At 42.0% G+C, this 61,842-nt stretch overlaps 2 protein-coding genes across 2 annotated transcripts; one reads left to right on the top strand and one right to left on the bottom strand.

Moving 5' to 3' along the window:
- Positions 1-22,584: 22,584 nt before the first annotated feature.
- Positions 22,585-32,063, top strand: LOC310935014 (reticulon-4-interacting protein 1 homolog, mitochondrial-like). The gene is made up of 9 exons (XM_083898839.1): positions 22,585-23,217; positions 23,294-23,424; positions 24,319-24,387; positions 24,518-24,642; positions 24,941-24,989; positions 25,072-25,208; positions 26,156-26,339; positions 30,031-30,126; positions 31,504-32,063. Exons 1-9 carry the CDS (start codon positions 22,917-22,919, stop codon positions 31,651-31,653), a joined length of 1,242 nt encoding a protein of 413 aa, XP_083754965.1. The 5' UTR covers positions 22,585-22,916; the 3' UTR covers positions 31,654-32,063.
- Positions 32,064-32,379: 316 nt separating this feature from the next.
- crybg1a (crystallin beta-gamma domain containing 1a) lies at positions 32,380-54,542 on the bottom strand (the record flags this gene model as incomplete). The annotated part of the gene is made up of 23 exons (XM_083898578.1): positions 32,380-32,909; positions 33,636-33,798; positions 34,607-34,765; positions 34,927-35,050; positions 36,087-36,226; positions 36,819-36,951; positions 37,935-38,047; positions 38,143-38,172; positions 38,678-38,804; positions 41,027-41,172; positions 43,161-43,284; positions 43,500-43,654; positions 44,017-44,052; positions 44,795-44,921; positions 46,094-46,233; positions 46,464-46,620; positions 46,714-46,832; positions 47,771-47,809; positions 48,303-48,467; positions 48,711-52,098; positions 52,803-53,758; positions 53,900-54,202; positions 54,495-54,542. 23 exons carry the CDS (start codon positions 54,540-54,542, stop codon positions 32,821-32,823), a joined length of 6,981 nt encoding a protein of 2,326 aa, XP_083754704.1. The 3' UTR covers positions 32,380-32,820.
- Positions 54,543-61,842: the final 7,300 nt, after the last annotated feature.

Genomic DNA, 61,842 nt, shown 5'->3' with positions numbered 1-61,842 from the left:
TACTTAACAATACCTTTTATGAGGCAAAATGAATGTATTAATATCAAAGGTCGTGGGCCATGTTTTCATTATAACATGATATTAATTGGGGGGCCACATCTAATCGATTGGGGGGGGGGGGGGGAGAATGTAAAGGACAAACACTAGGTTGTCACTAAAACTGTTTTAACTGTTAGTGATTTAAAGCCATAAGCCATAAAGCAACAGATTTAAATCTCAAATATGTGAACACAAGTGCCCATGACACTGAAGATAAATATAAAAAGAAAAGCACAAAACTGGCACAAACGCAGCCATCTCCAGACTCCAATAGACTGAGAGGAAAATCTGGTGTGTTCATAAATAAAAATACAACAACGCGATTACTTATAGCCACAAAATGGTGTCGTTTAATTGGTCAATCTGTTGGTTTTGCCCATTTTTTTGTCATAAAATGTTACTTTGCATTGAAATGACTTGACGTATTGGATTAATTGTCATTAAATGATGTGGAACTGGTCATTACCGACTACTTTAACCCTAATGAACCCAACTAAATCCAACCATAATCTTTACCATAACTTTACATTGAAATGTCTAAATAAAAATAAAGAAAATCATAGAAATAATAATAATAATCACTTTTATTTGTATATCACCTTTAAAAACAACATTTTACAAAGTGCTTTTACATTACATAAAAATACACACATATAAACGTAATCGGTACACATAATCTATAATTAAAATAAATATTAAACTGATTAATGGTGCATACAAGGAAAGAGAAATGAGATTAAAAAAAAGTAAAAAATTAAGATAAAAATATACAAATAAAAAGATAATAAAATGAAAGACACATGCACACGTGTGCTTTTATTCTGAAAGACACATCCCCTGACTGTCCAGTCTCGCTCCTAACTTAACGCTCCTCTTCAGATTCAAGGGGGGGGGGGGGTGTAGGGAGGGAGGGGCCCTCTCTGATTTGGTGTAATCCAAAACCTGGCGCCCACCCCTCCCAAATCTCAACAGATACATTTCATAAGGAATGCAAGGACTGTGTTTTATCTGCGGGGACACAGTGCAAACACTGTCTCTGCACTCTTGTCTTAAAATAAAGAGATGAAAAGAGCGCTGTGTGTCAAACGATACCGCGGGCAGAATGTTTGGGGCTTTTCTCAAATGGCATCTGTTTGATCGCCGCATGTGTGTGTGTGTGAGTGTGTGTGTGAGTGTTTGTGTGTGTGTCAGACACAGTAAAGAAACACCTAACAAAGTCCATATGAGCACACAGGTGTGTTGTTTGTGAGCTTTTAACTCGTACTTTTGTCCCAGGGCATGTCTTTGGTGCTAAAGGTCACGCGGCAGATTTGTTACAATATCATGTTTCTATGCTGGTGATGGAAAGATTAGAAAAGAGCAGAGCTGCAACTGACCATTATTTTCCTAATCGATGAATCGTTTGGTCCGTAAAATGTCAGTAAATTTAAAAAAAAAAACTGGATCAGTGTTTGTCAAACCTGGAAATGACGAAGTTCTCCAATGTTCTTGGAAAAAGATGCACATGATGTCATATTTATGTGGCGTAGCACCGTTTACCAGTTAGCTTCGTTAGCTCCTTTAGCTCCTTTAGCGCCGCTAGCGCGTCTACGGTCGAACTGGAGTCTGGTCTGTTTACTGCGTATGTGTGTCTCGGTTTTTAAAGTTTTTAGCGTTACTTTCGAGACTCATTTTAACAATCGGGACCACTAACCAAAATGAATCAGTTTTTAACGATTTCTTTGATATGTGGAGCAAAGAAACGAAGAAAATATTCACATTTAAGAAGCTGAAACAATCAGAAATCTTTGTTTTAATAATGAAAAAAACCTTCAAACCGATTAATCAATTATCAAAATAGTTAATAGACGATTAATTTAGTAATTAGTGCTGGGCACGTTAATGGCGTCAACCTTGACGCACGTTAACGCATGACGTGTTTCAATGACCACTGACCGGAAAAGACGCCCTTTTCCTGAAGAAAGGGTTTTTCAAGGGTTCTTGGTAACACTAATGGTTCCAGCAAGAACCATTTTGATCCAGAGAACCCTTTAAAACCCCTTTCCTGAATAAAGGGTTTTAAAAGGGTTCTTGGTAACACTAAGGGTTCCAGGTGTAACCTTTATAAAAGGTTCTTCCAAAAAGGGTTCCAGGTTCTCCTATGAGGACAAGCCGGTAGAACCTTACTGTATATGGTTCTACTTAGCACTTTGTGGGCCTCAGTTTTTAAAGTTTAGCATTACTTTAGAGACTCATTTTAACAATCGGGACCACAAACTAAAATGATTTCCGAAAAATATTCACATTTAAGGAGCTAAAACAATCAGAAATCTTGTTTTAATCATGAAAAAAAAAAAGCGAGAAGAGTTAAATTTTCAGAAAAGCAGATGAGAAAACTGCTTTTATTTTGTCATATTCTATTAAATTCCTCCCACTTATTGTGATTAATGACAGCCCTCTACACCCTGCTGTCTCTCTGTTGATGGACTTTCACTAGGAACCTCCTGCAGACAGACAGACAGGTACAGACAGACAGACAGACAGGTACAGACAGACCTCAGAGCCTCTCTCTCCTCTCTCTGTTTCCAGCCTTCCTCGGCCTCCTCTGGTTGGAGGAATCCAGGGACCACGCTCGTGTAAACAGAAACCCGATCCTCGGCTCTGGGCTTGGGTTTCGCCCCCTCACAGACCTGCTGATGACACTCGATCCGAGCCGGCTTTGGGAACAGGGCTTATCTGATGCCTCACAAAAGGCCCCTCTCTCTCTCTCTCTCTCTCTCTGTGTGCAGAACTCTCCATAACATCTCACATCTGGTGCCTCTGCAGGGAGCGCTGTCCCCTTTGGGTTCCTCTGGAGCGGTGGAGGTGGAGGTGGTGAAGAAGACTCCCTAGAAGTCCACTTACGCCAATGTCAGAGGCAGCATTTAATGGACCAGTGTTGCAATCCCCTCACATCTGGAGTGAATCATAAAACAAAAAATTGGCCACTTTGTGTATGATTTCTCGTGTTATTGTCCGTAGTCACATGATTACAGGGCACTTATGGTGCAGTTTAGAGAGAGGATGATTGTCTGTCTGCAGCATTAACAGGAGATCCAGTGTGATCCCCCCCCCACCCCCCGCCTGCAGTGATGTAATGTCACCATCAGGGGGCGATGACGTCCACCACCACCGTTACCTTTTTGAATAGCCTGGTTGTGTGTCAGTGAATTTAGAAGAGGGTGTTTTCCCTGCATCGGATTACATGCAAATATAGTCAGCGCTGACCACATGATCTGTGGACTGTGGGTTAAAAAGGAAATGAAAGTTTAATATGTAGTCACATGGTTTAATTTAATTCATTTTAGTTAATTTAACACATTTGGGGATAGGGGAAACTTATTAAAGGGACCCTTCACCCACTAATTACCAGAGATAATTGTGTTATTTGATCATCAGACAGTGGCTCTGAGAGACATTCCCACAATAATAATAATAATTATTATTATTATAATAAAAAGTTATCTTTATATAGAATATATATATAAAAAAAAGGTTTTCGTGCATGTTTTTATACTTTCTACAGTATTTTATTGTTTTATTGTATGTTTTTGTGTTGGTTCTTCTGTTTATTAGGTCTTATGTTTTCATATGTTATTAGTTTTGTTTATCTCCCATATACAGCACTTGTTGCTTTTAAAGTGCTTTATAAATAAAGTTGGATTGGCTTGGATAGGATCATGAGGATTTATGCGTAATCTGGCAAAAGGTAAGAAAAATACAAGTCTTCAAATAATGATATTATCCATTGGCCCAAAAACAAACTATATATATATATATATATATATATATCATAATTAAAAAAAAACATTCATTGTGAAAAAAAGATTTAATTGTGTTTTATTATATAGTGATTTAATTTTACAGTTTTTGTGTGTACATTAATAAACCTTACATTAATTTATATGTTTGGTTAAAGATTAAAACAAGTTACCATAAATAACCACAATACAAATTTACTAGTGTGTTCCCATCTTGACCACTAGATGTCACTGCTGCCACACAAATAAAACCTCCACCTGCACAAACTGCTCAACAAGTTGTATCAACTTTTCACTTTGACATTTTGTATTTCTTTTAATCCCCTAATTACTTACCGACACAAATTATACTTTTATTGTCTAATTTCAAAGGATTTATAGACACATCTACAAAGGCAAAACCTCAAAACCGAACAGCTCTATGATCGTTATCATGATCACCATGGAAACATAATAACGCCGGGTGTATATTCCGATGACTATTTCGTTCTTGTGTTGACCTAACACAGGTAAATATTCTACATAAAGAGAGTGATAATGATCATTAAACACAGGAAAAGTCAACTGGAATTAAGTCTGAGTGCTTTTGTGTGTGTGTGTTTTTATCCAAACAGCCTAAAGCGAGTCAAAAATATAGGCCATTACATTAGACTTCCGTGTTAAAAAAAAAAAAAAACACACCCACACACACGCACAGACACAGACACAGTGCCCGTGTCCTATAGCTGGTGGGGTGAGTGACGTCACCAGACCTGGCAGCTGATATAAAAGCCCCCGAGTGATGCAGCAGCGTCCACATTAGAGAGAAGCGCAGCGTCTGTGGGAAAACAAAAAGCTCACATCCTACAACTCCTCCTTCAACTCCGTCTGGCCAAATTTCCACAGATATAATTATATTTAAACATTCTTTGGAAAAAAACAAAAATGCCTAAAATGACGATCGGGCAACTTGGAGTGATTGTGTTCGCCATATGTTTATCAACACAGGTAAGACGGCATTTCTTCTCCTTATGGGTGTTGTAAATTGAGGCTTATCGTATTTATTACAGTTAGATATTAAATGTTAATGCTTTGTTTGATTTTAATTATACATATATATATTTAAGTGTGTGATCCGCTGAATAACCGTGTCAGACTCTTTTGGGAAAACATCCAAATCCTCAGCCATATTAAGTATTTCTCTTCTCGTGTACATATATATATTTTTTAGTGTGTTATAGTTAGATACACTGCAGTGAATTAATGATGTAGGATCCAGCGTATTGTCTACCTGAGAATCTAAAGTTTCTTTTTGGTGCAGTGAGCCAAACGAAACCCGACACGGGCGCGCAGCAGAGAGACATAGGTCTCTTGTTTTCTGTTTTACTGACCAAATTTAGTCATTCCATACAATACTGACACGAAAAAAAAACATCAATGGGTATGAATTAAAACCTTGAATTTCAATTATTACCCTAAAAGGTGTTGTCGGGGGATAGTTTGTCTTTACGCGCAGTCTAACTGTGCGCAAAAGTGTTTTGGGGGGGATATTTTTGTCTTTTACGCGCAGTCTGTGCGTAAAAGTATTTTTGGGGGGATATGTTTGTCTTTTACGCGCAGTCTAACTGTGCGTAAAAGTGTTTTTGGGGGGATATGTTTGTCTTTTACGCGCAGTCTAACTGTGCGTAAAAGTGTTGTCGGGGGATAGTTTTGTCTTTTACGCGCAGTCTAACTGTGCGTAAAAGTTTTTTGTTCTTTTTCGGGAACCATTCTCATCCATCTCTCCTGCCACCAACAGGTGCTCAGCCAGAACAGCACAACCCCCATGAGCACCATGAACGCCACCATGCCCACAGACGCCAACAGCACCTCTTCCAACACCACCTCGTCCAACACCACCGACCCAATCGGAGCGGGCGTCTCGCTGCACGCGGGCGCCTTCTCCTTCCTCATCCCCTTCATCACGTCAGCCACGCTCCTGCAGCGCAACTGCTGAAGCTCAGACAACCCTGCAGCCTCCTTCTTCTTCCTCCTCCTCATCATCATCATCATCTCCCACTCACTCCATCTTCATCATCATCACCACAGTCAGAGACCACAGGACGAACATGGATGGATGTCCACAACCTTCTTCTGTCCTCCTTTAAATAAATGTTATAATCGAGTATAATCCAAGACATTTTCTTTTAATAATCTTTTCATCTGGAGATCATCATTAACACCCCCCCCCCCCTACACACACACACACACTTTGAGCCCCCTTGCAACCAATCAGAGGGAACGTCGGTGCACTATCAGCTTCTTCTCACACTCTGGAGATGCTCTCACAGATGCCTTTATCGTGTCGCACATGTCTTGATTGAAATGTGGACTATACTTGAGTGTACTTTTTTTTTTTTTTGAGGGTGGGGGTGGGCGTAGATGGTGGCTTCGATCCACTGCTCGGTCGACATCAGAGCGGTTTTTGTGTCTGTAAAAGTAAAGACTGAGAACATCTTTTGTTGGGAGTTTTTATCCATAACGGTCAGTCTTTATTTTTGTTGTCACACACACATAGAGAAATGTGTGTGTTCGTGTGTGTGTGTGTAGCAGTTAAGTTGCCACTTGTGTCAGTTTTTTTGCCTGTGTGATTTTTATTGAAAGAGTTTTAAAATGAGGGGTTTTTTGAGTGACACACCCGCTGCTGCCCTCTTCACCCAGAGGTTCCACCCAGGAAATGACTGTATGACTGTACGCTGATGCAAAATGGAGGGAGGAGGCTGTTAGATTTATATTTCTCCCCCCCAATCCCCCCCCCCTCCCCCACCCCACACTTATAGTTTATATTTTGTATAAATCAAAATGTTTTACTGTTTATTAGTTTGGGTATATGGCAATGAAAGAAATGACGTTGTACAATAAATTATGAGGAAAAAAAACATGCTTTGAGAAACTGACTTGTTTTTCCCCATCTCTTTGCAAATTGATATGGATTTCTATTCATAAAAACAAGGGTGTTCTCATTGAAAAGGGTGTGGCCGTGTTGTATTCATCAGTGCCGAAAGCTGCCAGGCAGTCTAGACAGGCATCTGAAAGCCAGATATGGACTCAGCATTCTCTCTCTGATGCCCCAGCTGATCTCCTCTGGATCAGAGCCAGGACTGCACTGACCGACCCATGAGATGATAAACAATACGAGGCTCTTTGGTGCACAAGAGTATATGACAAGAAGGTCATTTGGGGTTTTCATGTTGATTCTAAAAGGAGTGTAACAGTCAAACAATAACGCGTGTTCTTATCTCTTCCAGGAACTGAACTCTAAAATGAATACATTTAAGTCATATTTGATTTGGAACAAGCTTGGTTTGCTATGTGACACAGTTTGCTTATGCCTCAACTCTTTAACAATGAACTCTTAAGACTTATTTTAACCTTAAAAGCTGAGGAAAACCTGAGGAAAATATCCTGCGACTGGTGCCATTTTTCCCAGAATAACCTTCAATATCTGGCACTTATTTACAATTGACTGCATGTTAAAATGTGTAAAAAGGGTGTTTTTACAATTTAAATTGACGAAAAACACTGTAGTTGTACACAAACAACAGTATAAAAACATTTAAAATAACATACGGTTGAGTCTTTGTTTCTCAATGTGTAAAAACAGGCCAAAAAACACTTTTTCCGACTTTTCTCTCGTCTCTGGTGACAAAGACGCTGATTCTCCGGCTTCCTGTAACAGCGCGAGTGAAATTGCCGTAATGACCACACGTCATTACTTCACGTCAAACTTCTCAGCTTTAAGAAACCGCTGGAGTTTTATTTTCCGACAGCACAAACCGCCGCCTAACAGCGGTAATGCAAAGTGCGCTTGTGCAAATGGATTTATTATATTAAATCAACAACAGGTCGATTTGACCACTTTCCAGTTAATAATCTTTCTTAAACCCTGAGTGCTCACACGCTACGCATCCATGGTACATTTCCATGGGAATAATACACGACTCCTTATATGGACATCCTGTGGGTGTGTGTGTGTTTAAAGGTCAAGTATTCAGGCTTTTACAAAAAAGTCAAAGTTATGATTCATTTTCAGTCGCGATATGAAGCAGTCCTCTTTTCTTTTTGTTCATTTGAACTGTGACGTCTTCAAATTTCACAAATTCAACCCCCTTTTCAAACATTGTGAGTGCTTTGTGCTCAGGTGTGTTTATATAGTCGGTGAAGTTGGTCATATCGTCTGATAACGATCTGTTCATTTGAATCAGGTGTTCCCTGAGGACCAGGGTTGGGAAACACTGAGGAAAAAAAAGGATATAAGACACTCTTCTGTTTATACCATTTAAACATAGAAATGAGAAAAAAATATAACACGACCAACACTCCTTTTATCCCTCTTTCAGTTCATTTTTTAAAAGAACGTAAGACGATATTGCGTTTGTCTGCTGTTGTTCCGGTTTTCTCTATTGTCCCACATTGACCAAGCCAAATTCTTCCCAAGGGAGACGTGATAATAATAGAAATGACCTTTGACCCTGACCTCGATCTTGTCCCCGCCCACTCCTGTTATGTCAGTGTATACACAAACGGTCTGATAGTATTGCTTGACAGCATACGAATAACGTTAAATCATTTCATGTTAATGAAAATCAAACATCAACAAAATATAAAAAAAATATTTAAATCATGTTTTTGGCATGTGGCGCCACCTACCGCCGTCTACCAATCATTGCAGTCAGTAGAGTCTCAGCTGCCGAGCAACCACGGGGTTGTCAGTTGCGTAAGAAAACGAAACCTAAAAGACATCGGTATTTTTGAATTTGAATGTAGTAACCGTTTTTGGCCACATTCTTACATATGGCGCCTTTAAGTACAAAATTCACGTATCTGGACTCCACTACATTTCCCCTAACTGTCTTTGTGACTACCAAATAAAAACAGAAGAAGAAGAGTGTTTTCTAGTCTTGATGAGCTGCTTTACACTATTACACTTACACACTATTTTCACTCATTCAAATTCTGCAACATGGGGTTAAGTGTCTTGCTAAAGGTTACATATAGAGTAACAGAGCCAGGAATTGAACCCACAACCTTCCAGTTGAAAGACAACTAGCCCTACCACTACTTAAGTACAGTGAAGGTCATATACTTTAAGACTTTTACTTAATTAATATTATAAAAAGATGACATCAACTTCTACCAACTTCTGCTAAGATACTTGTACTTCTGCTGAAGTATCCCTTATAGGTACTTTGTATACAAGGCTGCATTATACAGCATTAAAGCACTACTGTATATTCCTTCAATGTGCATGCTTTCAAAGCATTGTTGTCTCAGAGTATATACAGCTGTGTCATCAGCGTATATAGAGACTTTTCAAGTCAACGTCCCAAAGCCAAATAACTACTCAAGCAGAAGAAATTGTAGTAAGATTGAGTTGTTTACTTTAAATAAATATTATTTCAATGTCAGACTAGAATGACCGGTCGGTTCAGTTGAAGACACACACGACACCTATCTGTGTTATTATTATTATTATGATAATAATCTACTACCAGTGAGTAATGCTGTCTGCAACAAAGAGAAAGTTACTTATACTTTCTTCCACGGACGTGACAATGACCGCATGTAAGAATAACATTGAAAAACAGGAGTGACTTAATGATTTAATGCACAGAGGCAATGTATCGATTGACGGAAAAAGTGGCTCAATAACCACTTTTCATTCATCCATCATCCGGTTTTTTTCCCCCCTTATCTCAGCACAGTATTTGGCTGAGTCATTTTATTTTACGTAGACCGGTCTCGTGTTTGCTTTCGCTGTTCTTACGTCAATACTTATCTGCTCCCTCACCTCGCCCCCCCTCCCCCTTTTTCCACTAATGGCTGAAAACTTTCACATGAATCCCCAGTCAGAGGAGGAGATGAAGTTCCACTGGAGTCCCATCTGACTGTTTGGTATAAAAAGAGTTCCTGCTTCCAGGCACATTGGCACGCATGCACCACTTCCTGTGAACCAGATTTTTTTCCTGGAAAATCCCATTAGACAAAGACTATTAGCAGAGGAGACGACTGACTCTACAAGTGACAGCTAATCTTACAGCAACAGCACTCTTAGGGTGCTTTCACACCAAACGATCCATTCGAACCAAAAACTCTAGTTCGTTTCGTTTTCCTTGGTGTGAAAGCATCAATCGCACTCGGGTCCGCACCAAATCAAGCGGACCGAGACCGCCAAAAAGAGGTGGTCTCGGTCCGCTTAACTCCGCACCAAATGTCAGACTCTGGTGCGGTCCCTCTGGTGAGAACGCGAACTCGGGTGCAAACCATATTCTGCAGTAAAGGCCATGGACATAGCCTACCTTGTAGGTCTTTGGAGCAATCTTCGTCTCATAGTTAGCACGACCACATTCATGAAAATAGCGCCTCTCCTCTGCCTGATAGGACGCGCTATACGTCTTCGCCGACTCCAGCGCATCAGCAGATTGTTCTCCAGACGCAGCCGCGACACATTTGCCAAAAATGGCCAATACAGAGAATGTAATAAACAAAGATCAGAGCAAGTAGCAATGTGCGAACGTGTTGCTCCATAGTGAGTCAAAATTGGCACTTTTCTACCGGAAGATATAAACACATTGATGAAACGTCAATAGGGCCAATTTTGGTTCGTTTGCTGGTGTGAAAGCGGACCACACTGGAGTCATATGTTACATAATAACAATTGTATTGCCTGGTGCAGATCAAATAATCAAACTAGTGGTGTGAAAGAGCCCTTAGAAATTCCAAAAGGGTTTTTCTAAAAGGGCTGAGGTTCTACCTGGAACCATTTGCTTCTGGAAAACCCTTTCCTGAAGAAAGGGTTTTTTCAAGGGTTCTTGGTAACACTAATGGTTCCAGAACCATTTTGATCCAGAGAACCCTTTAAAACCCCTTTCCTGAATAAAGGGCTAACTAAGGGCTCTCCAATGAGAACAAGCCGAAGAATCTTATATGGTTCTACTTAGAAAAGTCAAATAAACTCTCCCTTCTTTCTCCACCATATACCGTCTCCATACACCTGAATAACATACAGTCACCTCTCGTCTGATGTGAGGGGTGACACCCAGCAGACCTTTAATCATTGATTGGCTCTATGAATTATTCAGGCGGCCGCCCAGTGTTGCACAGACAATGTCTCTCTCTCTCACACAAACACACACTCAGATAATGCTCTACATAACTCTTACCGTGTGTGGTCACCCCCGTCTACCGAGGGCCTTTCATACATACGCTTCTTTGTTGCGCGGTGGAATCACAAAAGGAGCAGTGTTTGTGTGTTTAATGTCCGTCATCGCGCAGTAAAAACGCACCTTTTTGTTGACAGTAGTAATAACGGATATTAGATACTGTTGTCATGTGTCCGTCACGACGCACTGAGCCCTCTGGACTCGTCTCAAGTTGCACTAAGAGTCAACTAAGCTCGTCTTAAGAGCAATAAAGAGGCTCCCTTGGCGACAGAATTTGTAGAATTTAGACGTACGTGACTCTAAAATGAAATATCCCTCAGCTGGTTTCGGTCGATATGTTGTTAAGGAGTTTGCTGTGGGCTCATGAATAATCCAGTTAACACCTCGCTCATTTGTGGGAAGCTCAGCGTCACACCTGCACACCGTCGTTGCCTGGCGTACCAAAAACTCATAACAAGGTGATTCACGGAGGGAAAGTCCCCCCCGAATTTAAGGGTCTAAGGTGTCGCCAAGAACTGCTGACGACGACGGCAACTCGCCTTTAATTTGTACAGGAAAACAGCAGCAGTAAGCCGTCTTTCTGTGTTTTATAAACATGGTTATTCGTTGTCAATAAAGGGATATTGATCGGATTTTTTAAGTGCTCCATCAAAAAGCGTACAGGAAACAAAAGCCCTGCAACCTCATGTGCCGATGTCGATGTTGTTCCATCATTTAGAACCCTTTCATCATTTGTAAATACATATCCAGGGTTTAATATAATAAGCTTCCTACTGTGCGTCAGGCCGTCATAAACTGCTGCTGTAAAGTGTCTACCATCTGCCACAGTGTTATATGAGTTTATCTTTTATCTTGCTATATCTTTGCTTTTTCTTAAAAGTACCCTTCAGGTGAAGAACTCTGGAAGCGTACAGCAAAATTTTATCTTTTACATTTCACATCATAACGTGAGAGTTTATTCGTAGAGCCATATACCTGTATTGAAAAACCTCTATGTTAAGAACAATGAACTACTAATATACGTAATAAATATTTTGAATATCCTTTGAGTAAGTAAGAAAAACCCAAAACAAAACAACAATGCAGTTGCTTTTTAATAGTGCTTGGCACGTTAACGCGCAAACGTCGTCAACGTTAACGCACATTAGCGCATGACACGTTTCCATGACGACCGCCCGGGAAAAAGACGCGCGTCTTTTTTGAGAACCCTTCAGGTGAATAACTCCAGCAGCGTAAAGCAAAATTAAAAAAAAACAAGCTAAAACATGTTTTCCTTTTGCGTTTCCCATCATAACGTGAGAGTTTTTACGTAGAGCCATATACCTGTATTGCAAAACCTCTACGTTAAGAACAATAAACGCCAATATACGCGTGCTGTAAGAGCAATAACGTGCTTGTATTGTAAAAAACTGTCATAAAACATATATTGTTTTAAAGGTGAAGTAAGTAGTTTATAGTGCCATCTAGAGGAGAGGCTGAAATTTACAACAAAGAACTGCTCCTCTGCTCACCCCCTCCCTTCCCTGAGCGCTACGGTATCCGCAGCCGTTCAAATGACGTCCTCGTCGTCTTTCTCCGTGTCAGCAGATGAGGTTCGTGAGGCGAGGGAGAGGGCGAGCTACCGCGGCCGTAGCAGAAGAAGCGGAGAGAGAGGAGGCGGGACTTCCGCTACAAGTAAAGAGACGCTTGATTTGTTCTCTCGCATTTGTCCTTACAGGCTCCGGTAGAAACATGGCGTCTCGCTGCTAACAGTGGCTATGCAACCGCGGCCCGCGACCATGTTATTTTACATGACTTTTTGAAACACTACGAAAATGAAACAAAAACTATTATACAGCGACTAGACAATGCAGGAGCACATAATATGTATAAAAAAGTGGATTTTGGGTCATATAAATACTAACATAAATACTACACAGTGTCCCTTTAACGATAAAATATGGTTGAATGGAATCCGATCAACGAATGACACTATTAAACCACAATAATCCAATAAAACACAACAACATACAACATACAACTATCCGTATGCTGACCACTGGTGGATTTTCGAGCTGAAGAGCGAGCAACAGAGCATGTGCTGATGCATAAATGAGTCCCTGGATGTTTTATCTGGATTTTATGATGGCGCATAGAGGCCGAGCTGCAGGGCGTGTCCCGTCGCTTCCTTCACCACCGCAACATCTCGACCGTTCCGTACGTCACCGAGCTCTTCAACTGGGAATGTTTATTGATTCAACGACAGATCACTCAAAACTGTGACGCGGACCAAATCATATAGCTTTAAAAGCTTAAAACCAACTGCAAGCTGACAAAAAAGACAGGTTGTTTTCCTTAGTAGTTGTGAAAAAGCTGAAATAGAACAAAAAGAAAAGACACAGAGAGAGCAACAGGAACATTTTCTCAACATGATGACCTTAACTAAAGGAAGGAAAAGGGGAAAAAGGTGGACAAAAAAGTCTGAAAAATCAGCTGAAAGCTCCTTCCTGCCAGATGGTCTGCTGGGCTCATGTTTCTGCATCGACTGCTAAACGCGGCGGCGCCATTAGCATAAATGGAAACAAGACATTTAATAACAAGCCTGCTCGCTTTCTCTTATATATTCACTAATCACATGTGGCTCATCAGCGAATCCCATAAGTGGGTATTCCGTTGCCGACTCCGCGCGGCTGCGGTCTCTATGGAAACCGTGGAAAAGATGTTGGACAACAGTAGAGGAAGAGTAGTGTTGTAAACCTGTGTGCACGTGTGCGTTAGCCGGCCACACAGGTGTTTTCTAACAAGCTCACGGACTGTGCAGGTGTAACTAAAAGCGTCTCATTGGGCGAGACTTCATCGATTCCCACCGTAGCCCCGCCCACTTTCAACCTGAGCAGGGCTAGTAATCGAGGTAACTGAAGACGCGCGCGTGGGTGTGAAGAGGCTTTCAGGGATCAGTCAAGTGTGTAGGATTGAGTGAGCGGCATCTAGTGGTGACATTGCAATAAGCCAACTGTTTTTTTATCAATCCCGGATGTTTGAACACACCTGATTCAAAAGTTATCAAGATCGTTACCGAGCTCTCCTAACGACCGGTTTATTTGAAACGGGGCGTGTTGGAGCTGGGGAAACCGTGGAGGACTTGAGGATTGAGAAACACTGGCGTTATGCAACCGATTAAGTGTTTGCTTCCACCTCCTCCTCTTTCAACCACACAGGTAAGTCGACAATAAGCTTCTCTTGAGCCAAATGTTGATTTTGTCCATCTTGGGCTAAAGTATGCAAATATGGCAGACTCTGAACTGGGCCTTCTACAAGTCACATTCTGTGCTATTACAATCACTGTGCACACAAAATAGAGCAGTACCATTGCAAATTGCGGGTGGAGGTAAATTGAAAAGTGTACAAGTGAAGCGATGATAGGACATGATAAAGATATTTGAAAGAAAATAAAGAAGCTAACTAACTTACTAACTAACTAATTATTTTGAATATATTCTTTTAGTAAGAAAAACCCAAAACCAAACAACAATGCAGTTGCTTTTTAATAGTGCTGGGCATGTTAACGCGCTAACGTTAGTTAGCCAGTTGAGCCAGTTAGCTCTGTTAGCCGCGTTAGCTCCTTTAGCGCCGTTAGCGCTGCTACAGTCGAACTGGAGCAGTCTGTTTATTAAACGAAAAGAGCAGCGCTACAAGTAACCAGCGTGTACTGCGTATGTGCCTCTGTACGTCACGCGTGGCTTTTTCCGGTCAGTCGTCTCGGAACTTTACCTTTGACGCCGTCAACGCGCTAACGCGCCCAGCACTACTTTTTAAAGCATACATTATCGCATGTAAATGGACAATTAATGTGTGTATGAAATCATAAAATAAATGACCATGGTGTGTCGTTGGCGATAAAGAAAGCGCGTAGAAAATAGATGATTCGTCATTTAAAATTTTAATTTGGTTTATATTGTCTATATTGTTGGAATTAGCTATAAGTTCAATTTCGGTCTGTCTTTTTAAGTGCGTGCAGGATTGGTTCCTCAAACTATTTTACTTATTTACTTTATTTCATTCAGGATTTTTTTTTTTTTTTTTAAAAAGCAACAAAAGAAATAAAAAATAGTCCAAAACTGTATGTAATGTAGTCCCAGTCAAATCTCTGGGGAGGAAGTTCTCAAATATCTGAAATCTGGATTTTAGATTTAAACTCTATTACATAAGTTACTTAGATAAGCTAAGCTAGTCCTTTATTATTCCCACAATGGTGGAACAATACAGCAGAAAAAAATATAGAGAATATAAAGAAAATGATTGTATATATGTAGCATTAGCTTAGTTCTTACAGTGTAAACACTGTACACGATTGCACTTACACTACACTTAATATGAGTAACAATGGCATTGTTGCACAATAGTGGATCAACACAGGATGAGTGACAGCAGTGTGTGTCGTACAATGAGTCAGAATCTAATTAAGAGTATTCACGGCTCCCTCTTTCAATGCTGGTGACAACAAATTTCCTATGTGTTTGGTTGCATATTTAATTAAATCCTCTTTGTTGACAAGCGCTTCTGCAGCCATTCAAAGCCTCGTCTCCTCGACCCGATTTGCCGTAGATTATTACGTTGTATTCCACTCTCAAAGCGGTGGTGTTAACCAAACTCCGACTGTCTTTTGTGAGCAGCCTTCATCGCAACCAACTGCATATGTAGGACAAAACCGTCCTCCCGTCTGCGTTTTTTGTCTCTCGTCTCGACGTTGGAGAGAGACACCTGATGCCACACGATGGCACCTGTTTGCTGGGAAAAAGCTTCCTCACTCACATGAGGCTACATGAGAAGGGCCCCACAACAGTGGCCCAGAGTAAATTCAGTATATAGTAACACACTGATGTATGGGGAGGAGGGGGTGGAAGTGAAAAGAAAGAGAGAGTCTGTGTCTCTGTGCCATCTGGTCTATGTGGCAACGGTAAAAAAGCCTTTAAACCACACTTTAAAGGTGCCATATGTAAGAATGTGGCCAAACACGGTTACTACATTCAAATTCAAAATACTGAGGTCTTTTAGGTTTCGTTTTCTGACGTAACTGGCAACCCGTGGTTGCTCGGCAGCTGAGACTCTACTGACTGCAATGATTGGTAGACGGCGGTAGGTGGCGCCACATGCCAAAAACATGATTTCAATATTTTTTTTATATTTTGTTGATGTTTGATTTTCGTGAACGTGAAATGATTTAACATTATTCGAATGCTGTCAAGCAATACTATCAGGCCGTTTGTGTATACACTGACATAATAGGAGTGGGCGGGGACAAGATCGAGGTCAGGGTAATGCACCTTTAAGTCACTCATTGAAAAATGCATCAAGGCTGAACTCACTAACACTAAATTAATGTGACTTGTTCTGAATGTTGTACTCTATGAATTTTGCAAACCAGGTTTATTATGAACAGACATCTCAACCGTTTGGTGCCTGTATCTAAAATACTATAGGGTCTAATTAAAAAAAAAAAAAATAAAAATAAATAAATATATATATATATATATATTTATTGTATAAAATAATAAAAAAATGCAAATAAATAATTTTTCCTTTGCTTTTTTCTTGGTGCGTACCTTAAAGGGTTAACTAAATAACCCAAATTTTTCCTGTTGTTACATCCAAACAAGGAGAGGAAGACATGACCGTGAACAATGAAACAACAACAGCACAAAAGTGACATGAAACTAACAAAGCACAGAATATATACACTGGGGAGCTCGCAGACTAATTACTACGAGGAGACAGGGATAATCAAAGAAAGGTGAAACTAATAAGACACAGGTGAAACACACGAGGGCCGAGGCGGACAATTAAAAGGGAAACTTGATGAGGTTCACACGCGGAAAAAAAAACAAACGACTCAATAAAAGAGCAAAACAAGGACAGAAAACCAGACACACAGAACAAGAGGTGAACTCGGAGGTCATGACACATGTAATCTAAGTCCTATTTCTTTAGAGAATGACAGACTATGCCGTTACCCTGTGGATTAAATCTCAGAAACAATGTGTGTGAAAAGTCGGCGGCAAAAACGGCCTCAACGCTCTGACAGATTATTCTGCGAACTCAAAAACTGCCTCGAAGCTCAAATCCAGTTCAGCGTAAGCTACAACAGTCCCAGCGCCGCTCGTCGTTCTGTTCTTTAGCTTTTTTAGTCACTCGCTCAACACTGCAACACTATCTGCGTGACATCCAGGGTGAACTGTGAGTCACATCCTACAGGAAGCCAAGGGAATCGGTAACACAATAACGTCCAAAGCCGAGGGAATTTACTGATAATTTACGATTCAACGTCACAGTTCACGGCCACAACTTTGCATGGAATTTTAAGAATTTAAAAGAGAGGAAAAGAAAAGCCCAGAAATTGAATTCATTTTAAATCTGAAGCTCTCCCAATCGTGAATTTAACAAGACTTCTCACTTCATTTGTTTACTACTAGAAGTTTACTACTAAATATCCATCCATCTTCTACCGCTTTATTGTCCACATGAGGGTCACAAGGGTTGCTGCCAATCCCAGCTGACGCCAGTGGGCCTTTTGTAAATGTCTAGAGCTAACTATCGATTATTTTTGTAATTGATTAATCTGTCAACTATTTTCTCGATTAATCGATTTGTCCAGAAAATCTTAAAAAAAGCGTTTATCACTGTTTGTCAAACCTGGAAATGACACTGTTCTTCAATCAAAATAGTTGACAATTAATAGTAATTAGTGCTGGGCTAATTAGTAATTAGCCTGGGCTAATTTAGTAAATAGTAATTAGCCTTAACGCATGTAACTTAAGCATGTTAACGCACGTTAACGCATGGTGCGTTTCCATGACGACTGACAGGAAAAAGATGCGAGTGACGTCATGTTTACGTGACGCACCACCGGAGACCAGGCACCGTTTTATCAGTCAACTCCTCTAGCTGCGTTAGCTCCTTTAGCGCCGTTAGTGGCTAATTACTAATTACCAAGTTAGCCCAGGCTAATTACTAATTACCAAGTTAGCCCAGGCTAATTACTAATTACCAAGTTAGCCCAGGCTAATTACTAAATTAATTGTCAACTATTTTGACAGTCGATTAATCGGTTTGAAGCTTTCTTCATTAAGATTTCCGATTGTTTTAGCTTCTTAAATTTAAATATTTTCTTTGTTTCTTTGCTCCACATAACAAAAAAATCATTAAAACTGAATCATTTTGGTTTGTGGACAAAACAAGACATTCAAGGTGTGACAAACAATGATCAACTTTTTTAAATAAAAACATTTTCGAGCATTTTATAGGCCAAACGATTCATCGAGGAAATAATCAACAGATTTGACGCTGTTAGCGACGGTTATTAGTGATCGATTAATAATCAATTAATCGCTTCAGCTTTACAAATTCTAGTCTATTCTGCTATTTTGACATTTGACATTTTTTGCTAAAGAGAACTATTCTTTCTTGCAGAATAGTTATAACCTTCTCTGATGAGAAAGGACCTCACTTTCTACCCTTTCAACTGCATGCCACGCCCCACCGCTGCCTGGTAAACAGCCCGTGTGATGATGAATGAACTTGGGTATGAAAAGGAACAGGAATCAGGCTGCTGGAGAGAGCAATATAATATATATATATATATATATATATCACTGCTGGGGGAAATAAACAGGTGAAAAGGTGTAATGATAGAGGTGGAAATGGTTTACGGCTGCAAACACTAAAATTCCACAGTGTGCCTCATTATGTCATAGTAATGTTTCCTCTTTAAAGGACAGAGGAGGATTTTTTCTCTTCTTCCTTGATGATTTCTCATTAGCAGCCCGTCAGCTCCTCTCCTCCTCCCACACTCCACCAGTAGGCGCTGACATTTGTATAATGAACGTGGCTCATTTTCAGACGGCCGCCCAATTAGGCGTCAGACAGACACTGTGGACTTGGACCGGAGTGTTTTGAGTTAATGCGATGTTCTCTGGCACAGGGAGCTGTGAGGATTGCGTTTGATCAGGTGCAATAATTGTGAACTGCATAAGATACGTTTACACATTCGGTGCAGAGAGACAAGAGCAGATGGTGCTACGGTGCATTCTGTGAAACACGTACAATCTACTAAAGAGTACATTCTGTGTGATGTAATGGTGCCGAGTCCTTTCCCCGAGCAGAGAGTCACACGATAATACTACTCCAAACAAAAAGTCTGGGAGTTGTTGCAGGTGAGCAACTATTTATCTGAGTAAATACACTTTAGTTTCTGCCTGTTTAACTTCCCTGAAAGCAAACTGAGGAGAGAGAAAACAGAGTGTGAGGAAAATTCACCACACACACCACACGAAATGGTATATGTGATGACTTTTTGAAACTATTCCTTTGCATTTTTTATTCACTTATGATAACAATAACAACAATCAATATATATATTTTTAATTAGACCCTACAGCATTGGTTCTCAAAGTGTGGCCTGCGGGCCAATGGCGGCCCACAGAAACATTTATGGCGGCCCGCAATGAATTACAGTTGATAGTTTTAATCCAGGAGCTACTAAGCTTGTTAAATGTTTATTGGACATTACTGGATACAGACCAATAATCTGTAATCTGGTCATTCAAATTATTACAAATGGGATTTCTTTCTGGGTCTTTTTTGCCTTTGGCGGCCCTCAGTCCAATGTTGGGTTCCTAAATTGGCCCTCTGAACCCCTGCCCTACAGTATTTCAGATACAGCCCTCTACCAAACGGTTGAGACGTCTGTTCATTATAACAGACCTGGTGTGCATGATTCATAAAGTACAACATTCAGAACAAGTCACATTAAGTGCAATTTCTTGACCAATATTACTCACTAACAAATACTTTTTGGTGATTGTGCAACAGCACATATATGTTTTGGTGGTTGTGCAACAGCAAATAATGGTTTTTGACCTGTTGTGCTAGTGCAGTAATGACATTGGTCAGGGGTGCAACAACACCCCTGAGTTCAGCTTAATGCATTTTTCAATGAGATATAGTGACTTAAAGTGTGGTCAACCAAATGGTTGAGTAGTACCTTAAAGGGATAAGATGCCATCTGTGACATACTGACCAATGTTGTACAACTGTATCTGGTCTTTTCCTGCTGTAGCATGTTGAGCATTCAGAGATGGTCATCTGCATATATCGGCCTTAACAAGTATTTATTTGAGATATTATGGCCTTTTTAATCATCTCATAACTCTCTGGCATTTTGGAAAATCCCAGTAGACCCGCCCATCTGGCACCAACAACCATTCTGATGCTCGGTTAAAACTTCAATGACCAAAATTATTCAGTTTTAATGATTTCTTTGTTATACACGCTTATAAATAAGGGTTCCAAAGGGGTTCTTCTACAAAGGCTGAGGTTCTACCTGGAACCATTTGCCATTCCTGAAGAAGGGGTTTTTCAAGGGTTCTTGGTAACACTAATGGTTCCAGTAAGAACCATTTTGATCCAGAGAACCCTTTAAAACCCCTTTCCTGAATAAAGGGTTTTAAAAGGGTTCTTGGTGGAACCCTCCACAAGCCGAAGAACCTTATATGGTTCTACTTAGCACTTTTATTTCTAAGAGTGTGTGGAGCAAAGAAATGAAGAAAATATTCACATTTAAGAAGCTAAAACAATCAGAAATCTTCAAACCGATGAATCGAATATCAAAATAGTTGACGATTAATTTAGTAATTGATTAATTGTTTCACCTCCAGCCTCATGCATCTAATGATTTGATTTATATGTGTTTATCTAATGTATATATCCACAGTTGATTGACATTTTGTTAATACTTCACATCAGATTACGGACGGTCGACTCCCAGAAGATTAAATGAAATCAGAGCAAAGCTGTTAATTTTTTTATTTTTTTTTAGAGCAACCGTGAGTGATTTTTGGGTCACAGGTCCCAAGATGAAACGGTTGAGGCCTAGAAAAAGCGACCGTGCTGTGTCAGAACATACATTTAAAGACAGATGCTGCTCCCACAGCGTGACCCAGTCTAAACAAAGCACCCGATTCCCTGTGCGTCCTTTTCCCCACTGGGAAACACAGTGTTCATAATGACAGCGCTGTGTGTTGCTTGGTTTCATGCTGAATCATGATCACACACATGCCCAAGTTCTTTGCTTTTTCTCACCTCTCTCCCTTTGGTCTCTGGAAAAAAAAAAAAATCTATTTGCGGATTATGTCATTTGCATGAGCCGCGTGCGATTTGATTGATTGACGTAACTCCAACGCGAGATTAATAAGCAACTGTTCCCTTGAAGACCACTCGCCTTTTGTGCACGATAAACGGCTTAAAGTAGCTGAGCAAATCCAAAGACCACAATGCTAAGTTGTGGTTTGTGCATCAAGAGGGTGGCGGCTTCTTGTTCGTAACCACACTGTCTCCCTGCAGTGGGAAGCTAATGTCACATTATAGCTGTAAATCATCAAGCAAATACTAACAGAAACCACACACTGGCTCCTCGGTTTTACTCAAGCATCAGCAGAGGATGTTTGCTAGTTATTAGCTGCTGTTACATGCATTAGTCTAATTGATATACTGGTTTTCCACCCATTTGTGCACCCAGTGGTCAGAAGAATGTTGAGTAGATTTGTATTTGTTTATTCTATTAATGCCTAATAATGGATATTTGAATTTAGACCACAGCTATCCTGTGTGTGTTTTTTTTTTTTATCATATAATGAGCTTTTTTTTGCCGCCCAGAACAAGCTCTTTTCCACTGAGCCCAAACGGTGTGCTGCCATCTCCCTGCAGTAGCAACGAACTAATGAAATCAAACATTGGCCTTTTTAATAACTGAGGAGCACTGTGGGGTTCCACACATGGAGGAGGAGGAGGAGGAGTCAAGTGGCATTTAATTGGAGCCATTAAAAAATAAAAATAATAATAATTATGTATTATTCATTCATTCTTGGACAATCAATCAAAATAACAAAAATGTATAATAATACTACTAATAATAATACTATTACTGGTGCTACTACTTATAATAATAATAATAGTATGGATGGATACATTATATTAACCAAACACTTCTTACCGCACAATTCACAATTTTTTTGTGAAAATCACAATTTTCACAAAAGTGTGGCTATGGCAACAATGAATGTGAATTATGCTGATATCTATGTCTGTACTTTGTTTTAATTTAAGCATGTGAATGATGTTGTTTTTAACAAAATATATATTTATTCAAATGCAATGTACAATGAACAGTATAGAAATGACAGATTATCCAATTATAGAGCACATTCAGTGTAAATCATGCTTGTAATCCATTTCGGGGCAGAATAACACAAAAAAAACACACTAAACAATAGAATAAGAGGGTTATTGCTTTCTTTTTCACACCTTTAATGTTTAAAGTGTTTAGTGTGTCCATGTGTGGATATGAAACTTTACTAATATGCAGATTATCATATAAATAAGGATAATTCCTTAATTATAAAACCAAACAAACCCCAATCTGGACTTTTACTTAGTTTTTACACACGTCACAGGTCGTTCACGCCCACTCTCGTTCTCTATTGGACAGAATTTCTCAAAGCTGAATGCTGATTGGCTGTCGCTGTGTACAGTCAGACAGCATGTCAGACAGACTTAGCTTGTTTTGTAGCCACTAAGCTAGAACTGTATGTTATCTGCTGACTTATATAGTTATTTAACGCTAACGTAACACTCTATACCACACTTAACGTACGCAGGGGCGTTTCCGTTTATTCATGTTACTTGTTATATTTATTTCTGCGCGTTCTTTTGACCACTTTGACCATGCTAATGTTAGCCGACTAGCTAGCCAGCTAGCTTGACAGCCACCAAACTTGGTGACAAAGTGGTCTTCCAGAGTTGTCATGTTGCATGAAAGGCTGACCTTGTAGGCGCACACTGCACCGCGGGAGGCCGGCGGTCACACGAGTTCTTGTCCGATGCTATGGCGTCGTCCAGGCTCCTGTGTTCGTTCACGGCTAAAGTTGCAGCAGGCTTGAGCCAAACATTAGCCCGGACAGGCTGTCGTGTGGGCTGCAGCAGCAGCAGCAGCAGCAGGAGACATGTCTGCAGTTCACCTTCAAGGCAGCAGAGCTGCATGTCGGCCTGGGTCATTGACGAGTATGGAAGCAATGGAGTGTTGAGGTACACAGAAGAAGCCACTGTGCCCACTGTGACTTCTCCCTGTGAGGTGATGGTTGAAGTCCACGCAGCCAGTCTGAACCCTCTGGATATCTCCATGAGGGGTAAGTGTTTGGACTTCTGACAGTAGTTAAAATAGTACTTAACAATAATATGTGGTCACTTTCTTGACTGCTGCAGGTGGTTATGGAGCAAAACTGCTCAACTTCAGAAGGAGGGACAGTGAGTTTCCTTTGATTCTGGGTCGTGATGTGTCAGGTGTGGTGATGGACTGTGGATCTGAGGTCACCCAGTTTGTTCCTGGAGATGAGGTAAGAGCTCCATCAGTGTCCATTTTTATACGACAATGTCTGTCCACCACACTAAATTGACTGTGGTTGTGAGTGTGAATGGTTGTTGGTCTTTATGTGGCCCTGGTGACCCTGTTCAGGGTCTTTCCCCCGCCTTTCGCCCTGTGTCAGCTGGGATTGGAACCAGCAACCCTCATGTGGAGGATAAAGTGGTAGAAGTGATGTCTGTCTACACATAATGGCCACTTTATTGGGTGCAGTACATTAGTAAAATACAAAGCAGTATAATAAACAACAACATTTTCATAGATACTCATGAAGAATAACCAACATAGAGCTTCAGGACATCTCTAGTCATCATGGTGATGACGAGCATTCAAATTATATGACTTTTATTCAGTGCCATAAACAAATGAAAGCTTATTCCTTCATCTAATATTAGAGTCAATGGTCAACATAATGCAAATCGAGGCACCTCCATGACGAACTATGATCTCCGACATAAACACACTATTATATCAACACATTTGCATAGGTGTCATATAGTAAGTAAATATTATAAGCTGCGTCTGTTGCATTAATTTCAACATTCTCTTAGAGAAAAGATCTTAAAGACTTGTGGTAACATAAGACATAATAACATTTTCATGTTATTGTCTTCCAGTAGACAGACTTGCAATCGTGCAAATTCATCTTCAAGTCGACGTGATCTAATGAAACGAACCTGCACACTTGGTCTTCTTTTAATCGCGTTCACCGTTGGTTTAAAAATATCCTCAGGAATGATATGATGCCAAGAACGGGAGGGAGCAGCTGACTGTTAGTCTAATAGGCAATTACCCAGATTCAGGGATCACGAGTGGGCGGTTAAGTGGAGTCGTGTTCGCCATGTTAACTGTCATATTTATGTTCCAGGTGTGGGCTGCTGTTCCGCCATGGAAACAAGGAAGTCTGGCACAGTATGTGACTCTAACAGAGTACGAGGTGAGCTGCTCGCTCAGTAGAAAATGTATTTATATAATATTATATCGTAATAAATAACTGGAAATATTTCACTCAGAGCTCTTGTGTAAATGATGAAGAACAAGGTTTGTTTTTTTGTTTTTTTTTGCAGGTTTCCCATAAGCCAGAGTCCGTGAGTCACACAGAGGCAGCGTCGATCCCCTACGTAGCCAGCACTGCTCTGTCTGCACTCGTCTGTGCGGGGGGTCTTTGCAGAGATAGCTCTTCGAATAAAAGGCAAGCATGATCGGCCCGATCCTGGATGCTATTTGTGTTGAATCCCCTGCCGTCTCAGCGCTCACGCACAGAACATGAGAGCGTTAAGTCCCTGAATGCATCACAGATGATGTCATCTGTTGTCATCGAGGCTCGAGTGAATTCTGCTCGTTTACTCACGAAATGTCAAGTGATGCATTCATTTCAGTGGTGATATTTGTCTCCTGCTTCATTTTAATTTGTAGTAAATTGGCTCATAAAAAACACATCTTTAACTCAGACTGAAAAATTAACCTGATGTGTAATCTAACTCTGTCAGAGTTTTGATCATTGGAGGATCGGGAGGCATCGGGACATTTTCTATTCAGGTAAGATTAGGTCTAGCTGTACTCGCGTGTTTGTGTGACTCCATGAATGTAATGCCACTCACTCTGGCTTTGTTATCACCAGTTATTGAAGGCCTGGGGGGCCCATGTGACCGTTACCTGCTCCCAGAATGCAGAGGGCCTTGTGAGGGGGCTGGGTGCTGATGAGGTGGTGGACTACACGGGAGGAGACGTTGCTGAACAACTAGAAATGATGGAGAAGTACGTAAAGTGATGATATTGTGTTATTTTTCAAAAGCAGAAGAGCAGAATGTTTTCTACCAACCCTAAGCTGGTGATGGTAGTCCAAAAAAAGGTCCTAAAGAAAAGCTACCATGGTAAAATAGTGTCTCCCTCAAACACCAACGATGGTAGCCATCTTCCTATCAGCACTGCCTGTTGACTCTCTTCTAGTTTCCATGGATACCAGGGCTCAAGACCTGAGTAGATGCTAGACGACCCCTTTTCCTTTCCCCACCCCCTGAAGTAAATCCCAGCTTGTGCTCGAAGACAAAACAGTGATTTTTTTATATGTTTTTTATATATATATATATATACATATATTAATCATGTGAGATAAACTACCGTTCAAAAGTTTGGGGTCACTTAGAAATCTCCTTATTTTTGAAGAAAAAGCACTTTTTTTCAATGAATATAACATTAAATAAATCAGAAATACACTCTATACATTGTTAATGTGGTAAACGACTATTCTAGCTGAAAACGTCTGGTTTTTAATGGAATATGTACATAGGTGTATAGAGGCCCATTGTGTTTGCTAATGGCATTAGAAGGCTATTGGATGATTAGAAAACCCTTGTGATGTTATGTTAGCACAGCTGAAAACAGTTTTGCTGGTTCTTTGACGAAAGCAAAATTGTTTTTTTGAATAAAAATCATTATTTCTAAGCTTGTCAATGTTAATGACTATATTGTCTATTCATTTTGCAACTCTTTTGATAAATAAAAGTGTGACTTTTAATGGAAACATTAATGAAAATGAAGCTAACTCTCTAGCACTTGTAGCTAACTCTGGCTTGTTTACATCAAGTAATGTGTCTGTTGATTAATGAGCATTGTCCCTATCAAATAAATAAACTTAAACGGTAGTGTAATTGGATGGTAATTTGTCGAGCTAATTTCAAAATGTCTGCGTTCACGTCGCTCAGGTTTGACGTGATTTTGGACAACATCGGCGGAGACACGGAGCAGTGGGCGACGGGCCTCCTGAAGCCCTGGTCGGGGGCCAAGTACACGACGCTGGTCACGCCTTTGCTCCTCAACACCGACTCCATGGGCCTGCTGGACGGAGCGATCAACGCCGGCGTTTCCCTGTGTACCAAGGCCTTACAGGTAAACACGCCGCTAAACAGAAACTGGTTTCAACACTCGCTCGCTCACCCAGTCACTGATGTAACAGCTGACAGTGTCATCGCTACCCGGGCTGTTTGGTTATGTCTTCATTGAATGTTATGACCCTGGCACTATTCATAAGCCTGGGCGTGGACCCACAGCTCCTACTTGATCCTCAGCGCAGTGGAAACAGTAAACACCAGTTTAAGCCCAGTGGAATTTCCACTCAGATTAATCACTTGAAAATTAGAGGGAATAATCTTGTAGTAAGATTAGTAGTACTTTTAAAATTCACTTTTACTCCCTGGCTTTTAACCCAGCATGAGAAGTGTGTCGTCTCTGGTGTCTTTTAGTCTTTTTTTATGTCTTAATGTTCATTTAGGCTTTTAGTGCTTTGGTTTTTTTAGTCATTGTTGGAGTTCTTTTTATGTATTTTACAGTTTTTCTCGATTGTTTACACACATTTTCTGAAAGCATGCCTCATGCTCTCACAACTCTACACACAAATCCAAAAAACACACACACACAATGGGCAAAACCCCTCAATTCTCCTGCAAAATGAAACTTTACATTCAAAACAATGTTATTTCTTCTCAAAATGGTATTTTGTTTTCAAATGTAAATGTAAATGTAAATGTAAATGTACTTTATTTATACAGCCCTTTACAACAATCCTTTCGGTGATCCAAAGTGCTTTACACGAAATAAATAAATAAAGAGGAAACACATAAAAGTAATTAAAAACAATAAAAACAATAAAATAGTGCAAAATAAAATAAGATAGAATCAGATAAAAGATAAGAAGACAAAAGATAAAAAGTGTCACCATACTACTCGGTATTAAAAGCCATCCTAAATAAACAGGTTTTTAGCCTTGATTTGAAGAGGCCCAGGTCAGAGATAAGACGCATCTCAACAGGGAGTTTGTTCCAGAGCCTGGGAGCAGCAACAGCAAAGGCTCGATCACCCCAGTGTTTATATTTTGACCTGGGCACTTCCAGCAACATTTGGTTGTTTGACCTCAGAGCTCTACCTGGATCACGAACAGTTAAAAGCTCAGATAAATAAGATGGGGCAAGATCATGAAGAGCTTTAAAGGCAGACATTAAATGACACACACAAACCATCATATCAATAGACATTTATAAGAACCAGTTAAACACTGATGTGCTCAATGTAAAACACTATGATGAATGGAAAACACTTCTTCATTGATCATAATGACTGAGCCTTTTTTCTGTTTAGTGTTACACTTACTACAGACACTACATACATAAGTGTGTAAAATATTTTAGTCCTCGGTTCGTGGCTGAGCGTCAGGGATTCCACGTTCCTGCAGGGCACAGTAACAAATGTATTTTATTCCTATGTATTTCCCACAAAAACAATGCACACAGTACATCCCAACCAACACAAAGTTGCACATATGTGGTCTTCATACAAAACAGAACCGTTTTATGCTACCGCACTGACTGCAAATTGTAAAATTGTGTGACAGGTGTTTTCCCATGTGATGAGTCAGTTTGCATAGTAGGGAAATTAACTTTAGAATTTTGAATGACAGTGCGTTCCTTGTGTAAACAACAGATTATCTTCATGAAAATTGTGCCAAATGCAGAGAATTGTGTGTAGTGTTTTGAAAAAAGTGTGTTTTACAACTGCAATTTGAGTGTAAAGCAGGAATTGTGCTTGTAGTTGTAGTAGAGTTGGTTCAGGGTGTTGGTGCATTAGTTACCTGTTGTGGTCATTGTGTCTCAAGTACCAGAATTTGTGTGTAAACAATTGAGAAAAACTGTGACTCTGTGCTCTAACTTTGTGCTCGATTATCAATCGATAACTAAATGAATCGTCAGCTATTTTGATAATCGATTAATCTGTTTGAAGCTTTTTTCATGATTAAAACACGATTTCTGATTTTTTTAGCTTCTTAAATGTGGATATTTTCTTTGTTTCTTTGCTCCACATGACAAAGAAATCATTAAAACTGAATAATTTTGGTCATTTCCAGGTTTGACAAACACTGATCAACATTTTTCTGACATTTTATGAACCAAACGATTCATCGATAGCGAAAATAAGCGTTAGTTGCAGCTCTACACTGAATCTCTGGGGGTGTATTAAATGTTTTATCTATGTACAGCACGTTGGCAATTTTAAAATGTGCTATATAAATAAAATGGATTGGATTGGATTAGTAATATAAATTGGTGGAGTTGCTTGCAGGAACTGAGTCAAGTTGTCCTGAGCAGTGGTGACAGCATGGCTGGCGTACAGTGTCGGTGTGTGTGTGTGTGTGTGTGTGTGTGTGTGTGTGTGTGCTGCTGAACACGCAGTATTCAGGTGTTTGTACAGATTGCCGGGCCTCCGACTATCTCCCGTCGCCAACGCATACCAGCGTTTGTGTGTTTTCTTGCCAAGCCTCGGGCCTCTTTGTCCACAGGCTGCAGAGGGACCAGCTGGTCAGTTTGGTAGCAACAGTCACACCCCAGTGTGTGTGTGTGTGTGTGTGTGCGTGTGAGTGTCTGTGTTTTCTGGACAGTGTGACATGTTCACCGTGGAGAGATCACACGGTGCAAATGAGCCCTCTAGTGTTAAACATCTTGGCAGCAATGAATAAGCAGCATTTGTTGGAGCAGGTGGAGGTTTACTGAAACCTAAGAAATGACAGAGTAAAACTGCATAGTAATATATGATGATTCAATTATAGGGAAGTGTTGAGTTTCTTTCCTATTCTTTGGTGTAAACAGGAAAGAGCTTTTTGCATGAAGCATTTGAATATCAAAGTGTAACTCTATTTTCACTGTGTAAATATTAATGGGAGAGATAAAGCTGTCACTGGTCTGTGTTTTTCCTGTTGGCTGCAGTGAATGTTTCCATTGTAGTGAGACACATCTATCAAACTGAATAATATATGGACTGAAAGAAAATCTCATTATATTCATCGGTGTAGCGGTCAGTGGGTTAGTTTAATAACAACCATATCATAAGTTTTATTATGCATAATCCACATGAACTGTGATCACAGATGCCTCCATTGCCGTTTCTATCTCAATATACGACAAACATTCATGTTTTTTAAGTAACTGATAACATTTACGAATATATATATATACACTACTGTTCAAAAGTTTGGGGTCACCTATACAATTTTAGTGTGTTTTCTATTAAAACAATACCGTTTAAGTTTATTTATTTGATAGGGACGATGCACATTAATCAACAGACTTTTATTACTTGCTGTAAACAAGACGGAGTTAGCTACACGTGCTAGAGAGTTAGCTACACGTGCTAGAAGTTCAAAAGTTTGGGTTCACCTATACAATTTTTGTTTTGTTTTCCATTAAAACTCACTCTTTTATTCATCAAAAGAGTTGCAAAATGAATACAAAATATAGTAATAATGGGAAATAATGATTTTTAGAACCAGCTAAACTGTTTTCAGCTGTGCGAACATCATTGCACAAGGGTTTTCAAGGGTTTTCTAATCATCAAACACAATGAACTATTAGAACACTGGAAATGGGCCTCTATACACCTATGTACATATTCCATTAAAAACCAGATGTTTGCAGCTAGAATAGTCGTTTACCACATTAACAATGTATAGAGTGTATTTCTTAGAATGCTTTTCCTTTAAAAAAATAAGGACATTTCTCTCTGTCATTTATCTCCTCCTCTGTTCTCACCTCAGGAGGTCATTTCAAACGGCGTCTTCTACCGATGGGGGTTTTACTATCCGGACGGCCCCGCCCTCGATCAGGTCGGAAAGCTGGTGGACGTGGGAAAGGTACAGTACTGCCCCATTACCTCACAGTCTATATATATATCATACACTGTAGATACTTGTCATTCAGTTCCTGCTGAACGGAGCAGTGAGGCGATGTAAATCCTCTCATTTGCACATCAGTCACAGCCCCGAGGGTTGAAATTGATGCAGGGATAGAGAGACACGCATGTGGTGCTGAATATATGAACATATACGATGGAAACCACCACACATGCCTGTATGCAAGGCTCTGCTTGTGGCTTTGTTAAGGAGTTTCCACTGTGCCAGTCGATCGTGTGCACAGCTGACTGCCGGGCAATCAAGCCCAGGCGCCAGGAGACGGTGAATGGATTTTTAAACAGTGCTGAGCTGCCATTCGAGCAAAAAAAAAAAAAAAGCAAATGCAATACCCTCTGTCCCTTTTTGTCCCTGGGGGCTTATACCAAGCGGGGACACTCAGACCAGTGGCGGGAAGCTGATGGACAAACACTAAACCCACACCCCCACCATGCACACGCTCACACCCTGTGTCCTAATCTCAGTCAGTATAAGTGTGGCGAGATTCCAGGGTGACGCCACTGCACTCCCCCCCCCCTCCATTCATTGTTAATGACGCTGACCACAATAACAAGCCTGCCCCGGCTACAGAATTGCTCAGTCTCATCACATTCTGGAACCACCTTTTGACATTTCTGCATATAAAAGTAGATACACTACCGTTTCTAAAGTTTGGGCTCACTTAGAAATGTCCTTATTTTTGAAGGAAAAGCACTTTTTTTTCAATGAATCTAACATTAAATAAATCAGAAATGCACTCAATGGTAAATTGTGTTTGCTAATTGTGTTTGCTAATCGCGTTAGAAGGCTATTGGATGATTAGAAAACCCTTGAAAACTCATGTGCAATGATGTTAGCACAGCTGAAAACAGTTTTGCTGCTTCTAAAAATCATTATTTCTCATCTGGTCAACGTCTTGACTATATTTTCTATTCATGTTGCAACTCTTTTGATGAATAAAAGTGTGAATGTTAATGGAAAACTTTGTATAGGTGACCCCAAACTTTTGAACGGTAGTGTATATGGACATTTATTTGTTCAAACTTGAATTTCAAGCTTGATACCAGTACAAGAGGAACTGCTTTGTACCAATTTCAATACCAAAGCTGTCTAACCAACACCGTTAGACACATACGTATGCCGTCCTGCTAAATAACGCTGTCTAATGAGTATATAATCTCATTTTCTGCCACTCACTCAAGCAGAATAGCATATTATGTCATTTTTGCGCGTTTGGAGAGATAAATGGATCCTCACTGACATGCTTAATGCTTGCTTTGGACCTCGTAATTGTTTCTACTACAGATTCTCGGTATTTTTACTTTTGCTGTGTCATCACAGATCCTGCCAGTTGTGGAGGCCCAGTTCCCTTTCGCTCAGGTGCCCCAGGCTTTTCAGAAGCTGGAGCACGGCCACGCCAGAGGGAAGACGGTGGTGCAGGTGGTCGAAAAGGACGACAGACTGGAAGAGGAGCTGGTGCAGGGGATGTGATCAGAGGCTGTGGAGTTTTTCAAGGGACATCTAAGCAATACTGAAAGGAAAAAAGAGGCAGCTGTGGCTCAGTTTTGGAGAATAAAGCCTCTGTGATTCTTTTCCACCTCGGGACGACAAGTATTGTGACAGCTTCTGGCAAATCAGAGGTGATGCTGTCGTGTGGCAAGTGTGAAATGAACATGGGAAGACGGCGTGTCAGAGGCTGTTGGTGTGCCTCACACCCTCCTGTATTGTTTTGTGTTGATGTTTTCATGTTTTCCTAAGGGGCTTTGAGTTATGCTGTCATAGTTATGCCATTCAGGTCAATATGTTGCTTTTAATTACAGCTACAACTCTCTCTCTGGTGTCTTTCTGGTTGCCGAATTCTAATTTCCAACAGTTACGTGTTACAACAAAGATTATATCATACAAAGATAAAAAATATATATATATGTTTGTCAATATTGTTTATGCCTGGTCCAGTACTGGGTCGAGCAATATGATAAGACAAATAAAAAATGTGCATTTGTACGTTCTCCATGTTTCCCCATCATCACCTCATTATACATTTTATTGTCCTCTAAGTGGAAAACACTGCTCCAACAGTCAGCCTTTTAAAATCCGAAACATTTAATTTAGTTCCAACAAGTGCAGCTCTCTTCTACTGTACAATGTACAGCACATTAATAGACAAAAATACTTTTATTTTGTTTACATTACAAAATACATTTCTGTGTTGTAGTGATGATTAAATGCTGGTGAAAGACATTTCAAACAGAAACACTTCTCTCTTAAATGTTTCCTCCTGTTTTGCGAGCAGCTGGATTAACATGATATAATAACATGACATTGCATTAAAAAAATACATGGGGGGGAAAAAAGTGGTAACACTGTTTTTAAGTAAATTAACATCAGGCAAAAGAGAGATTTATTCAAAGAATAATCGGAAAAAACACACAAACCTTTGGATATATTACTAGAAGTGGAAAATATGAGTTATTAATGTTGTTGCATTTTATTTCAGTTGATTGCCTTACATTCGTACTCGCGTGTATATACGTAATTCCCATGTGCGCCACCTCCTCCGCGATGGAAATTATTCAGTTCGTTTTACGGCGTACCTCAAAACACAGCAGAGCCGTACCTCCGATAACATCACGATCCTGTTCAGCAGCTCGGAGAATCTCAGAGAACCTCCACGTCCCACCTCTGTTGGGGTTTGTTTGGATCGAATGAGTTCAGAATGACTTGGGTTTTGTCAAAGTGGCGACCCCCTGAAAGAGAAAAAAACGATTCTTTCAAATTATTCTTTCATGGGTAGTTAATTTAAAGGTTTAAAGTCTGTTTCTTGTTTTCTGTATGCTTCTTTTTACAGTATTGCATTACATTTGAATGGAGAGAATAATGATTTGCACCAGAGCCTTATTTTGTCCACTAGGTGTCACTAATTGACAGTGAATAACCACAAGAGGGACTCTTCTTACAGCCAGGTCGGTGAAAAGGTTGGTCATTAATGTGTCCACCTTGCATTCTAGTTATTGTATATATTATATAACTACTTCCATAGTAAAATAGAAGCCTTCTAACATTATTAGGTGATAGTATACTGTATAAAATCCAAATTTATAAGCCTCGAGATCCACAATTTGAGTTTGAAAATGGAAAGTCAGTTGCAACCAAGCACTTACTGCATGATACCAGGTGTTCAATACCCATTTGTGAAGCTTTATCCGCTATTTTCCTTCAAATGGGAACATCATTTACTGTAGAAACACTGAACTATTGATTGAGACCATTTTCTTCTCAGGAAAATGTTGAAAATGACACTAAAGAGCTCATTTTATGACTTCTACTCAAATGGAAGTTATTGTTACAACTCCCCAGGTGTCTTAACTGGAATGCTACATCCATATATGCATCTGGCAGACTCATCCCACCTAGCAGGTAGTAGAACCTATATATGTGGCTTATGATACCGAATGCCAGACACGGATTCTCACCTTTGACTTCCAGAACCAGATCAGCAGAAGGGGTGTAGCGGATAAAGCCGTCAGGGGTGATGCTCCACAGGTGGATGTGCTGTTCTGGCAGTGGGGCGAGAGCTAAGCGGCTTCCTGCCATGGTTACGCTGCCGCTAGGACACAAACAGCACTCCTCCAGCAGCTAGAAACAAGAAGAAAAGGAGCCGATTATTTTCACCAACACCCACTTCTGTCTTCAACAATTGGTATTCATTCCTACATCAGATGACCCAGCGGGAGTCGGCAGTGATGGAAATTACCTCACACATGAGTAGAGTGTTTTTTCCCCTTCTCTGTGAGAAAGCAGGTAAATGTCTGCCTCTTATTGGGTAAGAGTTAAACCTCAAGAGCGATGAAAAGTAATCTCTATTTGAGCTTAGCTTTTAAAATATTAACAAATGTCTGTTATATTCATACCACGGTGAAATATGTCTACTAATGCTCCACACTAGTCTGTATTTTTCAGTTCGGCTCCACACGTCTCTGTATTCCTTCAATTTAGCCGCGTTTTGATCTCATTTCACTCGGCCCCGTTCCCACGCTGCACATGTCGAGAAAGATGAAGGCAACGGTGACTTTGTAACCAGTCGGAGACAAAGCTGCAAGGCAGTATGACGAAAAGTTTCTGAAGCCAATTCTAGTCCCTGCTCCCCTTTGTTCTGCTGAGTTAGTCAGGTCTGATAGTATTGCTTGACAGAGCCTGTTTTCAGACGAAAGACAAATAATGTTTGTGTTCGCGAGGACCAAACAGACGCGGAATAATAACGTGAACAACAGAAAGAAGCAGGGTTTGGAGGTGATGTCCGTGGAGAACAAAATGGCCACATGCTAACAACATAGAAAGTAGTGTGAGCTCATAAGAAACATCCACAGATCACTTTTAGAAAAACTAACCACTGCCAAACATACTGTATGTATGTTCTTTTTTACATTTACAAATGTAGTTGTACCTTGCAGTGGAGATATCCGTTGTGGTAAAACCAGATCTGCTCAAATCCGTTTGTCTCCTCCATTTCTTGTATCCGCATCAATTTTACATCAGCCAGGTCACCGGTTACTGACATCAGCAGGCCCGACTGTCTGTTCCTCACACAGAAGTGCACTTGTTTCTGGAAAAGCAACAAAGAAATGAGGTTTGTGAAACAGAAAACTCCAAAAGTTAGAATGCTGCAAAGGTCAACAATGTCCAAAATCATTTCAGAAAACAGCTAAGTAGTAAATTGAATCTGTGTTTCTGCTATGTGCCGTTTGTGGAGCGTCGGTTTTTCACCTGTGTCAGAGGGCGAAGGGACCCGATCTTATTCCAGCCGCTGAGCTTGCGCCAATCGATAATCTCGCCGGGTTTCAACAAAATCTGAGCGCCGAGGTAGTTGATTCCCTCGTACAACACCCACCTGACAGTCAAAGGAAAGACAACAACAACACAGTCAACCTCCACATTATTCAACACATGCAAAGCAGCGGAGGATAAAAACAGCAGATTATTCTTTTTTGGTTTGTTATATTTTGACAGCCAGCGAGGGCATACATTTGAAAGCAAAGCACGACGTCTGAAAGAGAAAAAAAATCTGTTCCCTTCCTTTATGTAACAGTTGATTCCTCTGTCATTATGCTGCTATTTTGGTAATTGCATTATTATAGGTTGTGGAAAGCATCCTGATTAAACAGAGGTTGATTTAAAAATACACCGAAATCACAAAAATGATTAGAAGCAACAACATCCGCTTGTTACTGATCAGGCAGCTCTGTGATTTGGAACATTCCCAAAAGCCCACATTTGACCCTGTCCAAACCTTACTTTGTGCATTTTTATGTCTGCCAAAGGGGCCTTTTAAAAATGTGCTGAGCTTCACAAAAATGACCAAATTCACTGTGACACTGAATGTTTTTTGAGCTGAGTAGCTTTGGCCCGACCGCGGTAGGAATGTGCCACTGCGGAGACGACTCTGGCTCGACTGTGAGCCCTTTATTTATTTCCTCCGGGGCCGTGACCTCGCACCCGCAGCCCGAATCTCGCACATCAGCAGCAGGTTTCCATCAGTGCTCCATCTGTCAGCTCTGTCACACGCCAGATAACAACCCGGCGGTGCCAACTTTTACCGGAGAAATATGTAACGCGGGCTTGTGTTGATTTGTCGTCTACAGGACGAGCGACTCGCTCAAACGTACATCTTGTTTTATTATCTCTGAATCTTTCATCGTTTTCTTTGTCTGTTGAGATTAACGTGCTCTGTCACCACCATCTCTTCCTTATGATTACAACAGTGGGTGCGGTTTCTGACACTCGGCATAAGGAGTTAAAAAGAGAAGAGGAACCAGCAAAGAAAGAGGTGAGTATTATGCATGAGCCTGTCAACTCACACTGACAGGGAGAGGAGACTTGGGGTCACTGATTCATGTCCCCACAGATCCAAATTGCCATGTACTCACATGCCTCCCTCCACGAGCAAGGACTGGACTCGGCTGCAGCCTCCAGCCAGCTGAAGGTTGACTGATCCGTCTGTCAGAACCACCCTCTTCCCCCGCAGACTACCGCGCTCGAAAAGCGTGATGGAAGGCAACGAGAACTCCTGTCAAGTGAGAGAATGAAAAAAAAAAAAAAAGATGACACATTAGAGGAAGTAGTGGGCGAATACAGAACCCCATGGAGAAAAAAAAGGACAACACTCGCGCACTTTCATAAATTTTGCCCTTTTCTAACCACAACAAACCGCTTGTTTTCTTGGTCCCCACTCATGTGACTCACTGGGAAGATAGTTTTTATATAACATAAGCTAACATTATCTGCAATTGTGGTTCCTTGGCTGAAGAGCAAACACAAATAACAGCACTCGTGAAGCAGCAGACGACAAAGCAGCATTAGCATTCATTGCAGCAACAAAAATAACCCGAGCCTTTTCGTTGCCAGATCAATTGAGTTTTCACCGTAAAAACAAAACAAAAGAGCTGAAAGCTGACCTTAAAAACACTCTGCAGCTTCACGCGCCGTGATTTCATGCAACCTGTTCCAGCAGCTTCGTATTAAGTGTCTCTTTTTAAGCAGTCTGTTTGGTGAAGTTAAGTGACAAATCCTTTCAAATTCATTGTCTAATTTCAAGGGGATCAAAACGCGAGTGGATTTTTAAGCAGGGGGAAAACAGAAAGAATAATAAAGAAACTTACAAAGCCAACAGGCTGTAGTGACATGATGGATGAGCTTCCATTATCGCAGCCCATTGCTCTCAGGTCTGGGTAGCTCCCCTCTTCGATCACGTACATCCTGCCAGTGAAGTCCTCGCCCTCGAATGCCAGCCAGCTGAAAGTCATTTATGTAATAACATGACAGGGAAAGCATAACATGAGATGACAGCCACTGAAAACTATCATTACGCTGCTTAAATACTGACACTGTTGATGTACACGTCCAGTTAGATTTGTTGCGAGCGCACAGTAAGTTATTATACATTATTAATGCTTAAAGACGCTGTGTGTTTTGTCTTAATGTCTTACTGAGTTTCAGCATCTGTATCTTAATTGGGACTTAAATTAATGCAACTCTCAACTCTTTTATGAACTTGACTATTACATTTTCACGTCTTAAAAAGCGTCCAGTAACAGGATTTAGACTTTGCCGGAGTTCCAGTTTAATTGTTCATCTGTCTTTTTTACCTCCCCCTGACATCTCATTATACACTACTCACAAAAAGTTAGCGATTTTTGACAAGAATATTCCTATGAAAAGTTCATGCTACAGTGCTATTCTACCATGGAAGCAGGGCATTTAAGTAGAAGGATGCAATGGTTATTTCTTTATCTCAGACAAAAGAAATCTCACTTGATCAATTTTAAAGTGTTGTCTTGGTCTCATGATGTCAAAATTTGAACACCATGATGAGGACGACCTAATCTCTAATCACCTTGTTAGAGAACAGCATGTTATTCAATAAGTACTGAAACATTGAACAATTGGACATGTGCATTCAAAGGTCTAGAGAAGGTTAACTTAAGTTCACCTGTAAAGGTTATGGTGCATTTTAAGTGCATTCTGAAATTTTAATCCAAAAGCCAAACATCGCTATCTTTTTGTGAGTAGTATATATCAGCCATCTTTGAAAAGTGTGACACAGAATGTCTTTCTTGGACATTTTATATAATAACTGTAGCAGCTAAGGGCCATGTAAACAGACCCCGAGGCCCGCGCATAATATATATTTGCAATTCAACTCGATTCGGATCACAGCTCTTTTTTTGCACAGTACAGCATGGTGAAAAAAAATGTTGTGATCATCTTCATCTCACCTGCCGGCCACAACCTTACAAGAAGCCACAGAGAATTCATATGGCAGGCAGGCCACACTGTCCTCCAGAGAGACGACGGGGCCTTGAAGGCTTGAATCGGAGAAAAGCTGCACCTGTAGTGAACACCATAATACGCAATGAGTCATCCGCTTTGAGCCACACACACACACACACACACACACTTTCATCAGATAAGATGTCATCCTACCTTAAATTTGGCGGTGCTCTCAAAATCATCCTGAAAACAAAAAACATGAGGACAATTAGGTAAAAGGACTACCTTTTTTTGGTGTGAGCAAAAACCTTGACAGTTGCTTCTGAGCGTAGCTTCAGGATGACTCACCACCATTATTATCTAACATGTTTTCTCTTCCAGTCTTGTGACAAGTATTTTCCCCCTCTTATCCCCAGTGGATTCATCTACTCATGCTTTGCCGCGCGGCCTTATGGTCTTAATGATAATCTACTGGACAAAGAGTTTCCCCCATCCGTCCAAATAGCTTTTCGTTTGGTCATATGAATATTGTGACTGGTCACATGCAAAGACAGAAAAACAAGCAAACTGTGGTTGTGTATCTAGGGAAGTGAGGATTCAGCCGGCCCTTTAATGTCACTGAATTCTTCAGGAAGTAATCATGGCGAAGCGAAACATGACAAAAATGGAAACGCTGACCACTGCGCCTTGTACAGCACGACATACAGTTACGGTTTTAATCACAAGCTTTCTGAGTCATTATTTTTACCAGCATAACAGGCATCGCCGAGGCAACTCTGGACTGCAGCGCGCCCCAGTCCTCTGGGCTTCCATACAGGCCTTTCTCCAGGATGTAAGACTCACCACAAAAGCCTGGTTCTTCAAACACAACCCAGCTGGAAAACAGAGGGAGCAGAATAATTACCATTTATTTATTCTAATTAGCAGACAAACAAAAGACCTTTGTTAAAGTATTATTAATTCTTTCATTTCCTGCATGTCAAACGTTTTTGGTCTGTTACCAAGTTGACATTTTCCTCCCATGTGATGGTATCTCAACAGTCGATCGCATTGTTTGCCCACCCGCTGCTAATGTGGCATGTCTTGGGTTGCCGTGTGTGGGTGTGGGCTGTCGGTTATTTCTGCTCCTCCTCATCCAAACAAACAAACAGGGAACACGTTTGTGAGCCTGCGTGTGTGTCGTAACCCACGAGACTACAAAACAATTGTCTCTGCGCTAAAGCAATGCAAAAACAACACAGAGGGGCCAAGTGGGCGCTCAGAGGGGTGGCAGCACAACATGGGTGAGGCTCCGTGTAATAACAGGCTCGCGGCCACCGCCAGAATAAGCCGTATATTTCGTAAGAATCCTGCCTCCCAAGGAGAGACAATACGTTCCAATCCACATTATTCACCGACTTGTTAGTCCCTCCCTTGGGTGATGGCACATCAGCTTCTCATGTTCTGCATTTCATTAATGTGATTTGCTTGCCTGGTTTTGTTTACTCCTGCATTTTTTATTTTGGCTGAAACTGAATTATAATGTGAGAGGGAAGACAGACTCTGCACTATATATAACAACACAGATGAGAAAACTTTTTCAGTGTCCCTGTAAGGTCATATGTAGGTTCACCACCTAGTGCGTGGTAAGTGGTAATTTTGTTGTTGACGTCATTATTCTGCCTCTGTTTTGTCATCAGACACACTTACTGTCATTATATGACTAATAGGGCTGTCAAACAACACAGTATGCGCAAGTTTGTTTACTTCTGGTGTGCGCTGACCTCTGACATGAAAGACGGGAATTATCCACGCGAAACAATCACTTGTATGAGAGATAGAGATACTAGCTGAAGATAGAGAGGGCGGAAAGTTTTCATTTTCGGATTGTGAGAGACGGAATCATCGATAAAACAAAAGTTTCCTGGGTGTCGCAGCACCATTTACTGACTGACTTTAATGACTGGAAGTTGCAATCCTTTGCCTTGACCGGCAAAAAACAGATGCGCGAGACCTGTGTGGAGGAATTCCTTGACATCGGGAAAAGCAAGTGGCAAGCTAACCACTAGTCACTGATAGTGTCTGTAATATACTGGCAGCTGCCTGGCGACTTCCATTTGGACACCTATACTCTGCGCAGCTGACCGTGCTTTCGTTCTCTTTTGTTGTGATGTTAGCGCATGTTCTTGTTGTCATACAGGATGGCAGTCATCCATGTTGAGCCTTTATTTAAGATTAAGATGACCTGGTTGGAACTTGATAAGCCTGCGCTTATCGGCCTGAGTCTCTTTGAAATCACACATTTCTTCATGTGTAGTTCTGTGTTTAAAAAAGAAAGATACAATTAAACAATGCCGTCTGAAATCCACACTGTCTGATGACTCATTAATTAAGTCATTACTTTTTTTTAAACTATTGACAGCCCTAATGCCTATGTATGGATTGCATGGTTGCGCATTTTTGTTTTGCAATTTTATCTTGCATTACATTTTCCCTTGTATGCTTTGAAAATCGTTTACTATCTAATTATTTTTCCATTCTTCTTCTTCTTCTTCTGTTGCTGTAACACAAAGAATGTTCTCTTGAGGGATTAACACGGTGATATTCTATTCTGTTCTTCTACTCTACTATACTGTATCATATTAGTATCAAATCGTATCATGCTAGTATCATCTTTAATCCCTCTGCAGAAGGGTGTGAGGCAGCATGAGCCAACTTTCACTGACAGAAAGTCAGGTATGACAGACTAAACATTAGTGAACTAGGTTATCTGTCTGGACGTGTCAGCATGGGCGCGGCACCATAACTGCTACGCACCTGAGACCTGTAAAAAAACGTCAGTAAACCGCAAAACCCCAGAATCTAATTATCTGGCTGAGTCATGGGACTGTGTTCTAGACAGATTATGTTTTAATGTAGTTGCTGGATGAGCAGGAAGTCAGAAGAAAAGTGTGTTGATAGTCTCTTCTAGTGGAATTAATACATACAGAAGTATTTCATTCAGTTTAGTTTATCAGGAGAGATAATGATATTGTGAACCAGTCTGACCTTTTCCTCCGCATTGCTGTCCACGCAGCAGAGGAGGCTTTTACGGATAAGTACGATAATTGTCACTTACACGCCACTGATGACATCAATCGACTGTGTCTTGGTGCCATAGCCGGTGTCATCCATGTTAATGACAGGCACCGAGAGGTCAACGTTCACGCCCAGCTTGCCAAAGTCTTTGTCGCTGAACATTTTCAGGTGCGGTGACATGAAATCCTGGAACAAGAATGAAAAACACCTGATTAAAATATACAGACAAATGTCGACCTTTTTTTTAATATCATGCCTCATTTGGAAAGCAGAAGAATCATCAGGCGAATTATCTCAACTACAAACCAATTAAATTTTTCATCAAGGATTAATTGTGAAAGAACATGAACTAATTGTTTCGATTTTCCAACATTAATGGAAAAACCAACGTTTAAGGTTTGTTAATGTTATTGACATCTACACTGAAAATTAAAAAAAAAATTTTATCTTATTTCTTTTCTTTTCATTGTGTTGCCTGAATAAACCTTGTTTGACTCCAGTTAGCTTTGTAAGATAAGTATTTTCCTTCTCTTTACAACGCAAGGTTTATGAAATACTTAACAATCCAGCAATCCATTATTATTATCCTTTATAAAAAGGACCAAAACTATAACACTTCTCCAGTATCGTCTTCTTCTTCTTTTGGCTTCTCCCTTTCACACTTTTCAAGGCCACCTTACATTAAAATGCACCCAGCAGGTTCATGAAAGCAAAGAAATGTATCCACAGGCCTTCAGTCATTCCAGTTATAAAAAACAAACAAACATATACACAGGATTTTCAAAGCAAGAGCGCAGAATATATGAGTAAATGGTGAAACCTAAGGTGAAGGTAAGCAGACTGACACATCAGAGCAACCTTCTGTATACGCTCATAATAACAGCTTCGTTCTCCACAAGTTTATTTTATGCTTTCAGTTTCAGTTATTGACCCTTAACATTTCGCTTTTATGCTCTCCATTCCCGTCCCTGCCCCTTTTTAAGACCGCCAAACGCCACATTTAAGGATATTACTTGACATTTTGTAAAGGTCTAGTGCGGTGGTGCTCAACCTTTTTATCGCAAGTGCCACCTGAGAAAATACTGAGCTCTTGAAGTAAATAGGTCAGTGACAGACTTTTTCACAGGAGGCAGATTTTATTCCCAATAAGATAACTTGTTCTCTCATCTATCATCATCCTCCACTTCATCACATACACTTCAAACGCTGGTATTGTGCAATTAGATGAAGAAGGAGCGAGCGATGAGGTGACTTTCGTTTTCTACACACTCTACGGTTTAAAATTCCTCAGCTCCACTCCAGCCACATGCCCTGGTACAATACAGTATGATCATATTGTCCACTGGTGATACACGTACCACAGTTTGAGAACCATGGGGGTAAAATGTAGGTTCAATTTTCATTTGGCGGAAAATGAAGCTACAAAAATTGCATGAATAGTGTCATGATCTTCCCTATCAGTCATCTCATTCACCTCAGCTCCCAGTGTTGCCACCAGACATCCAGAGATCTACAGCGAGCCCAGCTTCCCCTCGCTGGGTTTTCATTAAACTGTCACTGAACATTGTGGTAAATCAACTTTATTATCAACTGCCTCTGTGTACTGCTTTTGGGTCATTCCCTGACTCATTACAAATAGTTGTTTTTCATAAACCAAACATCTTTTGTGGTTTTGATGCTAACTGACGGCTAAATAGGGTCAAAGGGAAGGCTGAGATGATGTGATGGATATTCATCTGCAACATGTAACTTCACCAATTAATGATGCTACACTGTACCTTTTAAGGTTAACTAATTTAATTTAAGATAAACAACCCAAGAGCACCCAATTGCTAACCATGTACAGTACATCAAAAGCTGTCAGTTTTGATGCTAACTGATGGCTAAATAGGTTTAAAGGGAAGGCTGAGATGATGGTTATTCATCTGCAACATGTAACTTGACCAATTAATGATGCTACACTTTACCTTTATGGGTTTAATTTAAGATAAAAAACCTAAAGAACATTCAATTGCTAACCATATACACTGTCAGCAGTGCATGACAGATAACATTTTACTTGATATATTAATCTTTACAAGCCCATGGTGGTAAAACCATGATCATACATCACACCACGCTCAGTGTTTGTCACGTTACTGATGAACAGTGAGTTAGTGTAGTGCTGTACTCACAGCCAGTATTGGTCGCATTGACAGGAGCTGCTCTGAACCTCCCCAGTCGCTGCAGTCCAAGAACTCTCCTTCCTCCAGGATGTGCTGTTGGCCCTCAAACCCAGGTTGGCTGTAGCCCACCCAGCTGGTGCGAGAGAGGAGATGCAGAGATATCAATCAGATTACATAACCTCAAAATCCCCGTCTGCCAACAAAAGGCTGGCCCTGACCAACAGTTTTTTTTTTTGTGAGCCAATTTGCTCGATGCTTCTGTGAGTCACGCAAATACAAATTCAATTGTGACTCGAGCACATACGAGCAAGAATTAAGAAGAAACAAAACAAAAGAAACAAAACTCACAATCCTCCAAAGATCTTTAACGAACCCACAGCCTTCACTCTGTCAAGGTCTGCAATCTCTGCAGGATTGTCCTCTTCAGCCTCACAAAAGCTGAACACCTCGCTGTCGATTTCTAAAAAGGTGCCCTCAAAGCCCGGCTTTTCATACACCACCGCCTGAAACACAGAAAGGACAGGACAAATTATAAAATTACATTTTGTTAACAGCCTCAAAATACGGCTCTTTTGCATGACCCACAATTCTCTAATTACCCTCAAAAATGCACTTTTCTTTCTTACAATGAGACTCAGCGACACTGTTTTTCATTTTAATATCTAATTAAGTTCAGTACATTTCTACTTGTACAACTGTTAGATTTAAAAAAGGCTATAATCAGTGGGGACACAGTGGCTTAAAGACTCAACAAAAAGGGAAAATCGGACAAAGAACTAAAGGCTTATTGTTAAACAGCATTTTTTTTTTTTAAATAAATGATTAATACATGAACGCAGCTCTTCAGGATAACAACTGTACGTACCTTGACTTCACTTGGATTCTCCACTTTAAAACCACCCTGCAACAGAGAGTCATCATATTCATCAGTACACAAAAAACACAAGACCTTCAGTATTAAACTTATTCTGTATACCATTGAAAAAGAGCCCAAAAAAGGGGGCAATTTACAGACTTTCAGACACATTCACAAAAGCAGGAAAGTCTCAGAAGAGTCCAAATGATAGGCTGGCATCTGGCTTGAGGCTGCAGGAAGCAGAACACTCGCCCTGCTTCTCTTTGCCGCACTCTCAGATGAGTTTAGACGGACGTTAACCTGAGATTATTCACAGGAACCAGGCAGTAAAAATCTTCACAGAATCTCTAGAGTGACTTCTGTGGGAGATTTGCATTCACCCATGTAGCCCCCCCCCCCCTCCACAAAACCTCTGAGGTTTAGTGTCGGAAAGCAGATTAACACACATAACAAGCTTATGAAATGAAATCCCGTCCCTATGGCTCACTAATTGCTGTTCATTTGCATTTATTATCAGCATCTGCACAGAGAAGCCATGAATGCTTCATGAAGCCTGTGGATTCAGCCTTTCATGGGGAACCGTGAATGTCTGTACGATCCAAATGTTGTCAGGATCGCGTCGGGGGAAAGTGTGGCTCAGGAGAAGCGACTGGACGATTTCTGGCTTGATTCCCGCCTCCTGCAGTGTACGTGTCCAAATGTCCTCGAGCAACGCACAGACTGCTCAGTGAGATGAAAGCCGATGAAGTAAAGTATCGCACAAAAACACACACACACACACACACACCATTTTAAGTGGTCTCAGAGATCCCACGAAGGGTGACTGAAAGCCCCAGGCCTCAGGGAAAGGGTAGACTCCCGGATCCAGCACAGTCAGCATTCCCTGGAACCCAGGGTCGCTGAACAGCAGCCACCTGGAGCATAAACAAACACCCACGTCAACATTATATACATAAGTTATCCTTATTGCTAGTCATTTAATTTCCATGCATTTATTACTGAAATCAGCAGCTACTATGTCCTCACAACACAATGAATGATTGATTATTTTAAACTTATTCAAGACAAAACACAAAAAAACAACAACATCATTTCGGAATTGGATGCTTCAGCGCAACAATCCCTTTGCTGTGGGCAGCGTGTGATGAAACTCTGCCTCAGCCTCTGATATCCAAAGCCATTGTCGTGCAACACAATGCTTCATACCAATCACCACATGTAAGAAGAGGACAAAAATCCCCCTCCCCCGCCCCCGAGGCCAGTGATGCCAACCTTGTGGTGATAAAAGACATACTAACGGGATCAAATGAGTCACTTTTGCTCTGTGAGCTCGACCAAACAAGTTTACAGTACATTAGTCAGACACAGAAGGTGTGCACATCTGCTGAACGCCAAAAACTGCCAGCTCAGATGTTGAGAAATGCTGGAGCAATGTCCAAAATTTCTTTGGTTTCTTTCTACCAAAGGTGCCAAGGTAAACCTGCAAAAATAGCTGTGGGAAAAAAGGCCTGCTGTCGTTAACGTCCTCGGGGGGCAGCGAGGGCACAAATGTCCTGAATGCGTCTGCAAAAAAAAACATTCCATTGCCAAATTCCCTCCACAGTCCACACCTTTAATGTCTTTCTCACCACGTTTTTTTTTTTTTAAACCGTCTTCCATGCAAACTCTCGCTCTTTTCTAACATGCAAAGACAGGCGGGGACATTCCTGAGCAGGGAAATGGGTGAGTCAAACCAAAGGCAAAGATAAACACTGGGGAACTGAGTAATGATTATTATCTCTGAGCTATTTGTCAAAGCCAGACCCGGAGAATCCCATTAAAGCGACAGCTCTTCAATGCATTAAACAGAGCAGGCAGCCTCTCCTCCCTCTAATGGCTCTGGCTGTCAATAGCAATGCAAAAATCCATGCAGACACCTGAGATAGTCTCATTAGCCTGCACTTTACTGTTTTTTCATATCCTCATTTTTAAACACTTTGACATCTTTTCACCATTCGGATCAATCGCGATAAGTTATCTCAGTCTCTTTGTTGAGCTAACCGACCAAGATCTGGCTGATTGATTTGCTAATCGAAGCCATACTTACACCCCAGAGTGCACCTGGATGGAAGCGGTGCTCAGCGGGATGCCAAACGAGCCCGTCTCTATTGTTTCGTCGTGGAAAGGCGATACTCTTCCGTGGCCCTCGGGTTCAGTAAACAGATCGATATGGGGAGGGCTGTAATCCTGCAGAGACATGGAAACAAGCACCTGGTTTATAAGCAGCGGGGGCCGCACAAGTCCTTAAATCATTTTCTCCTGATCACATCTTAACAAGCGTCCTATTCCTCTCGGTTCTGAGTAGGTCTGAGCTGAATATCAATCAAGTAATTACCTTTCGCGGGGGGAAATGCAAGGTGAGAGCAATGCAGATATTGAGATAGGAAAGGCCAACGAGGTGAAATAGTCGGACTCACCCAGACTGCCAGTCGAATGGAGCCGATCTGCATCGGCGGGATGTCCTGGGGCTCTGTCTCCACGTCACTCTCTGCCCACATGTTTGCCAACTCTAACGCCCCCTCCTCTAACGCAATGCAGCGTCCCTGGAAGCCCGGTTTCTCGTGGAGCACCCAGCTGTGGTGGTGAAAACATACATGTAATAAGAAGACACATCCAGCAGCACACACACACTTCCCGAGAAGGTTCCAGTTGAACACTGCTTATTACCATCCTCGCACGACCTTCACGGATATGAGAGGCGACAGCTGCATCGACGTAGCGTCTGCGACGTCCCTTTGAATCTCGTACACTTGGCCGCTGAAATCTGCTTTCTCGAATAACACCATCTGTGTGAAAAAAGGACGGATTAACACGTTAGCTGCGAAAAGAAAAATAATATATACAGTATACACTACCGTTCAAAAGTTACCTATACAATTTTTTTATGTTTTCAATTAAAAAGTCACGCTTTTATTCATCAAAAGAGTTGCATAATGAATGGTCTAGACATTGCCAAGATTAGAAATAATGCTTTTTATTCAAAATAATAGTTTTGGCCTTCAAACTTTGCTTTAAAAGAACCAGCAAAACTGTTTTCAGCTGTGCTAACATCATTGCACAAGGGTTTTAGCCTTCTAACGCAATTAGCAAAACACAATGTACCATTAGAACACTGGAAATGGGCCTCTATACACATATGTACATATTCCATTAAAAACCAGACGTTTGCGGCTTGAATAGTCAATGTATAGAATGTATTTCTGATTCATTTAATGTTGGATTCATTGAAAAAAAAAGGTGCTTTTCCTTCAAAAATTTTCTAGTCATTTCTAAGTGACCCCAAACTTTTGAACGGTAGTGTATTTACATGTGCACTTTTTATTAAAGTAAAACAACTGAAACTATATCCAAGTGTGCAAATTATAGCACATTGTATAAAATAAAAATAACGCCCAAGGTGTTAAACACACAACTAATTAGCCGTAAGAACTGGGTGACTCGAAGCAAAGAGCTAAAAGTGTGCGAACGGAGAACGAAGCTGCACAATACGGCAAAACCGCAGGTCTTTAACTGCGTTGGCAGCACTGTATTCTGTGATTGTAATCACATCCAGCTGTGAACTTGCCTAACACTGCTTTTTTTTAAATACTCTGTTTACCCCCAAGAACAGCATATGAAAAGCAGATGTTCCCAGAGAACAGAGGGTTGTCTGTCAACATTTTTGTCTTCCATGTTGTTTCTTATAAGGTTCTATAAGTGGGCAAAACTGTGGACATTACTATACCTTTCCTGGACGCTTGTAAAATCCTTTGGCAGCTCTCACCTACAATGCAGAAACACACACATGCAGTCATCACCGTGGCAAAGACTGACAATGCATGACAGAGACACATCCTGTACTTCAGTTACAGTATAATACATTATGGTGCTCACATCAGTGTTCAGAACATTTTGTACATGATTTAATGACTCAATTCAATTGTCCTCCAGTATAAAATTATTATAAATCACTGTATGACCTTAAAAGAAATGTGTAAAATGTAGATTAATGTGTAATTGGTGGCATAGAAAATGAAAAATGGAAGCATTTTAGCTGCAAATTAAGTCAAAGGGACAAGAGTGTGTGTCTCAACGCACAATGCAAATACTGTGTAGAAAGAAAAAAAAACAGGTGGAGTTTTCCATGGAAAACAGGTTTTAGGAGCATGGCTTCTGCTGATGCAGCAAGCAGACTTGGCTCATATGGGATATAGCCTACTGATTTATGACACTAAACACCGACCTATCCTTTAATAGTGTGTATGAGGCCCACTTACATGATTGCCAGTAGGCCGTGTTGGCAGAGCAACAGGCTGCTCGGGCAGTGGAGAGGGTGTGTTTGGAGGAATCACAGGAAAACATGGAGGCGCAGCATCAGGAAGCACCGGAGCGGCTTTTACAGCCAGGTCTACTTCACCTTCACTCGCCATGATCTCAGTGACCTGACGAACAGTAAACAAGCGGGTTACTGTCACGTATAAACATTCGAAAAACTTTCATTTTGACAATTCATGCACTGATTCTCGTTGGTGTTTTTGTTTGTTTGTGTGCTCGCTTTTGCTATGCTTCGACTTGTCTGTGCATGTGAGAGGAATGTCACCAGTGGAATCTCTGTGTTAGGAGGACGACAGCACAAACAGACACTTCTTTTTAAATAAAAATATATATAGAGAGAGAAAACTAACCTTTGTATTGACTTCCTCCTCTGCTTGTGTGCTTTGCACTGGTTTCGCTGGCTCTCGCTGGAAGTACTTCTCTAAATAGTCTGGCAGCTTGATGTCGTGGAAGGAAGGAAGTGACGGTCCTGAGTCACTTCCCCCAGCCTCTGCAGCCTGAGATTCCTCTCTTCCGCCCAGGGCTGCTATGTCTATGATTGGAGCAGGGGCAGTCGGGCTTGGCGGAGGCGGCTGGGTTAAAGGTGGAGGACTTCTCTGGGGGGTTCTCGTCGGCGAATCCTCCTCAGAGCTGGTGGCTTCTGCCTCAGCTTGAGCTGCATTCTTCTTCCCTTTAAAACTAGACGTGAGGCTGCTGAGGACGCAGCTCCCCTCCAGGCGAGACTTCACCTTCACCCTATTGTCTGTCTCCTCCGTGGCGTCCACCTCGTCGGGAGCATCTTTTTCCCTGAGTCGGTACTCGGTGTCAAGGCTACTGAGCAGTAGGCTCCGGTTGGCCAAACTAGCCCTCGCAGGCTTCAGGCCAGATTTAGTCTCTGTGGTCTGGAGTTTGGCTAAAACACTTGGCGACGTGTCCAAGCCGAAGTTCTTCTTTTTCCTCAAGCCAAACTTAAACTCATCCGGGTCGAAGGTCTTCTCAAAGCGGGCCTCCTTGATAGCCGGCATCGCGAAGGGCGGCTGAGGTGGCCGGAAGTGGTAGTGTTTGCGCGGCGGGAGGGAGAAAGGCGCACAAAGCTTCTTTATCTTCTCGACGAAATTGTCGTCATCAAGCTCGTCAGAAGCGTCCAGGAGATTGCTCTCACTTCCAGACGAGGTCAGTTTGGCCTCGGAGACTTTAAGTTTCCGTTTAGGAAAGTCTACATCCAGCCAGCTAGAGGGAGCATCGTGTTTGAAAGAGTCGTCTATGCTTAGTCCTTGTGGCAAATGGAGCTTCTTCAGCGGTGAACGCTTGGTTGGTTCTTGGCTCGGCTTGTTCGCCTCTGGGGAAGCGGGCACTTTTGGAGTTTGACTCGTTGGCTTGTTGCTGTCGTGCAGTTCCTTTTTGATAGTGAGCAGTTGTGACTTGATGTCACCATTAGGAAGGCTTGAAAGTTCATTCGGTAGTAAACTAGTCAATGTTTTCCCTGTCACGCGATCTGTGGCTTTAACGGCGTTGCTATCAGAAGGACACGGTGCTGGTATTTCTTCAGCGGCTGTGCTTTGTGAATGGCTGGAAACACGTTCCTTTACATCTGCTGAGATGTCGCCCTCTGAGGGCACTGTTTTGACAGTCGAACTTGTTTTCCCGTCATCTCGCTCCGCTCGCTCGCTAGCAACAGAGACGGAAATAGGAGAGGGCTCTTTAGCGGACAACACTTTCTCTGCCACACTCTCTGCCTGTGCATTTATCCGCGCCGGAGAGTCATTAACGGCTTTTACAGACTCTCCCCCAACTGCTGCAGTTGCTTTGGTCATAGGCTTGGAGCTGGAGAGCTCAACGCCATTAGCTCCACGTGCGTGTGAGTCATCAGGCAAATTCCCCATTTTTTCCACCGATACAGAATTAGACTGTGGTGCAGATGAAATGGCCACAGGCTCTGTGTCTGTTCCACACATTTCCACTGGCTTTGTTTTCAGCTCGGGAGTCACTGCTGCTGCCGGGGCTCTTGTCAAGGGCCCTGCATCACTCTCTGCATGACTTACAGCATCATTAGTGTTGGTGACAGCAGGAGCAGCAGTTTCTTCAGGATGACTGACCTGTTCAGGGAGCTCCACTGTTGAGCCGATGTCTTTAGCTTCTGCTATGTCTGTAATAGCTACTGTAGATACTGACCCCTCTTTATTCGCAGCAGTGTTTGTTTCATCAGCCTTAGCAACACGCGGCTTTTCCACTTTACCTTGTTCACTCTCTGAAACTGTGGAATCTGTGGTATTTTTATCTTGATGCGGGAGCTGCTGTGGTTTTTCTTTTTTTTTCCTCTCACTCTGACTTCTTTGTTCACTCGCTGCCTTTTCTTCTTTCCCAGCACACTCCCTCTCAGACGTTACTGGTTCTGTGTTTTTGTTTGAATCTTGCAGTTTTATATCTTCTGGACGGGGCTGCTTTTCTTTTTTTGCACTTACTGCTTCGGGTTGCACTGAAGATTCTTTATCTGATTTGGGGGTTTCGACAGGTGACTCCTGCTCTATTGAGGAACTCTTCTCAACAGGCCGATCAACTGCTGTTGAGGGGGATGAGTCTGAATGTCCTTGGTTGTCCTTTAAGGTCTTTTCTCTCTCCTGTGTGAGCACAAGGCTGTGACCCTCTGCTTTTTCCTCCTTTGGGGCTAAAATAACGGGCTCCTTGTCAATAGGCGTCTTTGTTCCACTGCTATGAGAGGCAGTATCTGGTTCATCTCTCTCAACAGATGGCTCGGGCAACTTGTCCTTCCTGTTGATTGATTTGTCAATATTCTTTGTAAATGATGGCCCTATGCTTCTGTGTTCCTCTTGGTTTTCGGACACTTTCATTTCTTCTTTAAAATCCTTTGGTTTAGTGTCAGCCTGTTTTTCTGATGTTCTTTCTGTTGCTTTATCAGATGATATTGAGACTTTGGCTGTGGGCTGTTTACAGGCAGACACTGTCAACACTGTATCTTCCACCTGATCTTGTTTTATAGCGGTGACCTCCGGCTTAGTTGTTGCTTTGTTTTCATTGTTTGGGCTTGTGGGACTGGCAGGCTCTTTACTTTTCCTTCTTTTAGAGCGCGAGCCTACTCTGCTGGGACCTTTGGACTGTGAACTAATGTCACTAGTCACCTCTGAAGAATCACCTGCTCCTTTAGCGGAGTCAACGGATTCACATGTTGTATCCTTATCTTCTGTTTTCGCGGTCTCCGTGTCTTTCGGTTGTTGTTTTGAAACGGGAACAACATCCAACCCTGCAGACGTGGTATCTTGATCATCTGGTTTCAGAGTAATTCCCAACATTGCCTTTGTCTTTATCAGCTCTTTAGCATCCAGTTTAGCCTGACCGTCCAGTTTTTTCAAATCTGATGGTGCACCCGCCACAGATGACGTAGATTTTTGCGGCATTCCTGTCATGGCTGGCCTCTGAGGCAGCACGGTCTTCGCCTCGGATTTGGACGCCTCTGTGAAATTCCTTATTCGCTCCTTGATTGTCATCGTTTTCTCCGCCACAACTGGTCTGGACCTGGCCGGGCTTTGACGTTCGGCTGATTTCGACCGCTGGGCTGGCAAATCATAATCTTTCAGCCTGGCAGTCACTTTCCTGACTGGAGAGACATCAGCACTTCTCGTGGTTTGAAAGCTGTCCTTGTGGATCCCCATCACCCGCTGGCGCTCGAAGAGGCCGATTCTATCTGCAATCCTGCCTGGGACTGGCTTAGGCTCCTCATTACTTTTCTTCAAATTGGGTTGTCTGTGTATTAGAAGAGGTAAAGGTTTTAGTTTAGAGTAATTTGAAAAGTTGATTTTGGCATATATATATCGTATATTATTATGTACCACCAGATAGCTGTGTGTGTGTAATCTCTTCTACACTACTGTTAAAAAATTTAGGGTCACTTAGAAATGTCTTTATTTTTGAAGGAAAAGCACCTTTTTTCAATGAATATAACATTAAATTAATCAGAAATAAGCTCTATACATTATTAATGTGGTAAATGACTATTCTAGCTGCAATCCTGTTTTAATGAAATATGTACATAGGTGGATAGAGGCCCATTTCCAGCAACGGGGGTAGGGTTAGGGTTAGGGTCTCTCCAGTGTTCTAATGGTACATTGTGTTTGCTAATTGCGCTAGAGGGCTATTGGATGATCCCTTGAAAACCCTTGTGCAATTATGTTAGCACAGCTGAAAACAGCTTTGCTGGTTCTTGGAAAAATTGTATAAGTGACCCCAAACTTTTGAACGGTAGTGTATATTTTAAAGTGATCTGTATGTGACAATGTCTACAAACGGCTGTACTTTGTGTTGTGACTCACTGTCACACTGTGGTACACTTACAATATTCCACCCATAGCAGTTAACATTCCTTGTCATGCTAGACAAAGGCTAAACAGGTAGCTTCAAAATGTTCGCTAAGGTGCACTAGAACAATAAAAATTGTGACTTTAACTCACCTTGCATCGACCTCTGTCTTGGGCTTGGTATTTTCTTCTTCTTCTTTGGCATTTCTTAACACTGATTTAAACTCCTGCTTGTCTCTCGCTGGTTTCGGCCCTGGGTTCAAAGGCACATATTTGGTAAAGAGCTTCACCTCGCTCCGGGACACCTTCATACTCCTGCGTTTAGACTCCGGCGTCTCCGTCTTCCTCTCCACTTTGTACAGGGTGTCATTGTCCTCCATGTCTGCGCCCTCATCCACTGCACATGCCACAGTGTCTGCACTGACTGAGTTTGAATCTTGTATGTTTGCCAAGTGCTTGTCCATATCAGGACAGGGAGCCTTACTTTCTCCTCCCATAGGTGAGGCCTGTGAGGTGAGATTGTGCTGGGGGGAGGAGTTCTCAGATGACTCGCCCATGTGAGTGCTTGGACTTTGGCCCTCAGGACTGTTGACCGAATTATCTGATGGAGGGAAACCCTCTGAGGCGACCTGTTCATTGGGAGGCGTTTTTTCTTGGGTGCTGTTGCCCTTGTCTCCCTGAGAGGTTTTCCTGTATTTCCGCCTGGCTGCATTTTTACGCCCCATGCTGTTGTCTGTGTCTGTTTGCTCTTTATCAGGTTCAGGCTGCGACTGCGGCTCTTTGTGCGACGTCACTGACACTCCCCCGAGAGCAGTGTGATAGCTCTGTTCACCAGCCGCACAACACGTCACATGTGTCTCTCTGCCGTGTGCGGCAGCATGTGTTGAGCTCTTCGGTAACTCGAAACCTGGAGACGACTTTGTTGTCTTTGTTAGCGCGTGCAGGTTTTCGGAGACTTTGGTGCGGATCACTTCCTGTCCGATGTCTTTGCCGCAGTGAGTCACGCTGGTTTCCTCCAGGTAGACATGGAGCCTCTTGCCTGTCTGGACCCGTGCTTGTCTGTGTCTATCTGCCTGTGGTAGGGCATGGGCATGGGCTTGGTCAGCGTCCTGTTCAGAAAAGGAAGAGTGATGTGTCAGATGACTGGCATTCTTCTCATGATTCCCACTCACTGAAGAACCACTGCTCTCCTCCCTGCACCCAAACTCCTCCTCTTTTGAACCTCCCTCTCCAGTCTTAGTGCTACTCACAGCAGAGTCGTGTCTGTGGGCAGACTGCGTGGCGTCCTCCTCCTCACAAAGAAAACTGTCTCTGGAGAAATCCCGCGGACTGAGGTCAAAGCTTCGCTCCTTCTCCTCCTCCTCCTCCCAGCGTCGCTCCTCCACCTGGGGTCTCCTCACAGACTCCTCGACTGACTCTGATTTCAGAGCCTCATCTGTGGTTGAGGGGTCATTTTCAGTCGGACTCTTTGGACCCTTTCCCCTCCATGGAGAGAACCAGCTCCCAATGCGGCCCAAGACCCCAGTGCTCGGCTGCTCCTCGGGGCTCTCGGACTAAACCAAAGCAGAGATAATAATTCACACGATTGCCTGCTAATACATGCGGCTGCGTACGTTACACATGCATGTTTCAAAAGTGAACATGTGCAAACAGGTCTACATGAACCCGACACGTGATGAAGTGCAAACAGCATGAATGGAACTACAGTACGGACAAAAGACATGGCAGCAGGCTTGGCATCCAAGAGTAGATATGAGTGTTCATAGGCTTTCTTTTAGTATCGGCCATGCATCTGTCAGCATAGTGACCACATGCAAGAGCTTTATTTGTAACCTGTAAGCTTACCGTGGAAAATACCATATCATTCAGACTCTTTACGTAGGTCGTGAACATGATTTTTGGTTTAGAACAAAAACTCCTACAGAGCATGAAACAAAAAACAAAATCACTCCACCAAGGATTATCAAAACAAAGCAGGGTGAAAGAGCAGAGGTTCAACATACAAGATATTTGTGGCCTTTTTTCTAATAGACTCGTCCATGATTCTTGTATGTACATGTGACCACATAAAAAGAAATACTTTTATTTTTGGCTGTAACATGTAAAAAAGTAAACTCACCCCTAATTAGACATTGAAGAAAACTTTGCTCCTCACTACAGCACACACAGACACAGATTAATGATCCACACCATAATCCATGTCTATCACTGTTGAGGATAATCCTGCTCGCATCCACTGAAGCATCCAACACACACACAACTTCACGAGTGCAGTCTGAGACAGTGACATTAGAGAAAAAGCGCTGCTGATCCAAGTACTGCCCCTGCAGCGGAGCGCGCGCACGGCCAGCCCCGTAAAAAAATGATGCATTCAAGTGCTCCTCTTAAAAAAAAAGTAAAACGTGCGCCATATGTGGCGCAACCTGAAAGTCAACATTTGATTTTTTCCCACGTCACGTCAACCACTCGACCGTTGCGACTGTTAGCTGTCAGGCTGTTTGCCAAAAGTATGTGCTTCATGTAATGATGAGATTAAGACTCAAAATTCTGACTTTGAACTAAGAATTCCCACTTTAAAACTCAGAATTTACACTTTAAACTTGGAATTCTCACTTTAAACTCAGAATTAAAACTCAGAATTCTGACTTTAAACTCAGAAATCTCACTTTAAACTCGGAGATCTCACTTTAAACCTCAAAAACAGAATGTTGACTTTAAAACTCAAAAACTCAAAATTCTGACTTTATTATCAGAATTCTCTCTTTAAACTCAGAAGTCTGACTTTATTATCAGAATTCTGACTTTAAAACTCTGAATTCTGACTTTAAACTCAGGAGTTTGACTTTAAAACTCAAAATTCAGACTATTATCAGAATGATCTCTTTAAACTCAGAATTCACACTTTGAAACGCAGAATTCACACTTTAAACTAGGAATTCACACTTTAAACTCAGAATTCTCACTTTAAACTCAGAATTTTGACTTTAAAACTCAGAATTCTGACTTTATTATCTCTCGTTAACCTCAGAATTCTGACTTTAAAACCGCAGAATTCTGACCTTAAAACTCTGAATTCTGACATTAAACTCAGAAAACGCAGAATTCTGTACATACAGACACTCCGGGTAATGGAAGAAATAAATGTAAGGTGTGGTAAAAATCTGTAGGGACACTTTCAGGGCCCCAATAATTTAACTGCAACTATACCACAGAAAACACTGCACAAAGACTTGACTGCACATGTGCAAGATGCAGCCTCAAAACCTTAAACTTAACGTTTAGTTTAGTGTGTAATGCGCCTGAGGTGTAAGAGGAAGTCCCACATCGACCTAACGATGCCCCTGATTGGGTTACATTTACACACGGGGAGAGCAGTGAGTGGTTAGCAAAGATTTACAGGTTAAATAAGAAAAAAAGAGAGAGAGACCGGGTAAGTCAGGATCACATGAGAAAAAATAACACGTGGAACATTCTCCTCTTCCTCCTCCTTTTCTGCCTCTTGTGAATATATTACCCTGTTGCTACAGGAAACAACAAAACAACAACCTCAGTGCTATAGCAACCAATATGCATATGTAGGAATGTGTGTGTGTACACAAGCTAACTTAGACATAGCAAACAATGTGTCATGTATACGTTTGTGTACATAAAGTATTATGCTTATGGTTCAGGTGAACTTAGCTTGTTCATATTAACCCGATATATAGGACAAAACATTGTACGTACAAAAATGTTATTTTTCAAATCACATAGCACTGAGTAACATTTTTGCCGAACCACCACGACCCTGGTCCGTGTGACGGGTCTGTACCTGAAAATTCCCACACTTCTATCTGCACTTGAAGGCACCGTGAGGCCATGTCCAAACAAAGTTTTCCAGGGGAAATGACGCATGGACTCTGTGGGCTGCTGCTGCAGGGCCCTGTTCAATTCAGCTTCTTTTGGTTTTTCCACATCTGCCTGGTCCTTGTTTCGTTTGGCGGGCGACGCAAGTCAGTGTTTCCATTCTGCACAGACACACTTAACCCTTTCACTTCTAAACGTCTGAGTCTATTGGTTTCAACCTTTCTCCCTCCCTTTCTTCCTCGCTTCCTTACTTCCTCCCTTCCTTCCCTCCTTCCCTCCCTCACTTCCTTCCTTCTTTCCTTCCTCCATCTCTTCTTTACTTCCTCCCTCCCTTCCTTCCTCTCTTCCTCCTCCCTTCCTTCCTTCCTCCCTCCCTCTCTTCCTTCCTCGCTTCCTTACTTCATCCCTCCCTTCCTTCCTCCATCACTTCCTTCTTTCCTTCCTCCGTCCATTTTTTACTTCCTCCCTCGCTTCCTTCCTCTCTTCCTCCTCCCTTCCTTTCTTCCTCCCTCCCTTCCTTACTTACTTCCTCCCTTCCTTACCTCCTCCCTCCTCCACCCTTTCACTTCCAAATGTCTGAGTCAATTGTTTTTTTCTGTTTTGTTTGATGATTTACAGTTTTAATTAAGGCCGAGTTTTTTGTTTGTTTGTGTGTTTGTTTGCTTTTTTTTTTTAAAAAACTTCAGTTTGGCACATTAACGCCACCCTGCCTGTAGGTGTGGGAGGATCCTGGGTAATTAGTTTTTCAAGACACACACAGAGAGAGAGAGAGTGAGTGAGTGAGCATTATTGTCTCAGACATGAAGGCTTGACTTGTACAGTGGTGGTAAAACCCTTTGTCATGAGGGTAAATAAAAACACCCACCCCCGCCTGAGCCTTATTTGAGATGCTCTTTTTGAAACAAGCCACACAATCCACATAAAACAAGTCTCAACACACACACACACACAGACAGTAAAACCAAAACAAACATCGGTCCCAGAGTTTTTTTTGACACAGTGGAGAACTCAAACAGTCCATTGATCGGAAAACTCCCACAAGCCCAGAGTTCATATCATTGCAAGCCCATCACACACACACACACACACACACACACACACACACACACACACACACACACACACACACACACACACACACACACACACTGAGAGAGAGAGAGAGATCCTACCATGATCAGAGCGTTCCTCCGTCTCTCTGCGTCTCGGAAACAAACCAAGCAGCTGCAAAAGCCCTGAGACGAATGCCTCCCTCCAGTGCGCCTCCCTGAGGTTAACCTGTCCTCAGAGGGAACAGGGGAGTCTCAGTCCCAGCTCATTCATTAATATTTAGTGTGGTGTAGAAGCAGCAGAGCAAACGCTGACTCCTGCACGAGGCGACGTCGCACGCAGATGTCATTGTAAATGTTGAAGTTTTTTTTTGTTTTTTTTTCAAGAGGGCTGAGGTAAGAAGGAGGAATCTGCCCGGGCCAGGTAACGCTCCCTCTCTCCCTCTCCCTCTCTCTCTCTCACACCCTGAGGCTTTTTGCATCATGACACAACAGCCAGCTATGGTGGTTCTGTTGTGCATGTTGAGTCAGGGCCACAGGATTATGCACAGCAGCTACAGACCAGGTGCACGACTGCTGTGGTTTTAACACCTGTGCTTTGAAAGAAGAACACAAAGAATGTCACTGGACAAGAGACAAATGTCAAGGAAATCATTGAAATGAACTCTAATAATGAAGCAAAGTTGGCATGTTAGCGTGGCAGCCATTTTCTTTTCCTTGCTGTCATCCCCACCTTCGTCCTTTCCTTCCTTCTATCCTCCCTTCCCTTCTTTCCTTCCTCCCTTCCTTCCATCCTCCCTTCCTTCCTCCCTCGATTCTTTCCTTCCTTCCCTTCTTTCCTTCCACCCTTCCTTCCATCCTCCCTTCTTTCCTTCCTTTCTCCCTTCCTCCCTCCATTCTTTCCTTCCTTCCCTCCCCTTTCCTCCCATCCTTCCTTACTCCCTCCCTTCATTCCTCCCTACCTCACTTCCTCCCTTCCTTCATTCCTTCCTTCCTCCCTCCCTCACTTCCTTCCTCCCTCCCTCACTTCCTTCCTCCCTTCCTTCATCCCTTCCTTCCTCCCTCCTTCTTCCTCCCTCCGCTCCTCCCTTATTTCCTTCCTTCCTCACCCCTCGCTTCTGTCCTCCCTCCTTCCTTGCTCCCTCCTGTCCTTCCTAACTCCCTTCCTTCTGTCCTTCCCTCCATTCTTTCCTTCCTTCCTCCGCCCTTTCTTCCTCCCTCCCTTCATTCCTTCCTTCCTCTCTCCCTCCCTCACTTCCTCCCTTTCTTCCTTCTTTCCTCCCTCCTCTCTTCCTTCCTCCCTTCCTCCTCACTTCCTCCCTCCCTCCCTCCCTTACTTCCTCCCTCTGTCCATTCCTCCCTCCCTTCCATCCTCCCCCCTTACTTCCTCCCTCCCTTCATTACTTCCTCCCTCCCTCCCTTCCCTTCCTTACTTCCTCCCTCCTTCCCTCCCTTATTTCCTCCCTCCCTTCCTTACTTCCTCCCTCCCTTCCTCACTTCGTCCCTCCCTCTCTTCCTTACTTCCTCCCTCCCTCTCTTCCTCCCTCCCTCCCCCTTTAAAACAAACAATTATTCCTGGTCAAAGCCTTTTATTCGCCCACTCACAGTCTCACTCACTTTCTGACACACATCACATTCTCAGCTCCATCCTCTGACTCCTCTGTGTGCTTCACTCACTCATGACTTATTCATGTTCCACCAGAATCTGAAACCGGTCTCAGTCTACGGCCTATGAAAAATTTAGACATCGCCTTTCATGTGTTTGGGTTTTTTCTTTCTCCTCTGAGCAAAACGGTTGAAACAAAACGGGCAAGAGGGAGCGATGGTTACATCCGCACCAAAAAAAACATGGATCTTAATGTCGTAACATCTTTGTAGAGACAGAGTTTTAATGCAAAGGTCACATCAAGAACATCTTGAAACAACCAGACCCCATTTAGCCAGTGTTTATGTATGTATATAAAAAAAAACATGTCATTTCCTTCTTCAAAAGGAAAATAAATTGCTCTGTGTACCTGTTGTCACGTATAGCTGCTGTACACTAACCCTGTCATCAACCGTACCAATATTTGAAAGCAGCTTAGAACAAATGATGCCATTTTCTCTCAATAATCACTCAGAGGAGTGGCTGTCTTGTTTTTCTGGTTTGAAACTAATCAAACAGACAACACTGAGAAGAAGGAAAACAAACAAAAAAACACGTGCGTGATTTGAATGTTTCTTCACATCCGCTGGTTCCACTCATTAACCAGGGCAGAAAGGCTTTGCTCAAGGGCTCATTATGCGCTGGTAATTCAAATGAGTCGAGGGGGTGAGTCACGCGCTCGGCTCCAGCGAGCAGCTTTTGTTTTGCCATTTACGATATTAATTTTAAACACCGCGTACACGGAATCAATTTGATGCTGCCTAGTGTCACACTAATGCAATTACAGATGTTGTTTGCCGCCGATGAAACCAGGCGGTCTCTGTCTTTTTTGTTACCAAGATACTCACGGCCCAGTCTTAACTCGCTTGGCTGCATGGACATTTGAATTTACAGGCTGCTGAGCCCAGGCAAAGACTTGTGAAGTTAGCATAAGTTTCAGACGGTGCTTCACAAATGATTATGGATGGCCTCATGAAAGGGTAAACGCTCTGTATATTTATTCACCCATTCATACCTGGGCGTTAAAGCGTCTTGCCCAAGGACACATCGGCACATCTAGGCTAGTGGAGCCTGGAATCGAATCCACAACCTTTGAGATGAAAGTGTTATGTCACGACAAGTTTGTTGTCTCGTCTTATTGTCCTTCCTCCTTCCTCCTTTCCTTCCTTCCTTCCTTCCTTCCTCCCTCCCTTCCTCCCTTCTTTCCCTCCCTCTCTTCCTTACTTCCTCCCTCGCTTCCTTACTTCCTCCCTCCCTTCTTTCGCTCCCTCTCTTCCTTACTTCCTCCCTCGCTTCCTTTCTTCCTTCCTCCCTTACCTCCTCCCTCCCTTACTTCCTCCCTCCATCCCTTTCTTCCTTACTTCCTCCCTTACTTCTCCCTCTCTTCCTTCCTTCCCTCCCATACTTACTCCCTCCCTCCCTCCCTTCCTCCCTCTCTTCCTTAGTTCCTCCCTTACTTCCTTCCTCCCTTACTTCCCCCCTATCTTACTTCCTCCCTCTCTTCCTTACTTCCTCCCTCGCTTCCTTTCTTCCTTCCTCCCTTACCTCCTCCCTCCCTTACTTCCTCCCTCCATCCCTTTCTTCCTTACTTTCTCCCTTACTTCTCCCTCTCTTCCTTCCCTCCCTTACTTACTCCCTCCCTCCCTCCCTTCCTCCCTCTCTTCCTTAGTTCCTCCCTTACTTCCTTCCTCCCTTACTTCCCCCCTCTCTTACTTCCTCCCTCTCTTCCTTACTTCCTCCCTCTCTTCCTTCCCCCCTCCCTCCACCTTCTGTCATGGTTTTATTTTGTATTCGTCTTTCCCTCTCGTTTCAGACACCGACTTCCTCCCTTTGTGTGACGTTGAGATCGTCTGCCCCGCCCCCCCCTCCCCCCCGATTGGTTTCACCTGTTTTCACATGTATAAATATAGTCCTCATCTCCCCCTTGTCTTGTTGCCAGTTCGTCTTGTTCAGTCGTGTGGTGATGGTGGTTCAGTCCATGTCCACCAGCCAAGAGGCCAGGATTCAATCCCCAGGCAGAGCTCTGGGCAGGGAGAGGGGGCCCACTGTAAAGTTTAAGTTAATTAATAATTCCATTAAATGTTTTTTCATGAAATCTGGAGTTGAAGACGGGTCGCGGCGGGTGGTTGGGAGGCAGGGTACGTGTTGCGAGCACTTCTTTTAGCTTGTTCAGGGGTGGGGGTTAGTGTTAGGGTTGGGGTTGGGGCTGGGGTTAGGGTTGGCAAGTACAAGTACAAGTACAACACGTGATAAAAACATCATTTTGTTCTTGCAAACAGTATTTCTCATCAGTGTACAGCAGATCCGATCTCACGTGGCGACAGCAGGAGATGCATCCAGGACTCATTTTAGCATCAGGTGTGTCTAGTCCTGCTCAAGGCTGTGCTCACTAAAAGACAAAATGTTAATACCAGGTGTGAATGGAGCCACAGACTGGGATTAGATTAAATGAAGACTCTAAATTAACCTTGGGTGTGAATGTTTGTGAACGACTCTTTGTTTAAGGGTAAGCTCGTGACCTGTCCAGCGAGTTCCTCGCCTCTCTCTTGTCCATTGTCAGTCGACTGGCTCCAGCTTCAGCTCGGAGAACAAGCTGTAATGATAACGAATACCTGGAGTGTACCATTTTATTTATGTTAACATTTAACATGAA

Source organism: Microchirus variegatus, assembly GCF_963457635.1.
Source record: "Microchirus variegatus genome assembly, chromosome: 12".
Taxonomy (NCBI): domain Eukaryota; kingdom Metazoa; phylum Chordata; class Actinopteri; order Pleuronectiformes; family Soleidae; genus Microchirus; species Microchirus variegatus.
The sequence above is the reverse complement of the archived record's forward strand: the minus strand, read 5'-3'. Positions and strand labels throughout refer to the sequence as shown.

Excerpts from the sequence above, each read along its gene's own strand:
- LOC310935014 (XM_083898839.1), top strand. The coding sequence starts at position 22,917 with ATGGCGTCGTCCAGGCTCCTGTGTTCGTTCACGGCTAAAGTTGCAGCA. Across the intron at positions 24,643-24,940 it reads GATAGCTCTTCGAATAAAAG|AGTTTTGATCATTGGAGGAT; the intron begins GCAAGCATGATC and ends TAACTCTGTCAG. Across the intron at positions 24,990-25,071 it reads TCGGGACATTTTCTATTCAG|TTATTGAAGGCCTGGGGGGC; the intron begins GTAAGATTAGGT and ends TGTTATCACCAG.